Source organism: Temnothorax nylanderi, unplaced genomic scaffold (genome assembly GCF_030848795.1).
Source record: "Temnothorax nylanderi isolate EJ_2023f unplaced genomic scaffold, tnyl_v1.0 TNYL_tig0381_pilon, whole genome shotgun sequence".
NCBI classification, from domain to species: Eukaryota; Metazoa; Arthropoda; class Insecta; order Hymenoptera; family Formicidae; genus Temnothorax; species Temnothorax nylanderi.
In genome coordinates, this window is record NW_027249443.1 from 45,842 (window position 1) to 117,930 (window position 72,089).

Here is a 72,089-nt window from a genome sequence, read left to right on the forward strand (position 1 = left end):
CAAAGATAATTGTTTCTTATAGTTTTTTTGGGCGCTGAATATGATCCTGTTTACCAAAGTACTTTACACTGTTAAATATTAAAGAATGACATTTAAACCAATACCCTAAGTTAGATAACATTTTGTTATTTTTAACTACCATGTGTGTTGAAATTTATTATTTTAACATAGCATTATTTTAATACTGTGTAATATTTTAAAACAGTATTATATATTTTAACTGTATTGGCTTACAATTAGTTCAATTAACATTGTTTTAGTTAAATTAACGATTAGTTAACGATCGACATATTGAGTAGGAGCGGCAATGACCTATAGGAATGGTTAAAAATGACTCAAATTGAATATAATTTGAAATTACGAATTTAACAATATATTACGTCACAATTTTGAGAAATTTGTGGTTAAGTTGGAAAGAAGCTATTTTAGTATATTTTGGCGTATTATAACTATGGTATGACGTATTAAAGAAGTTGTATTGCATTAAAAGTTAAGTATGTAATTAGGTCTTTTAGTTCTTGAAAAGAATTTATTGTGTCGATTATAGTTAAAAAGATATTTATGATTAATATAGGGTCTATTGCGTCAAAGTTGCGACTTACGTAGGATATTAAGGACCTATTCTTTTAATTGTGTTAATAATTATCAGATTAGTATTCAGCAATCTGAAAAAGCTGCAAATTTGAATAATATAATAAAAAAATATTTAGTAGATATTTAATGGCCTATGTAAATTGAAATTTTGACGCCAATAGATACTATATTAATCATAAATATCTTTTTAACGTAATCGACACAACAAAGTTCCTTTTAAAAACTGAAAATTTGAACAACTTAATTAGCAAGATGTCGTCATTATAACGTCGTAAAATAATTAAGGACATTTTTCGTCATTTGACGTTAGTGGACTAAATAATGATGTAAAATGACGTAATATTTGTGACGATATATTGTCGTTAGAAATATCGTCATTTCATCGTTATTTTTGGGTCATATTTAATGATCAATATTACAATCTTTCTTAATTAAGTAATAATTGTAAATAAATAAGTGTTTTAACATATTAGCCTTTTATGCCGCGTTTTCTTTATTAATTCAAACGAGTAACAAAATGTTAGATGCTATTCCGCAATCTTCGCATGCGTGAAAATTTCGCATGCATATTTTAATAGATTCTTATGTAATAAAAAAGTAATGCTGTGGTAAAAGAGAAATGAGTGAAAACTATAGTTTATACTCGTTTATAAAAAATAATATTTTTCAATTATAATACATGTTACATCTTATACTTTTTTTTATTACATATGTAATAAAAAATTTATATTATTAATTTTTTTATGTGTATATTTCATGTTATAAAGAAATCGGATTTCAACAAACTTGTTGACAAATTCAAAACAATGCCCAACAAATTTATGGTATTTTAATATCGATTGATTTGGAATAGAGCTTTCGTAAAAATGATTTTCGAACAAACTAAATTACACGTTTCATCGAATAAGTTCATTGCAACTCGTTTACTTATTCGATCGATCATCATACAATTTGTGGTAACCGTCGAAGCGAATAAATCAGGCACAGTCGTTTGTGTCCAAATAAAATTTAATTTATTGCCGTCATTCTTAATAAAAGTGTGTTATTATAAAGTAACTCGGGAGACTTAAAATTATTTCGAATATCTGTTTTCAGAATCGGCAAACATAGCGCAATTTAATTACAAATTATATCGATCAACTACCTCGGGCAATTTATAACATTTCCAGAAGTTGAGCAAAAATATTTAACGTTATATAACATGTTAACGTAAAAGAAACGACATTAGATCCAGGGCCACATCCTGTTCGACTCCTCGCAATCTGTGCTATACTTTGCACAACGCGCGGATTTTCATTGTGATCGTAAAGTGAAAGTAGTCAAACGGGATTATTTTAAAAAGCAAGCGGAATATAAAATATATCAAGGATTTGAACAGCGATGAAGACTTTTGCCTTTTCTCGATATTTACATTTCGTATCATTTGTTTTATATTGCTCTCGCACAACCCTATTTAAAACACTATATTTATTTAAAATCATAAGAATGAAGATAAGATAAATTGGCAGCGGTTGCTTATATCGCAATAGCTGTAGCATCAAATAACGTTAAGATACATGTATATGACTCGTCGAGATATTCAATATTACGAATAATATCATGCGTTTATGATAATCAATTTTTTCCTCTGTTTGTTCTCATTAGTTAGCGTATATTGTCTTTTTCGGCTACCTTTACATGCATTTAATTTACGGCCATAAGTTATAATATTTGCGTCGCTATTGTATGGTAATACGTACAGTAAAAAATATGTTAATGGTTGCCATAAAGAAGATATACAGCGTATATATGTATTCCATTCCGCGCCATATACTTAGTGGCTACATAAACTGCGCAACATATATCATCCGTACTTCCCTTCTTTCCGCTATTCTGCGTCCGAAAAAACACATAATAGTCTCGCGACAAGTTTTAATGAGATTTTACGGAGTATTTTCACATATCGCATCTGATTCGTTTCTGTTCGATACGAAACTTCTTTTAAGAATAGAATAAAAAATTATTAATGTAATTATGCCTCAGTTTCCAATTGCAACAAAAGTGACTGGATAAATGTTATGTAATGATTTAAGTGCCTGAAAAGAGAATTCTAAATTTAAAATTTCTTTTATAGCATTATATAATTCCTAGCTGAATAATATTATTTTTAATTCAAGATATTTTCCTCGATTTCTTTTTTGCCAACAAATGATAATTTGGCAGTCACACGCGATGTAAACATATTCTTAATTAATACGAACTAGGACAAACTTGAGTAACAACCAATACATTATTCATTAGAACTCTAAATGATTGATTTTCTTGCTATTGACAAACACTATGGGTATATAAAACAAAAACTTTTCACACAAACCAAGTATATATATATACACATATTTAAGCACATTGAGTACATAAACCGGGTGTTTAAAAAAAGTTACATATTTTGAGAGCAGATAGTATTTATCAAAACAAGAAAAAAATGTCCAGTAAACATGGCCTCTAATCAAATATCTGTTAAGATATGGGCTGTTAAGATATGCCAGTCTTTATCGTATGCTATAGGAGATGTTCTATGTGGTTCCCATTCATTGTCATACATCCTTCAGTCGTACGTCTCACAAAATCACGCATTCTTGCGAATACACCTGGCTGCTCTCGGATTTGCTGACACGCATTAAATACACGTTCCTGCAATGTTTGTACGTCATCGATGGGTGTTGAATACACCAAGATAGATCTTTAAGTGTCCCTAAAGCAAAAAATCTAAGGGATTAAGGTCAGGGGATCGCGGGCAGGCCAAACTATTGGACTACGCCGACCAATCCATTGTCCATTAAATGTCTGGATTAGGTATTGTTGGACAATGCGTGCAGAATTGGGTGGAAAAAAAATTGTATTTAATGCGGGTTAGCAAATCCGAGAGCAACCAGGGGTATTCGCAAGAGTGCGTGATTCTCTGAGACGTAGGGCTGAAAGATGTGTGATAATAAATGGAAACTACATAAAACTCCTATGGTATTCGATAAAAATTGGCCTATATCTTAACAGGTATTTGATTTAGAACCCATGTTTACTGGACATTTTCTTTTTGTTTTGATGAATATTACCTGCTCTCAAATTATGTAACACTTTTTTTTAACACTCTGTATAACTGGATAATATACAAGGTTTTTTTTAAATAAATACAAAAAGTTAATAAGGATATTCCATGGCTTATTTTAGGAAGAAAAGGTCATATAAACATGTGCCCTAAACTGCTTCGTTTTCAAAATACAAGTGTCAAAAACGCACGTCTCTGGTACGGATCTAAAAAATGTTTCATCGATACTAGAAAATGGTTCTTTACCACATGTACGCATATCAAATTTGAATAAAATATCTTTAAACGTTTTCCAGATTTTCGAAATTTTCATATTTTTTTCACAACTTTAACACCCTGTATTTTGAAAACAAAACAGTTTAGGGCATATGTTTATAGAACTTTTTCTTTCTAAAATAAGCCGCGAAATATCTCCTTCAATTTTTTTGTACTTACTTATGAAACATCCTGTATAAATGTCGTCGAAATTAATTTAAAAATTTGATTTTTAAAAAATTATCTAGGGAAACATTTTGCGTAAGAAAAGATAATTACGATTCATAAACAAAGAGATTAATGGAAAATGAAAAAGAGAGAAACACTTGTAAAAAATACACGTAAATAAGGGTACTGACTTTTTAGTTGTCAACCAATTCATTACCTATCAATATCAGTTCAATTTATTTGTAAAATAAGAGTGATTGGCTATGAAACAAATTGAATCTTAACTTTCAAATAGAAATAATTTCTTAAAAGAACCTCGCCCATTTTATTAAGAGATTTTTGACCATCAACGCATACACTTGACCTCTATACGCATTTGTAGAGGTTGACAGAAATAATAATAATATATTCTTAAGTCTCAAAAACGTGGAGAAAGATACTTTCTAGGGTGTAAATTTCGCATACCATATACACTAGGAAAAAAAATTTAGTGTCTCCAACAAAAAAATTTGGTTAAAATATGCCCAACAAAACTGTTTAGGTGCTATCTGTGTTACTTATGTTTTGTTATTACAACGTAATACTTTTGTTGTAGCAACCAAAAATCTTTAACTATATGAATTTGTTTATGGAAAACAAAAGCGTTTAGTAATTTAAATTGCTTTATTGCAACCAAAAATTTTAATTACTGAAATCAAATATTTTGTTTAAAGATATTAATTTTTTTATAATTTATATATATATAAATCATAATATATATAAACATTATATATTTAAATTATGTGTATATACTATGTGGGGTAGGTTGTCAGGAGTGAGCACGCTCTAACTGACAAGCTTGAATGCTGGAGAAGACCCGCTGAGCTGCCCTAGATATAAGGGTCGATGTCGAATCTTCCTTACGAAAAAAATACCGGCGATGCGCCGCGTAGCGGAGTGAGAAAACGTCTTAAATAACTGTTTAGTTAAGTCGTTTTTTAACAGCAACGAAATATTTTTGGTTGCTATAACAAAAGTATTACGTGGTAACAACAAAACATAAGTAACACAGATATTTGTTTACAGCAACTAAACAGTTTTGTTGGGCATATTTTAACCAAATTTTTTTGTTGTTAGAACAAAATTTTGGTTTGTACAACAAAACATTTTTCCTAGTGTATAATATCAGCTAACAGTAAAAACTTTACATTATTTAACTTAAATATTATAATATCATTAATTTTATATGAAATAATAATATATTTTATATGAAATAATAATATATTTTATATATTATCGTTCAGACTTCTTAGCGCCCAGGGCACTTTCCCGCGGTGATGACGGTAACGAACAAATTTATTGGTTTGTTCGGCTAACAATAAGTCAGATCTGCGGCTGGTTTGCACTTTTTGGCCGAAAGAAAAAAAACACTCAAACGCAAGAATCAAGCCACCATCAAAGCATATTGAAGATATTTTTATATCATTTTCTGACAGTTCTGACAATGATAATGAATAAGTATTAAGACTGGTAATGTCATCACCTTCTTCCGCCCACCGTCCCAGAACTTATAGGTACTTGTGAGAAACAATCAAAGATGCCACAGTCTTTAAAAAGATAAAAGAGGAGGTATATAACTATTTAAAATATTTGTAATAAATTAGGGAAAAAATGCCTGGTTTTGAATAATAATAATTAAGAAAAAAAGATCTGGTATTGAAAACGAGTAATGAATATTATGGAACTTAAAATTAAAGTAGAATAAAGTACAAAAATAGATGGAGAAAAAGAGAGATAGGAGATAGAAGGAAGTTTTGTATGAAGAACATACAATAGACGACATAACATAAATAAAAAATACATCGGTGATGAATCTCTAATCTCGATTGTTTAAATAATATGTAATATGATTTATAAATTTTTTAAAATAGAACAAACAAATGAGTTAATATTAAATGGATTTATTTATATTTGATTATCGATTAATAGTAGACCTGCAACAAAGCTTTTACAAAGGACAGGTTTACAAAGCGCAGTTTTGTTCGAATAGCTCTTCAATTCTGGTAAGCACCTCCTTATATAACCGCGATAACAATGACCGTTTACGATGACTCGCCAGGTTTCTAATTATACTCTCCTATTCGCGTTCCTAAATATATATTTCATTCTGTTTCACATGCAACTTATAACTTAATTGTTCATAAAGACCAATTAATAATTAATCATTAATTTTTTAACCAGACAAAATTTACTTTAAAAAAATACAATGCACATATGGATATAACATATTTATTTGATCAGTCCATTTTATCATTTTTATGTTTATTTTATTCAAAATAAATCTATATAACTTCAATACAGCACTTAGCACGATCTACGACGATGATTTTCTGACGCACATTTTCGAGAGAGAGTACTTCCAGGATATGTATTATGGTATGTTAGATGTCTTTAATGTCATTACAACAGTTTGCTTTCAGACAATTTCAGTTTGAAGAATATAGGTAATAGTCACATGGAGTCAGGTAAATACGCGGGATGATCGAGTATAATTTGTTTCCAAACTGAGAAACTGCGAGAATCCGATGAACAGGCACATTGTTGCGCAAGAAAAAACAACTATATCGACAATGTTGTATTCGACTTTAATTCTCACAACGTATTTCACAAATATTTCAAAAGCTTTAAATATAAGTCTTTGTTAGTAGTTTTTTTTTTACGTAAAACGAATATTCGGAGGATAATCGATTTACAAAAAAAAATCAGCATTATCTTAATTCAAGACTGCTGGAAACGCAATTTTTTTACGTTCAGTAAGCTTTCATTTAATATCGTGATATGCTTGTTTTAAAATATATTGAAAGTATCATACCAGAGTTACAAACAGAATTTTGCATCTTACATTCGCTCTTTGCTGTATCGTGTTTTCGTGATAAGAATCTAGAATAAATACAACTATTATCTTTGTGTCATATAGGTATATTGTATGTAAGTTTAGTAGTTAATAGATGATATATATACATTTTTTCAAGTATATTTTTTCAAAAGTACCATTTACCTACTGGGTAATATAGATGGGCTTAAAATTAAAAACACTTACAATTAGCGCTTCATTATTACTTATATACTACACAATGAATTGCCTCTCATACAGCGATTAATTGATTAATTTGCAAAAATTTAATATAAGAGCATGTCGTCATGTTTCGTCATATTCTAACGGATAAGAAATAACGAAGTTCTGTCTGACAGGCATTTACTTATTTATGCTTCTAATTAATTCGTAGGATCTCTATCTAGCGATAAGCATCGAATTGTGTAATCATTAGTAATTGCATAATGCTATGAAAGTGCACGAGCATATTACATATCGTACCATACGTACGAATATCGCGCCGCCAGATTTTTCACGATCGCCAGTATCGTTGTGATCGTTCTACTATTTGCGGGATTATTAGAGCGTGATTCGCAGCTAGGAGTGAGAAAGCGTAAGTAGACCATGTCAATACACATACGCGAGCGCGCATGTAAATTCGCATTAAGCCACGAGCTGGCCTCATCAGCTTCATAGATTAGTAAGATAATAGATACAAATTCTGCAACTCCAAGAGATTCAATTTCGTGCATACGACGCTCTGAGAAGATATCTCGTGTAAACTGTTAACTCTGATCGTTTCAGATTTCGTTTAACGAGAGCCCGGCTTTAACTTTAGCTTTATGCCAACATATGTTATGGTCAGTCAACTGCTCAAGATGTGGCAAAGAGAAGTGATATGGCGCGACGATACGGTCATCTCTTCAAAGATCGGATCCAATCTTCTCGGATATTGACTGCGCTATATCATACTCCGTGCTCTTCCTCGCTCCTTCCTGACCACCAATAGAAGCAGCACGGTAACATCGATGGAAACTCCGGTATTCAATCCCTACTGCCGTACCACTACCCCTTCCGTCATACCCGCTGCTTCTCATTTCTCCGCCTTTTCTTCTCTGTCTGCCTCGTTCCTTCTCCCATAACTTCAACAATTCCAATAGTCGTTAATCTGTCGGAAACTTTCGGAAAACTTGCCGTTATTGCAGGTAGATGGGCGGGACCGTACGAGTTGGATGAGAGAAGAGAAGAGAGTGAGAGACGAGGAAAACGTCGGAGATGGAGGAGAAGAAGAAGAGACGCAGTGGGGAATTCGAGTCTGACTGTATAAGGAGGAGGGTGGTTCGTGAGAGTGGCTCAGGGTGCTACCCCCAGATGGGTGTTACAGGGGTGCAGGGTGGTAAGTTAAATAAACTTGTTTAGTTTCGCGGAAAGTTCTGCACGGCCATTGTATTCGACTGCCGTGCTACCGAGTTTGCTGCGAAAGTTTCGAATAGGAACGAACTCACTTCCCCATTACGCTTTATTCGCTTGTTTTGCTGGCCCGCCCCGCCCCGCCCCGCCGTGCCGCGTCGCGCCGCTCTACGCCACACCACGCCACGCTACGCCGCGCCGTGCCATACCGCGCCACGCCACGCCACACTACGCTATACCACGCCACGCCGCGTCTCTGTGCCAAGTCAAACCGTGCGGAAGCCGAGTCACGCCGCCAAATCATTCTTATAATGATACCGCAGATGTTTACAAATCAATCTTAATTATATGAATCAGATCGGTACGAATTTATAGAATTTTTTAAGAGACTTTTTGTGTTATGAAATAATCCTTAGTAATCTGAATGCATATCACATGGTAACTTACAATGCATATTACATTGTTAGATTTTCGTATATGTTTGATCTTATTACTACTATTACTATTTGACCTACTCGTTTCATGCTTTCATGTTCGCTCGATAAGCTGTCTGATAGATATCAATATCTATAGATAAGATAATGATTTTGATTGCATAAAATTGATAAGAAGTTTAAATAAAAGCTCGTACAAAAGTAAATCAATATTACTTAATGTTTAAATTTAATCACATATCTCTACGGTACACCGCAGTTTTAATTTGCAACGTATAATGTAGATTTGTGATTATATTGTACAGTACGTCGAGATTCTTACACTCACTGTTCGAAATCTCATTACGCGACAAACATTTCGTCGGTTTTAGATCTCATACATGCAGTCTCATATCGCGAAAATTATGTGATTATTGTATACGTCGATATTTATAATCGATATATTATATCAATATTAATTATACATAACAATTTTCTATTTATTTATTGGTGGCTATTTGACAATTATATTTCTGTACCTTAGGGGTAAGGAATCGTATCTTCAGTTTCTGTCAAAATTAGAGTTAATTTACTTTTTCCAATATACCAGAAGTTTAAATTGTATAATATGATAAACGGTCTTATATCCATTATTACTATATTATCACTATAGTTCCTAAGATACAATGTTTAGAAAAAGTCGAATTAGAAATTTTCATAGAAATAACAAACTTTAAATTATGTTTATCTAAATTTTTAATAATGGAGATACGATTCTTTACCTCTAAGGTACAGATTTAGAGAACTGCATTAGCAATTGTATCATTAATCATTAGAATACTATGAATATTTCACTTTGCAGACCGTCCGAGTTTAAACTAAGATTCTGAAGGGTAAAAATTACATATTATTGGAACTAATTAGGGAGTACCTGAGCAAAAAAAGAGAGGAAATATGAAAGAAGAGAAAAAAGACGATATAATACGATTATTCGTGCTGCAGGTGGTAGTGCTGCGATGGCGAAGTGACCTTGGCAGTCAGGAATCCGGTCTGACAACATGGATCGACACAACCCACTGGCGTAAGAATCCCTTCGTCCATCCATCTATGCATCCACTTATTCGTCCGCGACGTCGCCGTCGTGGATTGGCCTTACGATCGATATGCGCTGGATAAATATTCTACGATTAAATTATATTTGTTCCAAACTGAATGAACAGAGCTCCATTTAAGTTCTTTGAAATCATAGATGAAAAGACTTCAGTATTGCTTTTTGACGTGATATAATGTATATACCGCATGACTTGTCGCGATGTGAATATTTACTCGTGAAAGACTCATTAATTTAAAACATCGATCTTGTTCATTCTTTCATTCTTTATCAAACATTGATAATATCAAGTAATCACATACATTTTATTAACACTTACATTGTTAAAAACTATCATTGCATAATAAAGAAAGGAATTGTGGCAATTTTTTTTCTTTTTTAAATCAAAATCCTATTACAATATAGCAGCTATACAACAAAATCACGCGTGTCTTGCATTTGCACGCACTCGCATCAATAAATTCTTATTTTTTCCTCACTCTCTTTCGTTGTTTTATCTATCACTTAGTCGTTAAGTGCAACGGTTCGTCGAAATTTTGAATGCAAGTTTATGTGGCTATGGTCATATTTACACGAGCAGATCCGAACGAAAAGGAACGAACGAAGCACGCGCCCGTGCTGTACGAGTTGAACGGCCTTAAGGACTCAGGTGCGTGCACCAGGTGTTCGTCGTTTCGCGAGTAAACGTGCGAACGAGCGACAAGAATGAAACTATCAAAGGAAGAAGAGAGAGAGAAAAGGAAGACTAAGACATATCATAACCGAATGAGAAAGATGATCGAACGAGGACATAAGAGGATGAGTGGATCAACAAGAACATATCTATTATTTCGGAATACCGCTGTTAAACCGCCAAATAAACCATCATGTAATTGAAGAAATTTTGCAATTGAATCAATTGTACAAATCAATTGCGGTATAGGAAAAGAAATTCGAATATTAGAAAAAAGATGACATAAAAGTCTTATTTCTTTTGAGAGATGAGACTACAGATTTATATTGCGCTGAGCATAATATAAATCCAATCGCGTTCAATTATGATGCAAGTTTGCATATAAAAGCATCACGGAGTAAAATCAGAGAGGAAATCCGTATATCGCATTGGCTATTTTTCATTAAATGGAAACTCGTCACAGTTTAATCGAATTCGATATTCTTTATCATCAATAATAGAATGCCGTAAATATATTGACAAAATCTAGTCTTACTTCAATATAAATCAAGTAATAGCGTGGTTTGATAGAATTTGATACCGACTGATCCATCATAACATGAATTTAAATATTAACAATCGCCAGAGACATAAAGAAATATGTATTATTATATATAGTATGTAAATAAATGAGAATAAATGTTTTTATTTTTCATCAATTTGAAGTCACAAAAATAACATAAAATTATTTTCAAATCAAAATTCGAAATATTTATAATACTACACTGTTAAAGGTTAGAGGATGAAATTTAAACCAATACCATGAGTTAAATTTATTTTGTTATTTTTAACTACCATGTGCGTCAAAATTTATTAGTTTGAAACAAAATAGGATTATTTTAACTCCATTGGTTTAGTCAAATTAACATTGTTTTAGTTAAATTAACTACATATTGAGTAGGAGCAGTGGCGACCTATGGAATAGTTAAAAATTACTCAAAATTGAGTTGAATTTAACCCTATGAATTTAACAGTGTACTATAATACTACTACACACATCTGTGCATTCGGCCTATTTTAACACGGCGCAATGGATGTCGACGCACATCATCTCGTGTAACTAGAAACTAGTACGTATGTACTAACGTACGTTTTTTACACTAATATCAAATTATGTGTGGTGTATGTATTTGTCACCTCGCTTTCAAAGTGCCTATTCAATAGTAGGGGTAATTCAAAATTGTTCAGTTTAGTTTCGCAATAGTTCAGTTTCACTATAGTAATTCAATTTCGTCATGGCGTGTAGATACACGCCATGACGTAACATATATTGTGCAAGTTCGCGTATAAAATATATGTCGACATATATTGTGTTTTGTGTGTGTGTGTGTGTGTGTGAGCATAATCTTATCAAAATAAAATGTAGTTATGTCGATGGAAAAGATTCGAAAAATTTAGTCGTCCTAACAAACTGCAAAAATAACGTAAATTCTAAGCATTGTCATTGATAAAAATTCATATAAATTTTATTTTGAAGATGACCAACGCGTTACACTTCCTCAGCATCAAATATAATGATCAGAGAAAATTGCTCGTAAGACCGAAAGATTGGCTTCTGACGTCTCAAAAGCTAATGAGAAAGATTGAGCTATATTATAAATATATTATAAGGAGCTAATTATTAATATAGACTATTAACTGTAAGCATGCCAAAATTACAAAATTATAAATTTATGTCCTAAAATGTAATTTTCTTAAAACAATTTTTTTTTAAATATCTACCACAACTTAAACGCGATTTATCTTATCTGAAATTTTAAAGTAATATTTTTTAAATAACATTTTTATAATATTCCAATATGTAATTCCAATATGATAATTTTTTACATTATAGTTTATGGAGGTTATGGGAGTCTCTTTAAATTTTCATTTTTTTCTTAAATAATAAAAATAAGAAAATTAAAAGAAAGCAATTTCCAAATTCATTGTTTTGCAAATACTTGTTTTGCAAAAAATAAATTTTTTAAAATCTTGTCCAAATAAAAAATAATAAATGTAAAGATAAGAAAATGGCAGTTTTGTTTATTTTCTTCGTTTCCGATAATTTACTGACAATGAGATTTAGGGCCAGTTTCACAAGTGTCGGTTAATTTTTAACCTTAGATTAACTCACTCTTTGTCTCCTTCTAACGTTCCCCTTAGAAAGAGACAAAGAGTGAGTTAATCTAAGATTAAAAGTTAACCGACACTTGTGAAACTGGGCCTTAGCCACTATGTAGATGCATACAAGCTACAGCCATTATTTAGGATTGCCATTATTGTTTTATTGTTTCAATTTTTTTTTCATCTTTCATCTTTCAACAAAAAATAAACATTATGTTCTCTTAAATAAAAATTGTATATGATATTGTAAAATTTTATTTTTCGATTTCTATTATATTTAAATCCTTAATGCCGATTTTTGCTGTTTGTTATTTTAAGATAATTGATTATCATTGTATTCACGATTCTTCAATGAGTGCCAAGGAATGTTTTATTAAGGAATAAAAACCGGATCAGGAAAGAAAAGATCTTCTCGACAATCGGATAAGTAAAAACATGGAAAAGGATAGCACATGAGAAAACTACAAAAGCCAGGTAAAGAATCATTATGTTACATCACATCGTGTCGACGGTATTACAAATAAAATAAGCTTGAGGCTAATGGAATTCTATCTATGATTGAACTTTACTACACAAATTTGCTCCAAGAAGAGAAAGTCTATTATTTTATTATATTTATTTATAAAAGAATACAGCAATGCAAATATAAAGTAAATACGAAATATAATTTTAAACCATGTGTTAAATTTAAATTTTTTTTTGTCAATTAGAGATAAAGTTTGATTAATAACATATTTCGTGTATTGTGAAAATTATATTTCAAAATAGAAGAATGGACGAGAAGCGGAATCACACATAAAGAAAGCGATAATTGCAATGAAATCAACATAGAGCATAGGAGAGAGATTGTTTAAAGACAACTTTAGGAAGAGAATGAGCATGTTTGATGTGTTAGGAAGTGTGCCGGATGGGGCAGAAATATAGGAATGGTACAACAAAGAAAAGCTAGACAGAATAATGAGGAAATATATGAAATAGATACTGGAGTTAGATAAGGGGCACCGAATTATATCGTAGTGGAAGAAAGTAAATTAGTAAAATTAAGGATACAGGTCATAAGAAGAGCAATAAAATTTGAGGAAGAAGAAAGTAAATCGGATAAAATGATGATAAAAGAATGCATAAAAGATCTAAGAAGGGAGAGAACAAGGAAAGAAGAAGGAACAAGGGAAGGAAGAAAGAGAGTCGGAAAGAATAAATTTAACAAAAGAAGAGTTAGAAAAAAGTAGAGAAGGAGTAGAAGAGATGATACAAAAGACAGTAAGAGAAATATAGGAAAAAGAGAAAGAAGAAAGAAAATAGAGGAGTCATGATATAACAATTACTACAAGAAGTTAATAAGAAAAGGGGTTTCATAATATCTGGAAGACAAGAAGAAGACTAAAGATACGAGATGATTGCAAGATTTAGGTGCAGAAATGCGGAAGCAAGAGGTAGTCAATTCTGGAGAGAAGAATTGAAGAGATGTAGAATATGTGGGGAGAGTGAAGAGACAAGGCGACATGTTTCGGAAGAATGCGAGATAACAAAACAAGGCGACATATTAAAGGAAATTTTTAGAGACAAAGAGCAGAAATTAGAAATTATGAAGAAATTAGTAACGAAAATAACAAGAAAAAGGAAGAAAGGGAAAAAGAAAACAAAAAATAAAGGATAAAGAATGAAAGACGAGAAGGGCAAGTAACGAGAAGAGGGAAGGAGAAAAAGCAGAAGAGAAGACATTTACAAGATATAAGATAATTTGAAAAATCTCTCTAGGAAATTATAAAGAAAGTAGATATAAAAATACAGTTTAGATAAAAATTATGAAGCTTGAGTTTTTGAGTTCCAGGTTTCGAATTTATAAGTTTTAAGTTTTGAATTTTTAAGTTTTGTTTTTTGAGTTTTATGTATGAATTAAGTTTTGTCTTTTGTTTTTGAGCTTTTAGTTGAAAAGTCTGTATATATTTAAATATAGGATATAGCAAATACTTAAATAATAATCTATATATATTATATGAATATATATATATATATATATATATATATATATATTCATATATATTTATAATGTAATGTATAAATGTGCAAAAGAGAGAAATGTAAAACACTATATTGTACGGAAGTCCATTTAAAACCGTAAGGATCAAATAAATAAATAAATAAATATATATATATATATATGTATATGTATATATATCAAAATGCTGATTAACAATCGCAAGCAGGAGCTAATTAATCAATAAACAAAAGTATATTTTTTCGAAAAAGCCTGGATCTCGTGATAGAGTTTCGAACAAGTTTTTCGGCTCTTGAATGTTTGCTCATTGTACTTTTAAGAGACATTTACGTGTCGAGAAACTGTGATGTAAACTATGTTACAACACAGTATACATACGAGGGTAGTCTGAAAAGTTTTGAGCCTAACATCGACTTAAAAGGAGACTATGTTGAAAAATTTGACCAAATTTGACCGAAAAAATAATGTTTGAGGCTCAAAACTTTTCAGACTACCCACGTATATGTGTTCTGTAGAAAAGAACGACAAAGTAAATAGTACGCGTAAAAAGCATGCAAAATAAAATTTATTCGGTTTCAAATAAAAAGAAAAGTGACGATGGGAATGCTAATCATCACCAATCATTATTGTATTCATTCTCTTTTATTACATAAACTATATATAATTATTTAATTATTGATGTAAAGTGCTTTAAGTGCTTTGAGGGATCTTACAGTTAAAATTCACTTACTTACTAATTCGTCAATTAGCTAAAACGACATTTCATAATCACATAACAAGTTTTGGGCATAATTAATAATTTAGTATCTATTATTTAATTATTGCTAATAGCATAAAATACCTATAATGAGTGAATAAAAAACTTACATTCTGCTTTGGCACTGTTGCGATTAGTTTCCCTTTCTACAGTGAGTCTACAGTTAATTTTTGTCTGCCTAATTTCACCGCGCACCGTAATGAAAAGATTAAATAAAAATTTGCCTATTCAGACTTGCGTTATAATATCTTTGTGCATAAATTAAGAATAAAAACGGTTTTTTATATAATCCTAATTGCAATTATCAAGGTTTTTTTTAGAAATTTAATCGGTCAATGCGTGTTATTGAGATACGATAATTTAAGCTACTTCCAACTAAATCAATTGCGAATAGATATACAATCTAAATATCTGCTTACTCAAGAGATACTGTCGTGTTTCGAGTTAAATATATACGCAATAATGTAATGGCAAAGCGGACCATGTACCTATAATCTATAAATACATGAGCTCTGTAGTCAAGAGATTATTGGATATCAGTAAAGGCTAGACCGATCAAATTCTTAACAAGCTTTGGTATTTGGTCGATAGCTTGCGTTTAAATTATATATAACAAAAGAAATATTTGTTTTTCCTTCACGTATCCTGTGGATGGAAATATTATGGTGCAAAGTCAAAATTGGCAAATTTACGTTTGAGAAATATCATTGTCATCAAAAGAAATATACGATTCCAATTTCTGATATAAGATACGGTGCTACTAGCAGCTGATCGATCGATTTTGATCATCGTGATATAATTGCTACATCGTGATATAATTGTGACGACAGATCATAGTATATTTATTTAGGACATAAACATGTATATTTATTGCTGTGTTCGATTATTTATACAAGAGAGAGAATTATAATTATAGAAAAAAATTCGTTTCGCAATATAATATTATGTTGTAAATATGCATGCTTATTTATAAATTCATGATTCATTATTTGTATAATATTGAATCATGAATTGTGCACCGCACTATAAGGTAATTGTTCAGATATTTTTGTCGACAGTCAAAAAATTAATATAGACAATAATGCCGAGTCTTTTCAATTATCTCATGTGGAGCTTTATTGATAGAGTCACATAAATTTACTGGATATCGATAATCTTTAATAATATCTTTAATAATTTAATGTATATGCTATATGGAAAAAAAACTAATCCTACACTGAGAGAAATTTCTGGTGACGCTATCCAGAATTCAGAATCGGTTTACCAAACAGTATAGTGAATAATCGTGTAACAAGACATCTAGTTAATAATACCAAACTATCTGGTAAGCGCATTGTCTGATTAGAATTACAGAAATGTTTAGATATGTTTACCAAACTGTCTAGTAAAGAACCATATTTACCCGACATAAAAAAAATTATTTATTTTGAAATTTTATTACTATTTTTTAACTAAATTTGTTTCTTAAGATGCAGTCTATGATTATAAATATTTCTCTATTTTTCTGTATTTGAAAAAATACACTTACCTTGGTGGGATTCGAACTCGGGACCTCTGGATCGTGAGCCAACTGCCTTCCCTTAAGAAAAAATGCAGTCAAAACTGATAAAAAAAACTGGGCACTAACTGGTGGATAACTGATTATTGAAACTGATGACAGCACGATCAGTTTATTGAAACAAGTTACTGATAAAAGAAACAGTTATACCAGTTACTGATTAAAAAAACTGGGCACTAACTGGTGGATAACTGATTATTGTAACTGATGACAGCACGATCAGTATATTGAAACAAGTTACTGATAAAAGGAACAGTTGTACCAGTTACTGTTAAAAGAACTGGTCAATATTGGTCCAGTTTTATTCAGTTTTATATTGATCAGTAACTGATAGAACTTCCATGTTGTTCGGTTGATCAATTGAATCAATTGAACTTTCACCAGTTCTATAAACTTGCCTGAAGAACATAATCAGTATCTGACAAACCGTTAAAAAAAACTTAGGACCAGTCATTAGTTACTGATGGCAACACTCAGTGTCTAACCAGTTTTTTAGATTAATATAGAAACTGATTATTAAAACTGGGCGTCAACTGAAGAACATAATCAGCATCTGACAAACCGTTAAAAAAACTGAGGACCAGTCATCAGTTACTAATGGCAACACTCAGTGTCTAACCAGTTTTTAGAGTAATGTAGAAACTGATTATTAAAACTGGGTGTCAACTGAAGAATATAATCAGTATCTGACAAACCGTTAAAAAAAACTGAGGTCCAGTCATCAGTTACTGATGACAACACTCAGTGTCTAACCAGTATTGTAGAAACTGATTATTAAAACTGGACGTCAACTGAAAAGCATTACCAGTAACTGACTCTCGTATTCAGTCACTGATAGAACATCACAAGTTACTGATTCAACTTCATCAGTTACTGGTGCAACTGCTCAGTTCTTTTTCTTAAGGGTTACGTGCCACGGAAAACCCAATTTGCAATGAAAGATGATGCATAGATTACTGGGTAAATGTTAATGGTTATGCACCGTAAGATAGCGTGGTGATCACTGTCGTCTTTTATGCGCATGCATTATACTTTTCGATACCTCAAGCGCATCTTCATTTCTTAAATGTGCACCACATTTTCTGGTGCAAGCTCACTAGCGTAGTAGCGTTGTAGGTTATGTTGTAGGTTATGGTATCGAGAACTCTAGCACTGTGCACCACAAAATCTGGTGCAGACGTAACAAAAACCTATTCGTGTGTTCCGAAATAACGCAACCCAGTAAGCACTATACAGTTGAACGCATATGTATACAAATAAATAGTGCTGATCGACATATACATTGTGCTCGAATGATATATTACAGCTACCTCAATTTCTAGCATCAAGTTTGATAGTGAGTTCGGTTTTCCGTGTGGTAGACCACTTCTTAATTTAATGTAAGTGTTATATATAGTCTACATATGTCATAACCAGCGCAAATATATAATTTTTCAAAAATCATCTTAAGAAACAAATTCAGTTTAAAAAGAGTAATAAAATTTTGAATTGGATATATGATATAATATTTCTTAATGTCGGGTGAATGTCAGAAACCAGTGCCGGCTCATTACGAAATTTTGTGTTCGTAAATATACGATTCATTTGATGAGCGTTACGAATAGAAATGACTAGCGGTACCACACGTCTAGAGAAGATTACCAAACTGTCTAGATACCTATGACTAAATGTCTCTGTATCGACTACTATGACGCGTTAAGGCGCCGTTATCAGAATTTTGGATGTATGAACCACATATCGCATACAAGTTCACTATGCTACGTCTTACAAAACGAGTATAGTTTTAATCACCAACAAATTTCTCTCAGTGTATTTACTACTTTTGTATTATCCCAACTGATAGTCCGACAACCAGAAATAACCACAAATGAGTCCTTTCCATTTCTCCAATTGAATATACAATAAATAGTTCCTCATTTGAAATTTTCCTCAATCCATTGTCTTTCTCCAATAATAATTATAGTTCTTTTCTCACATTTATAAAAAATAATTGGTTCAAAAATTTAACTACCTACCCGATCCTCAAAGATATACAATGTTTCCTCCAGTTAGATGAGAATTTTTCCTTGCCCCTAATAAATAAAAGAAAAACAGTTATAGGATTTATAAAAAACATAGAACAGAATGCAATATGAAAAAATTCTACATAGGTACCCAATTGAGTATTAAATTCATAGTGTCATATTATATTCAATTTGAGTCATTTTTAACCATTCCTATAGGTCGCAACTGCTCCTACTCAATATGTCGTTAATTTAACTAAAACAATGTTAATTTAACTAAAGGAGTTAAAATAATACTGTTTTGTGTTAAAATAATAAATTTCGGCACATGGTAGTTAAAAATAATTGTTATCTAACAATTAATTATCTCAAGGTATTGGTTTAAATTTCATCGTTTAATATTTAACAGTGTAGAAACCGTTCCATTCCTATCCTCAATATAGTCTCTTTTCCTTCTCTTCTATCTTATCGACTATTTACTAAAGCAGATAGGAACAATACAAGCCCTAGATCGAAATCATTATAAACAATGATTATAAATAATGACTCATTAACGTGAGAAATATATTATAAAATTTTATTAAACAGGGTCGACTCAAGTATGTGTTATACATATAACATACAAAGGACATGTTACTTCTATAATGTTAGATGCTTTGTATGCGTATGCTTTGTATGCGCAATATGTAGATGCTTTGTATGAGTACTGAAAGTCTATAACGTGTTTGATGTAAATTTTAGATTTTCAGTATTGTTCAATACATTTGGCAGTAATATTTATTTTGCCGATATTTGAAACACAGCCTTAGAGACGTCAAATAGAGGTTGCTATTCCAACTATACTACTATACTATTAGATGGCCAATATGTTTATGCGGCCAAGGGATTATGTGTACCGGGATTTGTCCAAATCATTGGACACCGAACGGCATTTCAGCGCTAAATTCTGTCTCTTGTACCTAGTGAAAGAAGCTTAAACGCGCTAACCTAGCAAAATCGAACGTGTTCTGGGGCATAAGATCTTTCCATTTTTTTTTAAATTTCCCCATCCCTTTCAAAAAATTCATATTTGTCGCACAGTGTTATTAGACAAAACATTCCACTTTTATTTTTAAGAAATAAAAATTTAAAATAAAATTATATTGTTTTAATGCTTTTTAAGGGGAACATATGAGTAGACCACAAGAAAAGAAGGTGAAATTCGGGAATTTTTATCTTGGAAACTATTAATTCGATTCGATCTGGGTTTTTTTTATTTAAAAGTATCTACATTGAGGCACGTTCACAAATTTTTTTAAGGGAATTCATTCCCTCGGAACGCTGTTCTCGTGGCCGGCGTAAAATGTGTTCCTGTTCACGGTTCCCAGAATATCTCGAGAACGGCTGGACCGATTTGCTTAAAATTTATACACAATGTTTTACGATAGTTTTTCTCGTTTCCATCGGGAGATTTTTTTTTACTCAACTAGTTTTTTTTTATCAGACTATAAAAGGTCGAAAATTTGGGTCGAAAAATGAATGTGAGTTCAAACAGTCGACGTTTCGGTAAAAAATTTTTTTTTTATGAAATCTGCCGATGGAAACGAGAAAAACTATCGTAAAACATTGTGTATAAATTTGAAGCAAATCGGTCCAGCCGTTCTCGAGATATTCTGGGAACCGTGAACCGTGTCCGCGAGGAACACATTTTACGCCGGCCACGAGAACAGCGCTCCGAGGGAATGAATTCCCTTAAAAAAATTTGTGAACGTGCCTCAATGTAGATACTTAAAAAAAAAAAAAACCCAGATCGAATCGAATTAATAGTTTCCAAGATAAAAATTCCCGAATTTCACCTTTTTTTCTTGCGGTCTACTCATATGTTCCCCTTTAAAATTCTTTTTATAATTTTTTATGAATAGTCTCATAAACATAAAATTATCTAAATAAATCGCAATAATCATCTCATCTTTCATCTAGAATAATTAAAAGCAAAATCATCTTTATCTTATCTAAGATAAATTTACGGATTTTTATCTTATCTTCATCTTAAATGATTTTGAAATCATCTAAGGCAAGCACTATTCATAGCGTTCGCTTTAGTGTAACCATTAGTAGCTAGTTATTTTTAAAGATAATAAAAAAAACGTGATTCTTCGAAGTTTATTAGCTACCTATAACTTTTTAACGAAGCATTTCCGGACCTATGTTTATAACTTTTTTGTTCCAAATTTAATTTCTTATAAGACCCTGAAGTTTTATATACTTGACTTGGAACATCTTGTATAAATCTATTTTTTCGTTTTTAAATTTTTGTGTAGTAAGAAAACATTCTTATAATCTTTCTATGTGTTATCCAGAGTTACAGTATTCTTTGTATTGTGTATTTAAAATTATGTATTAAAAAAAAAATTGTTTTGTACGATTTTTTCATGTTCAACATCATCAGTGATGTATTTGTATTAGTCACCGTTATTTTACCTTTTTCTGAAAAGGTAACTTCTGAATAGTTATAACTTATTACGAAATATGATTGTGTCTCTTGATAAAAGATAAAGTAAATGATTAAACTGTTAAAAATTACTTTTTCGAAAAAGATGAAAAAAGACGCCAAGTACATGTTGTAAGAAAATTGTTTTGCGTAACAATGTTATTTTAATGAAAATAAGAATCATAGAAAATAATGTATTATATCTTTTGATATCAATTGATATCATTTTGGTACAAACTAAAACATTATTAAGTAAAATAATTTTGTCAATAACATTATTTTCTATGATTCTCGCTTATTTCAATTACTAACATTGTTATTTCGATTACTAACATTGTTTCACCAAACAATTTTCTTACAAGTGCGTAGATTTGGCGTTTTTGGAGAAGGTAATTTTTAATAATAGATGTCACAGTTTTTTTTAGCACACGTTAAATATCTTTTATACATAAATTATCCTCAAAATAGCACTTATTAATTCTGAAAAAATCATCAGTGTAGTCTACCAGAAATTCTTGTTACCAAAAGAACAATTATATTTCATAAATTAAAAAATATAATTAATAATTAATTATTTGTTGCTAATTATTATCTAATTATTAATTATTATTAATTATTTTATCTGGTTCTTTATTTCGCAATATTTTATATATGTATGTCATTTATTAACAATTTTCTGTAGAAAGTTTTCTACAAAAAGTACTCTTATTAACTTTTATAGAAACATCTTTAGTGCTTCTGGGTCACTGCTTTTGAATACTTATATAAGACTCAATGATGCATTATGAATTCAATTTTTATTTAAAAAATAATAAGGAAGTGTATACAGAATATATTAGATCTCTTCTTTACAATCGACAAGATCAATGTTTGCAGGAATATATTACTATATAACTTTTCTTTCAGTATAGTGTTGACCTTTACACTTTTTAAAGATCTGTCATTGATGATTTAGTAATTTCTTTGAAAATTACAAAAAGAAGGACTCGCAGGATTTGTTTACAGTATAGATTATTTTTATTGAATCAGCAAAGGCTTTACGCAGGAGTTTTACGGAATAGATTTTTTTTAAACAATACAATATAAATACAATTAAATATACAATATAAATACAATGTAAATACAACATAAATACAATTAAATACAAGAATTTCTGACAGAAACATCTCGCGCTGACAATAATAAATATGTATTATTATAATATACATTATTTATTATATCTTTAATAAAGATGATATTAAAAATATACTACACATATCATATAACGCTGTATATGTATATGTATATGTAACGTTTCTTCCAATATTAACCTTTAGTATTCAAAAGACATTTGTCAAGAACTTGTCAAAGTCAGACTCATCAGAAGATTTCATGTATAACGCTGTTAATGTTACGTCGCCACACGTGTTGAAAACTTGAAAAATTGTAACCGTATAGAATTTCTCAAAAAACTTATGTTTAGAAATGTATTAGAGAAGGATAGAAAGGCGACAACGATGACATTATAATAACTTTATTTACATTATGACAGCTTTATTTATATAAAGCACGTAGAGTCTTAGAGCAAAAACAAAAAAACAATGATATAGCTTTCGTGATAAATCAAACCCAAGCTATCGATTAAGGGGAGGTTCTAGTTCATGACGATCAAAAAATGCATGAATTTCAGGAATTTTTTTTGATATAAAATAAATGAATTTGCAAAAAACTTTTAAGGGGTTTTATTCTTGTACTGTTTACATAAGAAATTAATTTTTTAATGTTAAAAAAAATTCAAAATGGCTTCACGCCATGAAGCCACAAGCGACGTGAGTTTATGCGCGCGGGGCGCTCTACAGCTTCAACGGATAAACCGATTCTAATAAATCGCGGTGCAAAAGAAAGGAAATTTAATTTGGGGGGCCTTCACGATGAGTTTTTTTCAAAAATTGATTGCAAATTTTTTTATTCGAACGTTGAAGCAAAAAAAGAAACGGAAAAAATGGGTTTTTTTTTTCAAATGGCTACCATTTTGTATTCCGGGGGTTTTTTAAAAATCGGAAAACGATAAGGCCCCCCAAATTTAGTCTAGTTTAATAAATTTTTTGTGTTTTTTGTGTCAGATCAGCTGGCAAGGCTGTGGAGCGCCCCGCGCGCATAAACTCACGTCGTTTGTGGCTTCACGGCGTGAAGCCATTTTGAATTTTTTTTAACATTAAAAAATCAAAATTTCTTATGTAACAGTACAAGAATAAAACCCCTTAAAAGTTTTTTTCAAATTCATTTATTTTATATTAAAAAAAAATTCCTGAAATTCATGCATTTTTTGATCTTAATATCATAGACTAAGGCTGCGTTCGGAAACGTCACCCGGGTATACTCCCTTCTCCTTCTAACTCGCTGAGATAGAAAGAGAAGTGAGTGTACTCGTGTGCACTCGGGTGACGTTTTCGAACGCAGCCTAACACGGAATACCCCCCGCGAATGCGCTGTCAGTTCGTTCCGGCCGTCCATGTGAAGACACTGCGCTCTACAAGATTTTCTGCTTATTCACTGTAATTTTGCTGGTAGTTTCGATAAGAGGTGAGTAATATAATATTTACATTACAGAATTAATGTATATATGTAGGCACCTACTAGACGATATTAATGCATAAATATAAAAAACATTTTGTTATTGTGTTCTACTTCATGTCACTGGCTGAAGCCAGAGTAATTTTTATAGGCACGATATTATCAGACCAGTTCGGTAATACCGCGTTTTCTCATTTTTTGGAAAATTGTTAATATTTTAGTTTGTGTTTAACTTTGAAGATTATTACTATTATATATGGATAGCCAAATAAATTACCTATCTAAAACTGCACATTTTGTTTTTTTGAAACATTTCTAAGCTTAGATATACGCTTCAATTCTTAGGGGCTCGGTAATATCCAACTCTCCCCTACGGTTTCAACAAACGGCGATACCCAATTAACCTTGAGCGTAGTTATAAAGAAGATCTCAAGGTCAACTTTAAAATTTTTTATGAAAACTTCTAATTTTTATTTGATATATATTGTTACGCTCGTCGCGCGTCCGCCGCACTTTCTCGCACAGTCACTCACGCGCGACGCGTATTCCGGCACTCACACAGGAAGAGATAACTCGGTTTATGAAAAAAAAACTCGTTTATTCGTTAGCTCAATACAATAAGAGACTCGGGCAGACACGTCCGAACGAGACAGAATCCCGGAGCAGAATCTGTGAATATCGTTGTCTATAAACAACCGTCGCTAAGGACGATTCGCGACTTCTCTACTACCGGGCGACTCTCGCATGAGCGCACAGCACGGGCGCACAGCACGGGCGTAACAATATATTTGTAGTTGACCTCGAGATTTTTTCAAAATACTATAACAAAACTCTTTTTGGTTAAATACTTTCCGAAATATGGGTTGACAAAGTTCAAGTGTATTGCTGGCACTAACATTGCCCCAGGTGTACCACGCGGAGATTGCCGGTCAGATTCACATCTCTTTTGTGTGTGTGTGTGTGTGTGTGTGTGTGTGTGTGTGTGTGTGTGTGTGTGTCTGTGTGTGCGTGCGTGTGCGCGTTTGCGCGCGATGATATTATAGCAGATGTTCGAATTGCCTTCCTTTCACCGCTTGACAGTGTGCGAGCTTTGAAAAGAATCTCTGACATTTCTTAACATGTTGATGGCTATTAAACTCATTTCGTCAGTTATTCTTTGTTTCAATTCTTCGACGTTCACGGGTGTTGTTTTACGAACTCGATCTTTTAAGAAGCCTCATAAAAAAAGTCAAGTGGTGTCGGGAGATCCTGGAAGCCATTTAATTGTTTCTCGTCTCCCAATCCATCTGTTCGGGAAGGTTTTATCCATAACAACAACCTTCGTACTCTTAATCCGAAATAATAGAGTTCTATCTTGCTGAAACCACACGCGACCAAAATCGTTAAGAAAAACATTTCAAATAGCAGGAATAATTTGTTCAAACCAGCATATAGCTTCGTACTTCTCGGAATTGAGATTTTTATGGTAGAAAAATATTAAATGATCTTTGATTATCCTTGTCCAGACATTGACTTTTTCAGGATACTGAGATTTGTTATCTTTCATTCAATGTGGATTTTCGGAGCTCTAATATCAGAAATTGTGACGATTGACATTCCCATGAAGTTCAAAAGCAGCTTCATCGGAAAAGACAATGTTATTTGCGAAGTTAGATACACTCCGCGAGCCTGAATAAGTTCACAAAATTCCATTCTCTGGACAAAATCTTTCTTGCAAACGCTGAATTGTTCTTATAACAGTGGATTTTAAAATTGGATTTTGCGCATTAAAAATTGCATTAAAGAGATCACATATCTCTTAATATGACCTCTGTTTATTCCCATCAACACACCCTGTCACCAACAGATAAATGTTCTGTCCTCTTTTCAACAACTCAGCCATTATTTAAATCTTATACAAACGAGAAGTAAGTCAAATTTGTAACTGTTAGGTATTTAGTAAGCAAAAATTATTTCTGACTTGTGACAAGCCTCTACGCGAAGACGTAAGATGCTCGAACTCAGGAACGGTATTGGCTCGGAGCTACGAAATCAGAGAAATGGAGATAGCAGTGCGGGCATGACCGCCGAAGCCAGTGCTCTAAAGTGTAAACCCTTCGCAGCCCTAACTTAACTCTCCACACTCGGGAATAGTCCTGAATGCGGGTAATTATTGTTTCTTCAATTGTATTTAAAATAACATACATACACACAAAAAAGGGATGTAAATCTCCGAAAGTAATAAATTCTTAATCCAAAGAAGTTTTATTGTTTTATTAAGAGAAACAAGACTAACATCTTATACAATCAGTTTAAAAAAAATGCCATTTACGGACCGAGCTGGATCTTGATAGCCTAATAATAGTTCTGTGTATTTCCAAGCACACGAATTTCCAATCTACTGCGCGCTGATTGTTTGTCGGAAATGTACTTGGAAATACACAGAAATAATATTAGTCTACCAAGACTATCCAGCTTGGACTTAAATGGCAGAGTTTTATTGTAGTATTTTGAAAAATTCTCGAAGTCTCAAGAAAATCGGCTGAAAAATGGGAGTTTTCATTAAAAATTTAAAGTTGACCTTGAGATCTTCTTCGTAACTGCGGTCAAATGGGTATCGCTGTTTAATGAATTTATTGAAACCGTATAACTTTTGTATATAACATTTTTTTAATGCCTTGTTTTCAAGATATTTTACAGGTTCGATACTCTTTCTTCATCCTATATAAAAAGTTATTTAAATCTGCAATGTAATACAACATATAATTTTTTAATAAAAATTAATGTATCAAATAAAATAATAATCACCGTTAATATTTTCAAAATCGGGAATTTTTCTTCCAAGAACAGGAGAAAAATTTGTCAAACAAATATTGCATAACATTCCTTACACACAAGGAATCATTATACTACGTGGTCCACTTAACTCGAGCATCTGCAATATCTCACTTATTTTTTGTGAAACGAGAACTTATTTTTGATGATACAAAAGAATCTAAGGAAAAAGTTGCACCGTTCGAGAGGACAATTATGATGACAGAAAAATTTTTTTTTAAGATCATTTTTTTAGAGATATTTCGGAGACCTATGACAATTCAGAGAACTATGACAACATGATCTTCAAATGATCTAGAACATGAAAAATTATGTATGTTTGAAGAAAACAGAAAAGTCAAAATTTTATGCGTTTCAACACAAAAATTTAATTTGGGTTTAAGTGTTCAACATCTCATAACTTTAAAAATTATGTTTTTAAAAAATAGTGTTGAAAATTGAAATAAAAATATTTAATGCAAAAAACTTGGCGCTGCTAGAACTTGGAATATAATAAGATAATGAAAACAAATAACATTTTTAATTTAGACCTAAACATGATACACACGTATCGTATACGCTTATCATATTTATTTATTTATTGCGACTATACTTACAGTTAGTCTAGCAGTGCCAAGTTTTTTGTATTAAATATTTTTTTATTTTAATTAAATATTAGGTATATTCACTTAAATTTAAATTTAAATTTAAATATCTTCTATTATCTTGGTGGATTTAAAAATGCAATATTTTGTTCTAAGACTACGTTATTACTCATCCCTTGTGATCATAATAATCCTAAGTTTTCCATCTATAAAATTACGGGAAATAATTTCATTCTTTTTTCAAAATTCTTCTTTTCTATCGCTTACGTTCTCTCGCTCTCGCTCCCTCGCATACGTTCCCTCACTTTCACTCCTTCGCGCTTCGTTCACGCTTTCTCGCTCTCGCTCTTTCTTACTTTGGCTCGAATAGTTTCTCTTTTTCTATGAAACGCTACATGGTCTGATTGTGAGTCATCTAGTGATAGAAAGAAATATAAAATAATCTTCCTCCTGGCCTGATTTACCTGCTGGGTTGATAATAACACGCAAGCGATTCGTCGGAAATATTGCCTCTCATTGTCAGTCTTATATACGTGCCACGGTAGAGAAGTTTTCATAGGGACGTTGGCGATATTGTCAACAATTTCTTTCAATGTAGCAATAAAACTTTACTTACTAGTGCTGCATAGTGCCGAAAAAGTGAAAGGGACAATGCAGGTGATGATGATCTATCTTATATAATGAACGATCTACCTTAATGAAAAATTTACACATTTCGGACTTTGTATCGTAATATCTTTGCTCGTACACTCTTAAACATGTACCGCGTAGTATCTCCAAATTCGAGGTACAAATTTCTAAATTACAAATTTGTACCTCGAATTTGGAGATACTACGCGGTACATGCTTAAGAGTGTAGGACATGTAGACAAAAAATAAAAATATTTTTATTGTATAATTCAGAGTCAAACTATCGATTGAGCCTACTCGGAACTTCATTAGTTCAACCGTTATTGAGATTCGATAATCTAAGCGTCTCTCAACTCGATGGTTCGGTGTATAGATACATGGTTTGTGTCTTGCTGCGCTTAGACACTATACCGTGTCTCTTGATTTGTAATTTCTAGACGCACGCTTCTCTCATGCTTCGTCGCGCGCGTAGCAATTGCAATTGCCACATGACGTTGAACTGTCTCTTCTCGTCGAATCGTGCAGATGCAAGCTGATTCGCAGACCTTTATTAACCATGCAACCCTTAACATGGGTAAAATTTACCCAGACCAATTTTTAAAACGTTATCGTTCTTAAAATATGAAAGATTAGCAACACTACACAGGCTTATTATAGTTTATTAGTTTCTGTATTGGAAGACATGACTCAGCTGCTTTGTCACCTAAGCGTTCTCGACAAGGAAAACTGCAAAATTTTATTTGGGCAAATTTTACCCATGTTTAAAGTTTTCGTTCAAAAGTTTACTTTTAATTTTACCTCATATATAATAAATTATCTCTTTTCCATTTTTCTTAAATTTAAAACTTAGTTGTAGATTAAAGGTTTGTCCAAAAACGTGACTGTTCTGCTGATATAATATGATTCTTATATAATATAATCTAATACAATATAATATTAATATAAATAATATTAATATAATATAATATTAATATAATCTATTATTAATATAATATAATATTAATATAAGATAGGAATATAATATAACTTTGTCTTTTTATTTTGAACTAAAATGTCTTATTTTCTTATAATAAAACATTTTGAAATAGTAAAATAGAGTTATTCACTAAATAAACCTATAAAGTCCTATTCATCTTTTGTTCAAAAAGACCTATTTTCATTTCGTAAAAAAATATTTTTTTTCAACAAACAGCGATCTGCTCCTATAGATTTTCTCAAGAACTAATCTTTTTCTTTAAAATCTCGTTCTTCTCTCATTCTTTTATCGCTTATTGCTAAAAAGTTATAATTTCTTTAGAGAAAAGTGAATTTTAAAGAAACATGTTTCGTTTTTTATTATAACTTTTTTTTACTTTATTTAATCAAAAAAATATTAACAGAATTATCTTCCTCAATGTTTTCTACACAGATTAAAAAAAAACATTGAATTTCGATCATCGGATGTTATGAGCAAATGACAATGCAAGCTGGGTAAAATTTACTCATGTTTGGAGTTTACGTAAATTTTGGACGTTTAAAGTTTTCTTAATTATTATTTCATTAATTATTACAAAATGGTACAGGATTATTTGATTCAGTGCTCTATCTGCCTACAAAAAGTGATCCGCGAATTATGAGGTACTCTGTATATTACAGGTTATTGAATTGAATCCTGATACCAGCTACTACAATTTAATAATAAAAATATAGCTCTATATAAAAAATATCAAAATACCTTGAAATCTCGAAAGATATCCTTGAAAAAATTGTTTGTTTATCATAATATTTGTGTCTACGAAATAAATAATGTTTTCCTTTATTTGTTCGTATTATTAGAAATAAGTCAAATATTTAAGGTAATTAAGTTAGATGGGACATTTTTTATATACGAGGGATAGCCAGTAATTAATCATACAATCGAAATAGAAGAGGAAAGGAAATCATTGCTGCAAACCTCCTCTTCTTCCCCCTACTAATATTATCGCATCAAACATACTCCCATTTAGTTAGATTATATATTTGCACTTGTTCTCTGGAACGTTTTTATGTGTTTTGTACATTTAAAATGGATATATCAATTTCAAATCCTGCCAAACGAGCCGGAAATCCACTTGGGTCAAGAAGAAGAAGAAGAAGAAATCCTGCTAAGTGAAGCGTGTTCTATTATTCGATTTCTAAGTGCAAAAGAAAAAGCTCCTGCTAAAATTTACCAGTAAATTGTTGGTATGTATGATATTATAAATAGATAGAATGTGTGTGTGTAGCAAAGTAGGTAATGTGATTCACAAGAAAGAACAGATGTTTATGATAAACAAAAGACTAATCTAGGCTACCTTTGATCACCAATGATTTGATTCAAAAAATTGACGGAAGAACGTGCTGACAGGGATATAATGATTTATAACAAATTGCATTTTATGATCCTTGAAAAAATTATTCAAAGATTATTATACGTGACTGCATAAGCAGGCAGAGTCTATGACACCTGAATACAAAAACTCATACTTTCGCTCAATCAGTGAACTCTATACTCTACTGGAATGCTTAGTACTATGTTAAAAAATCGACCTGTGCACGGTAGAGGTAAAGAATAGGTAGATTAAGTATTAACTATTCCTTTAGTATAATTATAGTATATAACCTTTAGTATAACTTTAAGTATAACTATTCCTTTCACTGTGCCTAGTAATTTTTGATTGGTCAACGACTTTCTATGACTTTTTCTACAATCATCTGACTTTACTAACTTAATAAATCCTAGTATATGTGTAAATATCATTATATTATACTAAGGTAAAGATAAATTTAAACACATAATATAGGTATTTACTAATCCATTAATTACATTTTCTGATATAATATAATAATGTGATATACAAAGTGTGATAAATAGATATAACACTTCTTGTAAGCCAATGCAGGATTAAATTAAACTGAATAGAAAAAAATCTCTATTATTTCGTGATTTTCACAATAATTAATAAAAAATCAATTAATAATGATCTGCGAATGAGTGTGTATTCGCATGATTTAGTGGTAAATGTAAACGTATTGTGAGGAAGAAACAGCCCAGCATTGTTATATGCGCGGTGAGACATTGGGAAGAGTGCGCGTTTAGCAACCACAAATAATATGTAATCTTGATATATTAAAATGAGAGATTTATATTTAACATCTCTTACTTTACGAAGAAACAACGAGACAGATAAGCGTATAAAAGAAATGGTTAAGAAGACCATAAGTGCTATAAACCGAGTTTGAAGAATAGGACAAAGAGAGAATTTGTAGGGGATTTTAAGAGGCGAGTATGGATGATTCGATCACGTAGTAAAAAGTATTTTATGTATAGGGTGGAAAGAAATGTAAGGTGGTAAAGGATATCGGAATAACTATTAAATCACTAGAATTGGATTAGACGATGTTAGAATATAAGTATAATTAGGGAAGAAACAAAAAGACAAATAATGAGAATGGAGGCAGAAAAAAGCACTTAAATTTAAAGAAAAGATTAGAGAGAATTTGACTAATAAAATACTTGACAAATATTTAAAAAAATAGGAAAAAAATAGGAACAATTTTGGATTAATAGAAAAAAATTCAATTTCCGCACGCGCGCGTAGAAATAGAATGTCTAGGTAGAGGTGAAGAGATTAAGAGAGGAAGGGATTGGTCATGGGTAAGAGTTAATTGAGAGAGATATGAATATTTAAAAGCAAGTGTAGTTCAATAGGATAAAGAAATCTAGATATGGAAAAAAATTCGGAGAGCTATACACAATAAGAATTCCTGAATAGAAAATAAAGACAGAATGATTATCAGAAAACTATCACAAGATTTAGATATGGGAATGAAAAAATTAGTAGTAAGTTTTAATGAGGAAAAGAGAAGAATATCTGTGTGTGTAGGCTATGTCAAAACGAGGTTAACAATTTAGGCCGGTATTCATAGTCGGTTCTTATATTTAAGGCCATCTTAAGTACAATCTTAAGATGTCATTAACCAATCACAGAGCCGTATTAGCATCTTAAGATATTGCTTAAGACGGTCTTGAAATAAGATCTGATTATGAATACCGGCCTTAGAACATCTAGCAACAAGCAGAATTTCTTATTTCTTTTTGTATCAAGGAAATAAGAAGCAATACAGGTTTGGCGCAATTACTGGCGGAGAAAAAAGAGAAAATCAACTGGGTGAAGCAGATTAAAACAAGGAAAGAGAATAAAACTAAAGAAAACTAAAGAATTTTAGAATATGGAAAAAAAGAGCTATTCTAGAATAGCAAATCAATAATGTAAAAAAAATATGCCAATTATATATTCTTTTCGTAATAAAAATCTTTTGCTGCTTACAAATATTTCTTTGCCTAACAACGAGTTTCAAAAATAATGAAAACTTAATAATTTAATGACATGAAGAAGAAGTAAAATCACATAAGACATCAAGTATACAATGATAACTCTTTGTATATCGAGATGAATTCGACATATAATGCTTTGCCGCATAGTTCTTTGCAAATTTAAAATAGTGCACAAAAAACAAACTATATTTTTGAAATCTGTATAAATTCCCTTAAATAATAGAAATTAATTGCATACATATTGGGTTTGTCCACTAAACTAAATTGAAGACAATATACTTAATTCTCGCTTCGTGAGAGATAATTTGAAGTGCAAAAGATTAAATAAAAAAAATAACTTTTTTTGCAGCAAGCAAGTTAATCTCGTTGGAAATAAAGTTTATAAAGTTTTTATTTTTAAAATAAATAAAATTAGACTTTGCCCGATACTGATATACATATTCCACGCACCTGTTTTCTGACTACACGCACATATACACATACACATACACATTCGCATAAACACATATACGCGACACACATATGTTTATGTGCATGCACATGTGCGAATACAAACACGAAAAACGCCTGCATACACACAGACGTATACATCCATATACGTACATATGTATACATATATATATGTATGCATATATGTATAAAGTATAAACACACTAATTTACATATCTAACATACATCTTTACATAATGTTTGAATATTAAAATTTATCACTTTAATCGCGTTTTTTAATGTAATTTAGGTAACAATCAAATAAGTCACAAATTATATATTCTTGTAAAATATTTTTTTTATTACTTTTATTTTTTAAATATTATTAAAATGGTCATGCCTATTGCAAAGCATCGAAAAAACTTTCTGCATAAAAGGAACAAAGATCTCTTAGAAGAAAATATTTTTAATAATTGTTAATTTATTTATCTAGTGATTTTAGATAAACCGCCAGTATGTAATCTTTATGTGCCAAGCACATTAGCAAATTTGCAAACAATAAATCGTTAATTTTGCTTGTATTTATTATAAAAATAGCTATACGTACAAATGTAGTGCACGGTACATTTTTCTTTTTCGTTCGCACACTACCGCGTTCTCATTTCTCCTTGCAGCGCACGTGACGCTCATACAAACCTCTAGCCTGTGGCATCACTTATACGCCGTTCACTCTCTCTTTCGCTTGCTCACTATCGCGTTCTTATATCTCATTCGCACTTCGTCAGCATCGGCTGCAGCGGTGTTGGTGGCCGTTAAAGTCGTATTTGACATCCTATGCTATCTCGAGAAAATAATGACGATATATTTAAATGATATAGATCGAATAGAAAAATAAATACAAATATTAATAATTTCTGTGGCAAATACATCAATTGTTGTCACCATATAAATGCACCCAAAAATATTCCTACAATTGTTAGCCTGTTATTCCTACAATTGCATATATTTTGATCAAATGATTTCAGTTAAGAAAATATAAGTAATTATTGCTAAATTATGCCCGTCACTCCGATGAAGGATGCGTTCTGTAGCGTACGTCTCTTGCACAAGGTTGCACAAGATCTTTGTATATACTTATCACGAAACGTGTCTCTTGATACATATATGTACAAAATTATTCATTTTTGATCGATTTTTTAATATTTATACTGTTCTTAAAAGATAATGTATGTTTGGTCATTTCTGATAGCATCTCTAATCTTTCATTTGGTTAACGATTGATGTGTAAACGCGATTTCGATAATGTGATTTCCGGCATTCAACTGGTCGGGAGAAGAAAGGACGATATTAAATAAGGATGGAACGAAGCAGATATTCAAGACAAAGAGGATTTTAAATAAACTGGAAAGAGGTTAGCGGTTGGACAGCAGCTGGGAAGCAGACTTAACAACCGGCTGCTGGCTGGGCTCGCCACTTTGATCGTTTCTTAGTTAGAGTACATCACAGATGAGAAGAGGGTATATGCTGTTAATGTGCCGTAATAATCGAGAGACAATCTGACATATTTTTAACGCACATATATACTACTCAAAAATTGACAATACAATAAAATGCAATATCATGTTCGAACAAACTGTGTGTTATATGCATTATATCGAGCATAAAATACGATTTATATAATCTGTAATCTATTATTTCACATAAAGGCATTAAATTCTCATTATGATAATATTTTGTTGGTATAATATAGTTTTTAATGTATTCAGTAACTATTTTTAACTAATGTACAAAAAAGTTACAATTCAATCATCTATTATATTCTGCGTGCGATTTTAGATATATTGCAAACGGACGAGTACGAGAAGCGTAAAGCTTCCAGTCATTCCATGATATTTGAGTCAGTTAGTATAGTCGGACGAGATTACAATAGGATTTGCTGTAATATAGGCAAGACCGAAAAGGCAGTTTCGCGGTCAACCGCACGCCATCGGTGGCCACTGACAAAATCATGAAACACTTGTTGATCACCTCTGATAACCGTCCAAAAACCGTGACCGCTGTTATCCTGGAAAAGCATTGGTTGCATGGTTAGTTCGCACTACGTTGTAGTTTCAATACAATGCAAATGGAAGATACGTTTTCGCTTACGGTCGAAAAATCATATTATTGATAGTTTGATACAGGTTGGTTGAGAATTTATATCATGTTTACTTGTTACATCTTGTACATGTTATGTTGTTAAAACAGTGTATATAGACGTAATGTATATCAGTTGTTATATCACCTCCTGAAATATCAGTAAATAATGAACAATTTTTTCATTTTAACAACACTGCCTTCTTTTCTTGCGGTAACTAATATATCATTTGAGATTTGTAAACACAAAAAACTTCATAAACACAAGATAACAGTAAAATTTATAGCTCTTTAATTTAAAATCAATGTGAATATAAATAAAAAAGGTCAATGCAAATTAAAATAATTTTCTTTTTTTACGTTAATAAACATAGTTTATAAACATAAAAACGGTTAAAGAGAAAGAAAAAAAAAACAAAAAGTCAGGAAAAGTAACTAATAACACGTACAAAATGAAAATATAAAAGATAATAAAAAAAATTTTAACAAAGAGTTATTAATATAACATCATTTTATTAAAATTTATATATTAACTTTACACAATAAATGAGTAACAATACGACCGTACATGATACAATCAAATTACACTGAGAGAAAAAAAATAGTTACAGTTACTACAATTTCACTATAATTTTTAGTTATTTTCGATGCCAACTACATTTTTATAGTTATTTTAACAATGCAAATTATAGCTGACTCATACTACATTATTGTTGCCATAGCTTTAACATGCATTTATTCAACCATAATATGATTTTATACACTATTACCTGTGATTTATGTAATATGGTAAGTCGTACTATAAATATGTTGAAAATGACCATAATCGAAAAATCTATAGGTACATATAAGATTATTTTTACTAATATTATAGCAATAATAACTAAAACAATAAGAATCTCACCCATAATTATTTTACTATGCAATTATAGTCGCAAATACCAAATACTTTTCTCTCAGTGTAACAAGGGAAACGCCGTAATCGGTCAGGACTGGATCTTGATTGCCTATATTATTTTTTTGAGTGAATTTTACGTACAAGTGTTCTTCGAATTATTTGCTCTCAAGATATCCCGGTTCTGAATTTTTTGCTCGCGCGAAAGAAGTTTAAAAAACTTATATTTTATCAAGGTATAGTTAAATAGTATAATTAAAAATAGTAGAATAGAGTGGGGTAAAAGTGCGCGGCGGGTAAAAGTACGCAGTGCAGGTATATTTGTTTTTGTGTAAGTTAGGTTGGTAACACTAAGTTAATTTATAAGGTGACATGACTGACAATGAGTGGCGCCATATGTAATGACAGCCGATTTAATTGAACAGCATTGAAACTAACAAGGGAACGGTCGGAAGTGTCCCTACCCGATTTGGATGCGCTTTGGATATGTTGTTGAGCATAAAAAAATATTAGACATGTATTTTTTTTTGCTGCGTATCTCGACGTTTAGGGGTTGTAACAACCCCTCGAAAATAACGGATTTTATAGTTCTTTGCGAATATCTTCGAAAATATAAAGCGTAACGACAAAAAATTTGTACGAAATGTTTATGGCTTTTTGTGCTCTTTACAATGGCGTAATCAGAATTTTCAAATTTGTCACATTTTTTAATTTTACCCCACCCCCACCTATTATTTTTGCCAAATATAACAATTTTTCCAACGCAAATTTAAGAGCGTCAAATGCCAAATACATCCATGTGTATTTTTATTATGATACCATTATTCGATTTTTGGCAAGACGAGATGATATGTGGTATAGGCGTCGCGCTGTAGGTAGGTGTTGCGTTATTTCTGTTCAGTTGCGCCGTACGCTTACAAATTTTCATTTCAACTCCGGGATGACCGAAAGCGCTGATGCAAAGGCCAGCGCAAGGCACTGACAGCGAGAGGTTAACGCTATTTCGAGAGTCCTAGACTAGCAACGGAATGTCGACTCCGACAAATTGTAAGATCGGGCGGGCAGTCGCAAATCATAATCTGAACGAACACGTGCGTCACATTAACCGCTACAATAATATACTATCCCGGTTACGGCACAACAAAATCAACAACCAAATTCACGCATTTGAATATCATTTGCTTGTGTCATAATTCCGGAAAGCAAGCATTTCAGATCGTAAGTTTGAAGTGTAAAGAACTGTGTGTTGTACGCTGTCGTTTTGTGAACATGTAAGTGTATTTTTATTGTTAACTTTTATTGGTTTCTTACGCTTGTTACTTTTTCCTTTGATATTGAATATTTAATATAATTTTTTATTCAGCTCTTACTCAATTCTTTGCCAGTTTTGCCAGTGACTATATAATCTTTTGGGAGAGATGCACTTGGACACGGTACATTTGGACACGGTCATTTGCACACGATCAATCGGACACCGTTTATTTGGCCACGGTTTATTTGGACACCGTTTATTTGGACACGGTTCATTTGAACACGGTTCATTTGGACACGGTTCATTTGGACACCGTTCATTTAAACACGGTAATTTGGACACGATCAATTGAACACCGTTTATTTGGACACGGTTCATTTGGACACGGTTCATTTGGACACCGTTCATTTGGACACGGTGCATTTAGACAATGTTTATTTGGACACGGTGCATTTGGACACCGTTCATTTGGACACGATCATTTGGACACAATCAATTAGACACCGTTTATTTGGACACGGTTCATTAGGACACCGTTCATTTGGACACGGTGCATTTGGACACCGTTCATTTGGACACGATCATTCGGACACGATCAATTGGACACGGTTCATTTGGACACGGTTCAATTGGACACGGTTCGTTTGAACACCGTGTGTTTGGACACGGTTTATCTGGACACGAATCATCTGGACATCGTAAAAAATACGACCTGTGCAGTTGGACACCGTAAAAAATGCGGCCTGTGCATTTGGACACGAAAATGCGCGATCTGTGCAGATGGACACGAAAATGCGCGACTTGTGCAGTTGGACACCGAAATGCGCGACCTGTGCAGATGGACACGAAAATGATAGACATGTTAATCATAAATTATGTTAATATTGTTGCATCCTTACTCGTCAATATATCCTATATAATATATCAAAGTACATGCGTGAGCGGGGGGGGGGCCTCGTTCCCCCTGCACCCCCATGCACGCGCATTTCGGTGTCCAACTGCACAGGCCGCGCATTTTCGTGTCCATCTGTACAGGTCGCGCATTTTGGTGTCCAACTGCACAGGCCGCGCATTCTGGTGTCCAACTGCACAGGTCGCGTATTTCGGTGTCCAACTGCACAGGCCACGCATTCTGGTGTCCAACTGCACAGGTCGCGCATTTCGGTGTCCAACTGCACAGGCCGCATTTTTTACGGTGTCCAACTGCACAGGCCGTATTTTTTACGGTGTCCAGATAATCCGTGTCCAAATAAACCGTGTCCAAATAAACCGTGTCCAAATACACGGTGTCCAAACGAACCGTGTCCAAACGAACCGTGTCCAATTGAACCGTGTCCAAATGAACCGTGTCCAATTGAACCGTGTCCAAATGAACCGTGTCCAAATGAACGGTGTCCGAATGCCCCGTGTCCAAATGAACGGTGTCCAAATGAACCGTGTCCAAATAAACGGTGTCCAATTGATCGTGTCCAAATGACCGTGTTTACATGAACGGTGTCCAAATGAACCGTGTCCAAATGAACCGTGTCCAAATGAACGGTGTCCAAATAAACCGTGACCAAATAAACGGTGTCCGATTGATCGTGTTTAAATGACCGTGTCCAAATGTACCGTGTCCAAGTGCATCTCTCCCAAAAGATTATATAGTCACTGGCAAAACTGGCAAAAAATTGAGTAAGAGCTGAATAAAAAATTATATTAAATATTCAATATCAAAGGAAAAAGTAACAAGCGTAAGAAACCAATAAAAGTTAACAATAAAAATACACTTACATGTTCACAAAACGACAGCGTACAACACACAGTTCTTTACACTTCAAACTTACGATCTGAAATGCTTGCTTTCCGGAATTATGACACAAGCAAATGATATTCAAATGCGTGAATTTGGTTGTTGATTTTGTTGTGCCGTAACCGGGATAGTATATTATTGTAGCGGTTAATGTGACGCACGTGTTCGTTCAGATTATGATTTGCGACTGCCCGCCCGATCTTACAATTTGTCGGAGTCGACATTCCGTTGCTAGTCTAGGACTCTCGAAATAGCGTTAACCTCTCGCTGTCAGTACCTTGCGCTGGCCTTTGCATCAGCGCTTTCGGTCATCCCGGAGTTGAAATGGAAATTTTTAAGCGTACGGCGCAACTGAACATAAATAACGCAAAACCTACCTACAGCGCGACGCCTATACCACATATCATCTCGTCTTGCCAAAAATCGAATAATGGTATCATAATAAAAATACACATGGATGTATTTGGCATTTGACGCTCTTAAATTTGCGTTGGAAAAACTGTTATATTTGGCAAAAATAATAGGTGGGGGTGGGGTTAAATTAAAAAATGTTACAAATTTGAAAAATCTGATTACGCCATTGTAAAGAGCACAAAAAGCCATAAACATTTCGTACAAATTTTTTGTCGTTACGCCTTATATTTTCGAAGATATTCGCAAAAAACTATAAAATCCGTTATTTTCGAGGGGTTGTTTCAACCCCTAAACGTCGAGATACGCAGCAAAAAAAAATACGTGTCTAATATTTTTTGATGCTCAACAACATATCCAAAGCGCATCCAAATCGGGTAGGGACACTTCCGACCGTTCCCTTGTAAGAGGTAAGTTTTATTTTTTATTTTTTGATGTAATATTTTAATTTTTTCCAAACTGTATTTCATAAGTAGAAATAAACTTAAGTAAATTATCGACAAGACAGTTTGATTAACTCGTTTCTGGCATGTGTTATGCTATATAGTAGATATTTCAAATTGTTGTCCGTAGACAGTAACGCTTACTGGTAATTTTAAAAGTGTTTTGTGGGGCAAAAGTGCGCATATCATGGTGGGGCAAAAGTTCGCACTTGATATCCGAAATTAACTCTAAGGTCCAGTTCCACAAACGTCGGTTAACTTTTAACCTTAGGCTAACTCACTTTTCGTCTTTTTCTAAGAGGCATGAGACACTTTTTAATTACCGGTTAATAGCGTTACTATCTAACAATTTGAAATGTCTAATATAGCATGACACACGCCAGAAACGAGTTAAAGGGTAACGCCACTCTAGAGTCCCAAAAAAGCCAATTTTTGATAATTTTTTTCAGAAATACAATAATCATAAATGAAAATCGGTTTAATTCTATTTATTATCTATATATTAAAGTATAAAAAAAAATTTTTATTAATTTTTTATTGACAAAATGGCGGCGCCAGAGCCATTGATCCAAAGTGCCTTTTTGCGGAAGTCGTCCAACGGGCGGAATCGAAGCTCCTATAATTTCTAAGCTGGAACAAAAATTCAAAAATTTTTGAAAAATATATAAGATTTTCTATAGAAGTACCTATGGGAATTGCGAAATATCATTTTTTGTAAGAATGGTGCATGTTGGAAAAAAAAGTTTTGTTCAACTTATCGCAAAATCCATAGGTACTTCTATAGAAAATCTTATATATTTTTCAAAAATCTTTGAATTTTTGTTCCAGCTCAGAAATTATAGGAGCTTCGATTCCGCCCGTTGGACGACTTGGCACTTTGGATCAATGGCTCTGGCGCCGCCATTTTGTCAATAAAAAATTAATAAAAATTTTTTTTTATACTTTAATATATAGATAATAAATAGAATTAAACCGATTTTTATTTATGATTATTGTATTTCTGAAAAAAATTATCAAAAATTGGCTTTTTTGGGACTCTAGAGTGGCGTTACCCCTTAATCAAAATGTCTTGTCAATTTACTTAAGTTTATTTCTACTTATGAAATACAGTTTGGAAGAAATCAAAATGTTACATCAAAAAGCTAAAAAATGAAACTTACCTACCTCATATAACGTTTTCGATTTGTTGACTCGACCCGACTCGAGTCACATTAAAAGTTCGGAAAAATGATAATAAAATATGATAATATGCCGCCATAATGCTAAGAATATGTGATGGAAGTTAAGAAACGCTTTCTGTCATAATAGTTTAGAGTCATCGAGTTTCAAACTAAACTTTCGATCTGACCTGAGTCGGGTCGAGTGAACAAATCGAAAATACTAATAATTTCAACGCTGTTCAGTCGAATCGACTGTCATACGGCGCCACTCAGTCATGACAGTTTACGAATTAACTTAGTGTTGCCAATCTAACTTACACGAAAACAAATATATCTGCATTGCGCACTTTTGCCCCACCGCCACCGGTGGGGCAAAAGTGCGTTTTTGTAATCAGTTCAAGAAAAGTTTATTACATGGAATGTATTCAAAATATATACATAAATCCTAGTGAACTTTGAAAGAGAATGTTTAAAGATTTTACAGTTCAAATTTCAAGATTCTAGCTATATCTCAACGGTAGATATATATGGGATCAAAATCTAAGTGCGTATTTTTGCCCCACTCTACTCTATATACAGGAACATACAAAGCAAAAAATTAAAAATACTTAAATAATTTGCTATTTTTTTGCTAATTTTTACTTTCAAAAATATTTTTTTGCTAACAGAAAATAAATAAATAAATTATGTACATAAATATAACGTATTTAGTTAAAATATTAACATACAATTATTCCTGCAACTAATAGAGATATAAAAAAAATAAAAAACAAGATATTTTAAACATCAGACTTATATAATAAATAAAATATAAATTTTTCAAACTTGTATCGCGAGCAAAAATTCAAATGGATATCTTAAGAGCAAATAATTCAAGGAACATCCTGATTCTATAATAATGCGAGCAACTAATTTCTTTAAATTAAAATGCGCTTTACTCTTGAGCGCCGCATTTTGTTCTTGGTATCTTCTTAAAAGCTGGAGCAAAAAAATTACTTTTGAAAGCAAAAAATTAGCAAATTATAATTCTATATATAATTTATCGTGTTCTGATAATTTGGCTTAGATAGCTTAATATACCTAGGTCTCGATAAGCCAGTTTTTAACGAAACATAGATACCTACTGTTTTTAGCGTTGTTTTTAACGGCTAGAATAACAAAATTGTGAATAAAACAATTAATGAGCACTACAATACGTCTTTGTTTTTCACTTTCCAGCTTTTTTTCTTTATGACTGTGCTAGCTTTAGTTTCAAGCTAGCACAGCCATTGTGCCATTAGCAAATCGGCTGGAGCAAAAAATCGAGAATAGAGCAATTTATTAGCAAAAAAAGATAGCAATTAATTTTTATATAAGTCGCATTCGATTGTGCTGAAATGGCTGTGCAAGCTTAATAGACGTGTTTATGAGACTATTTATAAAAATTTATAAAAAGAATTACACACAGATTATAAAATATATATTAAAACAGTACCTACTCATTTTATTTTAAGTTTTTATTTCTCAAAAATAAAAGTTGGAAGGGAGGGAGGAAAGGAAGGGGAGGAAGGGAGAGAGAGGGGGAGGGAGAGGGGGAGGGGGAGAGAGAGACAGACAGACAGACAGAGACAGAGAGAGAGGTTGGAAAGTCTCGCGGTCGATGATGATGAGGATTTTTCTTAAAAATTTACAATTTGGAGTTTGTGTTGTGACATCTCCATTTTCACGGAAAAAAAAACTATACTTTTTTATTATATAAATTAAATTCCAGCTATCAATTGAGTACAGTTAGAACTCAATCGTTCAGCCGTTAATGAGATACAGAAATATGATCCAGGTTCATCTCGGGACTTCGCGTATAATCTATATCTATATCCACGGTTCGTCTCGCCATCGTTCTACGCGACTTCACTGCGTGTGAACTTGGCGCAAGAATTTAAAACTACCGCGTATCTCTTGATAAGCGAGCACAAGAACGTCGCATAAAAATCTCGCGTGTTATACATAAATTATGTAATTATCACATACACAAGCGCGCTTTTGCCAGTATTTCATATAGGTAATTCTTTTCGTATTGCGCATTTCGCAAAATGCAATGGAAATGAAATGTCTACGAAAATACATCAAGAACAATTATTGTTTAAAATCAAACTCTGCTTTAAAATTGCAGTCTACTATTCCCTATGCTATACTTTTATTCTTTTTATGTTTTCACGTAATGCTTTATTTTATTTGCAGCACGGAAATTATATAGAGGCATGAGATTACAAGCTTATCGGGCAGTAATAGAACCGTCTTGCGCTTGAAAAATTAATTATCAAGTTATCGCAACTCTGATAATAGAAAAATAATTCAATCGTGTTCTATCAAGCAAGATGCCCAATAACTGTACCTATCGAAGAATTGTAGTTTTGGGATTTGCGTACATATATATAGGGTGTCTATTCTAATCTTTAGAAAAAAATTCAAGCTTTCGAGAACAAGAATTTTCTGTCAAATTATCCATTTTGTTGAAATTTATTAGACAAAATTAGAGCTCTTTTAAATAAAAATTTTAAATAAATTGGATTATTATCTAGTCTTTTTAGTTCTATTTCCCTATATTCGCACGATCATTAGGAACAAAAGTAAGACCTATTTATTTCAAATATTTGATCTAAAAAGTAAGTTTAAAAAAAAGTGGAGAAATTTTCATCATCTTTTATTACATAAGTATTTTACATTACATAAAAGTTTCACCTTTTTACAACAAGAAAATAGAACTTATCACAAAAATAAAGGAAGTGTTCATTCTTATATATTAAAGCAAATGTTGAACGTTTCATTTGCACATTTTTAATATACATATTAGAGTAAGAAATAACTTATGCACGTACGCGCGCACATCCCATACAGCACAAAAGGTTTACAAAAAATATTTCTAAATATTTCTATAAAAATATTGCGAGAAACATTTTAAAATAGTTTTAGGAATATTTTAAAATGGTTTAAAAACCTTTTGTGGTTTTTTAAGAATATTTTAAGAATCTTTTAAAAATATTTTTAAAATTGTTCTTTTTTATCACCCAGGCAAAATTTTCTTAAATATTTGAAATATATTTTTGAAATATTAATTCAAATCTACATATTTATTGTATCATAATCTTGTTCCAAAATATTTAAAAAAATATTTTTATTCCTTATTGGTTTTATAATCCTTTTTCAAATATTTTTAAAAATATTTTTGAAATATTATGAAATATTCTTAATTAAGAAAGATGCATGCAAGGTAGTACATCTTTCCGTGCTAGTTCGCAACGACGCCGCTAGGCGGCGCATAATGGCAAGACTAACTCGCAAATAAATTTCAGTTGGGATCTAATATAAGCAGGCCTCCGGCAAAGCAAAATCACATCATTCGCGACACATCTTCGCCAGCAATACAACGCAAGACTTACCCAACACCACACACACACTGCGATGCTATAAATATACAAAATATTTTCCAAAGTAAGATGTAAAGATGTGTATTTTTCAAGTATTAAAAAAATCTTTCAAACGTGAAACAATTATTGCTGATTGGGTCAAACATATTTTATTTTTTGAAGCAATATTTCTAAAAGATTTTACAAGTATTATTAAATATATTTATTTGTAATCTTTGAAAAATATTTTTAAAAATATTTTTCTGACATGATCTGGCGGACATAGAAACATTCTAAAAATATTTTTGTAAATTACTTTAATCTTCCTAAAAAATATTTTTAAAATATTTTAAAAATATTTTGTGCTGTATGGGATATAGCCTTATACCAAACTAGCTGGTTACCCGGGCTTCGCCCCGGAGGACATATGTAATAAGACACGCAAATAGTCTCTCTCTCTCTCTCTCTCTCTCTCTCTCTCTCTCTCTCTCTCTCTCTCTCTCTCTCTCTCTCTCTCTCTCTCTCTCTCTCTCTCTCTCTCTCTCTCTCTCTCTCTCTCTCTCTCTCTCTCTCTCTCTCTCTCTCTCTCTCTCTCTCTCTCTCTCTCTCTCTCTCTCTCTCTCTCTCTCTCTCTCTCTCTCTCTCTCTCCCTCTCTCTCTCCCTCTCTCTCTCTCTCTCTCTCTTTCTCTCCCTCCCTCCCTCTCTCGATTATTTCCCGAAAAATTAGAAAAATTAAAAAAACCGGTTTCCAAAAAGATTGGTAACAAAAACTGTACACATCATGACGCTCCCCGTAAAATTCTATCCCTACTTCATATACAATTCTTTAAAATTCTGTCAATTAATTCCCAAAAAATTGAAAAAATTTCGGTACCGGCTTCCAAAAAGATCGGTAACGAAAAATTATACACTTTATAACACTCACCGGAAAATTCTACCCCTGTTTGATCTATAATTCTTTAAGATTCGGTCAATTATTTCCCGAAAAATTAGAAAAACCGGTTTCCAGAAAATCGGTAACAAAAAATTATACACATAGTGGCACTCCCCGGAAAATTATATCCCTATTTCATATACTTTTGGTAGAAATTTGATCTATAATTCTTTGAGATTCGGTGAATTATTTCCCGAAAAATTAGAAAAATAAAAAAAACCGGTTTCCAGGAAATCAGTAACAAAAAACCATACACATAGTGGCACTCCCCGGAAAATTCTACCCCTATTTCATATACTTTTGGTAAAAATTCGATTCAGGGGTTTGGGCTGGGCGTTGATGAGTGAGTGAATGAGTCAGGACATCTTCCTTTATATATATAGATTAAGAAAGTATTTCAAATCTAAATCTCTTTTCTTATTTCCTTAAGTTACAATACCTTTAAAATCAATCAACTAATCTTTCTTATAAATAAATAAATTATAAATTCGTTCTTATTAATATATTGAACACACACATACACACACAAATTATTAGATTATACATTAATAAGAAAATCCGATCAACAATACAAAATCTTTAAAATACGAGACATCCGCGGAATGGATTAAAAGTGCGAAAATTGTGTGTCTGTGTGTGTGTGTGTGTGTGTGTGTGCGTGCGCGTGGGCGTGCGCGTCGCGTGAGCGTGTGCGTGTGCGTGTGCGTGTGCGTGTGCGTGTGCGTGTGCGTGTGCGTGTGCGTGTGCGTGTGCGTGTGCGTGTGCGTGTGCGTGTGTGTGTGTGTGTGTGTGTGAGCGCGCGCGCGTGCGCGTGTGCGTGTGCGTGCGTGTGTGTGTGTGTGTGTGTGTGTGTGTGTGTGTGTGTGTGTGTGTGTGTGTGTGTGTGTGTGTGTCCAATCTCCAGATAAACTTTTTTCAATGTACCTAATGCTACCAACAAACTATTTTAAATCTCAAATCAAGACAAAATTTATTTAAAATCTAAATACAATTATTTAAAAATTAAAAAATCTCACATGGAATTTACAGTATTTTGATATTAAAAAATATAGTACTTACTTTTTAGTACAAAGTGAAAACAACCTGAGTTCCGATAAAATTCCTTAAAAATTCTCTAATTTCTATGAGTAATAAAATTTTTGATAATTCAAGTTTTTTTAAACGTTTCCAAAAGATACATTGGTACAATAGACGATGTCAGGAAAAGAAATAATTCGTAAGGCACAAACAGAAGAGATTGTGGAGCGTGACATGATGTAGCGTAGACGACAAATCGTTAAAATTTTTCAAATCGCTGCATCGTATCTATGAAAGCAACTTTTTAAATTTGTATTTTAATAGGATATCATAAAATAAAATAATCACTTTTCGAAGTACTTTATTCTACAAAATTGTAGAATAAACTCATAGTAGGTAGGGGAGACCGGGGCAAAGTCGTCACCGGGGCGGAATCGTCATTGCAATTATCTCGAAATCTGTATGTTGTGTGAACTTGCCATTAATAAACGCGGCTTATGGTGCCCACGTGACCAACGGAGTTTAGTGAGGTTATGTGCCATGTTGTGATTCTTAAGGCCTTTACACATAAAATCGCGTAAGGACATAAACGTAAGCGTAAGAAAATCGACCAATCCTAATCAAGTATTGTGCTGTCCGTAATCCCAGTAGGGAAAAATACTCGATTGAGATTGAACGATTTTCTTACGCTTACGTTTTACGTTCTTACGGCATTTTATGTGTGAAGGCCTTTATCGAGGCAAACGTGTTTTCGGAGGTCGAAAGTAAAATTTTTTGCGCGTCGAAAATTTGTAATATCTTAAATATCATTGTCTCCGGATCTCAAAGTAAGTGATTCTAAAGAGTAATGCATGCTGAACACGAATCCAGTTAAGTTTTTTTATTTTTATTGATTTCTAATATTTTATGAGCGACCAAACTTGAAACTTGTGTCTGGGGCGAAGTCGTTACCAAGCCATAGCATGGAGGTTTCCGGCGAAAATCAAAGCCAAAGAAGCAGCAGTGGTCGGATTCCGGCGAGAACTTGGATAATATGTGCTGCGTGTGCTCAGAGATGATAGAATAGAGCTGACGAGAAACAGTGCATTTCGTGCGAGGGCACATAAGTGTAGGGCACATAAGTGTGTGCGCTTTTCTTGTAATTATTTTCCGCCATCGTGTTTTTAATTAATGTTTCCATTTCTCTATTAAAAAATAATTAATAAAATGTATCCTATTATTTTTCATGATCGGAATTATGAATTTTCATTTAAAATTCAGTCCTAGAATGAAGTAACGACTCCGCCCCGGCAATTTTGACATTTCAATTTTTGCACCTTTGTCGTTTTCACTTTATACCAGTTGAACAAAGCGACGTAGACCAAAAATGTCCGTATAAATTTTGTAGCCAAGGGTTCACTCTTTACAACGGTATACCATATTTTACTAAAATTATTAGTTTTGTTGTTAAAAATCGGCACCGAAAAAATAGTGACGACTTCGCCCCGGTCTCTCCTACTCGAGCCGGCATGCCTCGTATTATTAAATTAAATTATTATATTCGATTATTGATACTTATATTGTGTTTTTGAACACGCTTGTTTGCTGCGATCGATTCGTTACCGTTCAAAGATTAATAAGATTGGTTTGATCGCCTTTCAATATTCTTTCACAAGTGATATATGTATTTATATAAATCACGCTAGATGATCATAATGTCATTTTTCGCAATATGCTCCAAAAATCAAATCCGACTAATTAAAAAGATTATAAGAAAAGCCACGACGAGCAAATATAAATTAGATTCTTCTATTAAATTTTACTAAATTGGTTAATCAAATATGGCATCACGAATGTGACAAGCCTGTGGTTCAATAAATTCATTTTCTTTGAAAAGACGAAAGAATTTATTGATATAAAAATTACTGAAAGAATCTATTCTTTTACATTGAATTTGTTATAAAATTCAGGTAAAATTTTGTAATGGTGCAACTTTGATAAATACTTGTATCATAATATAAATCGATTACAAGTTGTATGTTTTCTTATAATCATTTTTAGAATTATCAAATAAAAAATCGATATAACTGAGCAGCTTTCTTGTTTTTTTCGAAAAAGATAGTGCTATGAAATTATTTGATGATTTAACCTTTAACCGAATGATATCAGTCGTGTTAATGTAAGTTGAGAAAATAACATGTATTGTTATTTCCTTAATATGCCGCATTTACTTCGGAAATAAAATTTTAATTAAAATTGAGATCATACAATTGAGGTATATGTATACAGCAGAAATTTCGCGAAAGGAATTCAATTATTAATAAACAGCAAAACTAAATGACTTGGTAAGAGATAATAGAGTATATAATTATTAGAGTAGATAATAATAAAGTAGATAATTACTTATTGCCTCGCGCGTAATCACGCGACTGAAAATAACGTAGTTGATGCGATGTATTGGCTACGCATTTTAATGTTTTATTATTCGCATTAGCAGGGAATTAGTTTTTGAAACATGTATCTCGAATGATGCGTATGGCATTTGAAGGAGAGGGCTTCACAAGCGAGCTTTTTCAAAAAAACTTTATAATCTGAATATGTTTTCTTTTGTTAATTATCGAATATATTAGTTATTTTTCTTTCACTGATACATATCTTGACTATGTTAGATACACAAAGCCATAATGGGAATTATGGAGCTCTCTGGGTATACAAATCAATTTCGATCGAATAGCATTCTGTATGTAGCACAAACCGGAAGGAATATATTGCAAGCGCGTTTCCTGCTTCCTTGGTCGCGATTCCAGATCCGAGCTCTCCTTGCATTTCCTCCTCCACCTGCCAAAACCAGTCGGTGAAACTTTAATGCGACAAAGTTTTCGAACTTGCCATATCTCGGTTCAAACGAATCCTCTTTGATAATTTACTCGGCGCCGCCTCGCACGCGCGAATATCCCACCTTTGATTCACATGAATAAAACTACTTAGGCACGCAATTTCACAATTGAAATTGTTTGTAAAAATTTATGGATAATAAGACTACTTATTTCAAGAGAACACTTTCTCATAACAAAAGTTAAAAAAACGGACATGTTGTATATGTTAATAATCTTCATAATTCTTTTATGTAAAAAAATTCTTCGTTTGTAATATAATTGCATTATATACAGGGTGAGTCATTTTAATTTGCCCACTTCAAAAACTTTTTCATTTTTGATTGTAGAAAAAATGCTTCAGACAAAAGTTGTTTGGTTTGAAGGGGGACACATGATTCTTACGTGAATCATGTCATAAATGTCGTCGTTTTCAAGAAATTTTAAAGGCGACTAATTTCTTAAATGGAACCTGATTTTTTTCTTAGATAAAAGTTGTAGATCTCATCGAGACGTTTTCAAAACACTATAATAAGGCTCTCTTTCGTTAAGGATTTCCTGATGAGATATTTTAAATTTTGTCATAATATTTTTAATATAAAATATGAAATATCTCGTGTTCTCGTAAAATATTAATTCACTTTTCGATTAATTTACCTTGATACTTTTATATGTAGAATAATGAAAGAAATAGATTGTTTTAAAAAAAGAACATAAAAAATTATTTTAAAAAGTTCGATTGCATTTTGTAAATGCATTCAATTGTGCAAAATTGCAAATGTAAAAATTAATTTTATTGTATATTTATTTCCTTTTATTATTCTATGTACAAAAGTGTCAAGGTAAAATAATCGCAAAGTGAACCTACTTTGCGAGATATTTCATATTTTATAGTAAAAATATGACAAAATGTAAAATATCTCAGGAAATCTTTAACAAAAAAGAGCTTTATTATAGTATTTTGAAAACGTTTTTACAATTTTTATTTCAAGGGAAAAATCAAGTTTCAATTAAGAAATTAGTCGCCTTTAAAATTTCTTGAAAATGACGACATGATTTACGTAAGAATCACGCGTCTCCCTTCAAACTAAACAACTTTTGTTTGAAGCATTTTTTTCTACAATCAAAAATAAAAAAGTTTTGGGAGTGCGTAAATTAAAATAACTCACCCTGTATAATTATGGTATTATGCATGACTTTAAAAATCAAATTAAAGTGCAACATATTGAAATATGCAATTGTAGTAATTAGTAATCGTGTATTTCATAAATCATATTAATTGTAATATGCGCAAATATTTATTATAGTATAATAAATGAAAAAAATATATAGTTAGGAATAGGACCAATATACGAGCATTAATCGATGTTACAACAATTTTAACTTGTATCCATATTTATTAAATTGACGTTTCGTACCGTACTCGGACTTCTTCAAAATTGTCAATTAAGCGAATAATTAATTACTAACATATATCTGGGTCAAAACAACAATCAATTAAGCATGAAGACGCGCCACAATTACATAGTCAAAACTTAAAATTATAAAACGCTTTTTTCTCAAGTCAGTCATGCTCCAATTAAATTTCCGTTTTAATCAGTATATCGTCGTCCCGTGGAGACCCATGCAAGTTCACGATTTTGAAAGGTACCATGCATTTCTGGACCATTTAGTGGCAACTGGATAAATGTATTTAAATGATATGATTTAATATCGACTCATAATATTATAAATCGAGACTTACATAAGTGTTCAGAGATGACGGGAACCAAGACAGACAAAACTTCTGTGGTATCGATATAACACGAAAAAAATATACATGTACTGGAATGAGTTCTTGGGAGGTTTGATTATTAATTTGTTATTACTTACTTTTTTATTTATTCCTAATATCATTTTCAACTACATAAACAAATAGTCTATAGGTACAAGAGGCTCCCTTCAAAATATTTTTGTATAAGTCATTTCGTATGCACTTTTCAATAATGTAAATAACCACGTTTTTAAAACATTATATGTTCCGTTTTGAAACACGCGTGTTGTCTGGGTTACTAACAAAGTTATTTACACTATTATTTACATTGTTAATGGAAATAAAAAGGTTAATAAGACTAAATATAAAGAGCGTTATAATTTAATAACAAAAATTAATAACATTGTCTAATAACTTATTAGTTATATTATTAATATCGTACTTTATACTTTGCACAAAATTGCTATATAAATTAGTAAATTACTATAACGGTGGATTATTACACTAACTTCATGCGAAACTATTTTTTTCAACTTACAATCATAAAATGCTATGCAATTAAAAGGCGGTATTATGATAAAGATGATATGCATATGCTTGCAAAATCCTGTTTTGTCTGAAACAATGGCTTTGCGAAATGTATTTTAAAAAAGGTACAATCGCGACAATGCATTTTTATATTGCAAATGCAGTACAAATAAATATTGCGATTTGCATTCTCAGTAACGAGTATTTGTTCTACATGTTTATTATTATTACTAATACTATATTCACGCGATAGCATTATGAGATTTCACAATCAGTATAACGACGAAAGGTGAATCCCATTAGATTCACATATACTTTTCATCACTTATCAACTAGATTTGTTTAGAAATTTGCAGCAATCATGTATAATTATGCGAGGATATTATTTCGATGAGACAAAGAAAACGAAATTTCATACTCGTTAATCGTCATGTCCATAAGTAAAGCAGAAAAATTTAATTATTTGTGTTCGCTGAAATAAATTTACTTTGTACTACCGCGATTGCGGATTTTAATTTCTTCTCTTCAATACATAGATACAAATGCACAAATACACCCACTCTTGACTTGTCTGCGCGCACGTTTACTCGTATGTGCTCGCCTCAGTCTCGTGTTGTGTGTATGTACGCGTACATGCTTTTTTATGCCCTTTCAATCTACGTTTATTCATTCTTTTATGGATACCAACCGGGCTCGCCTTTCATTTTGTTTCAACGGAGGAGGAGAGAACCGAATGAAAAGTTGAAACGGGCGGAGGAAAAGAGTAGAAATAAACGAATGGGAGGATAGGAGAGGAACGAGAGTGTAGGAGGGTACGTACGGAAAAAGAGGGGAAGCGGAGAATCGAGGGGGAAATGAAAAAGGAGACAAGGAGAAAGGGGCGAGAGCGGGTGGCGGGTTGTTACTCCCGCAATGGTGCTGAGGCAGGGGAGGAAAGGCTCGCTCGAAGATGGAGGAAGAGTATATAAACCTGTAGAAATGCATTAGGTACCTACCTACGGGCGATATTACCCAGGGAAAAATTCTGCTTCTCAAAGGGTCGACCCGAGTGCTTTTCAAAGTAGATTTTCGGAACGAGCTTGTCCGATCTTTCTTAAAAGGATCGCATCGAAAGGGGGAAATTGCACTAACTCGATGGACACGATGGCCTACCGATTTAATCATTAACGCCATAAGATTTCAGATATATATATATATATATATATATATCTGAAATCTTATGGCGTTAATGATTAAATCGGTATATATATATATATATATATATATATATATATATAGTGATTAACAAAATACGAGATTAAAAAACTAAAAAGAATTAAATATACTAAATAAAATGGCGTAAATTATATAATAAAAAATAGCTCATAATTATTCATTTAAAGTTTTTTGACTAATGACAGATAAGTTTTTTTTATTTATTCTTTTTAGTTTTTTAGTACTATATATGACAATATTAACTTATATGTGCGCGCGTGTGCATGCGTGGGCAAGCATTAAAAATAAGAGTTCAGATATTAGAGAGTAAACAGAAAATCACTTCTATCTCTATAATAAGATTAATTTTTTGACTTATATAGATTAGATATCCTTTATTATTTTGCTTTATTGTGAGTTTACTGTGGTGAGTACTATATCTGTCTCTAAATCTCAATTTCTTAATATCCTGCAATGTATAATGTGTATATACATATATATGTATGTATGTATGTATATAAAATACAAGTTAGGAAATATTACAGGATGAAAAATATTTTTTAATTTTAATTTTTAAAATAAATTAAGAATCTGAGACTGATGACTCTCATTCAATATTTTTTGAAATTGATCTGATATCGTGATTAATGATATAAAAAGTTAAAAACAATTTTATTGAATTTTTTAAATTAGGCAACTGAGCACAAATGAAATCCATTGCATTACTTAATATTCGCCGTTTTATTACTTTGTTTTATTACTTCATAGCAGGAGATCTGACGAATAGATACGCACAATCGGAAACATTGATCGCGCGATGCCACAACGGTATTCTATGGAAGAGATTTAATTTAGACGAACGTTTCAAATCAGATTGAACCGGGAAATAAGGACGTTGTATGGTAATAGTAGTAGTACCAATGGCGACGGTGTAGTGAGGAGCAATAGAATCGAGAGAGACGAGATGTGGGGTAGGAAAGGAAGAGAGAAAACCCTTCATAGTGTTTGGATAAACGAGGACAGAAATCGGATTGGACATACCGCCATTGAATAATACTGGAGTATTGAGGAATCAATAAATATTAATAATCATCGCTTGTAACTATCATGAGTCTCAATTAGAATTTATATGTACACTAACATTCATAAGTATTTGTTCAGGCAAGTTTTCTGTATTTCTCAGACACGTTAATAATAATCCTTAAAACAATTTTATTTTAAAATACCTAAATGACAAACTACCATCAGTACTTCAAAATTAAATCTAAAATACTAAAATAAAAATATCTTGAATAAAAAACATTGTAAAAATAGACAAATATATACTTGCGAATAATAATGTGCATCGTGCATTTTTCCCAATTTTTTAAATCGATTCATATTTGGAGAAAAAATGTCATTTAACATTGCAAAGAGTCCGTAACTTGATTTTTACAGCGTTCTGACCTTGCGTATAAATTGTCGGAATTGTTGCCAAAAATTATTCTTTTAATACATCGCTTTTACACGTATACGTAAAAAATCTTATAATTTAATAATTTAAATTTATTTTAATGTATTTAATTAATTTCAATATAATTTCCACTTTCTTATTAGTTGCTTTGAGTACAGTCATTTAACTGTTTATATTTTTAAGTAACTAATGTATAATTATAATAATGCACTTGTATAAACTATTTTTTACCACAATCTGAATTATGCCGGAGATATTATATTAGATCATATGACATCGCAGGTGATATCATTAGCAGACACAAACAAAAATGCCAACACCGAACTGACGAACAGTCAGTACGTAAACAATTAAGCCGTTGCAATTGTTTAATGATATCACAAATTATGAAAAATGAGAACGTTTCCCTTTGAAATATCTCTTATTGTAAAATAGAAATCGTTTAACAATAGTACATATATAACAGTGACAGAATCTAGCTCTCTGAATTGAAGTACAGCTTAATGACAATAATTTGTAACTGTTTCATAAATTGGATAGAATTTCTCGAGTTTTCTCTTATTTTTCAAGTTATATCTTTCATCGTTGATTTTGTTAAAAAGTTGTTAGATTTATTTAGAGAAGTCTGAATACGTTTTTTGTATTCCTATCTTTTGTGGAAAATGGCCTTGTTTAGGAGAATATAATCGTATTTATATAAATAATCGTTTATATAAATAAGATTTAGAAAAGTCTATGTCATAAAAAATACGTAGTGACATTTCTCAAGCGAGGTATATATATGTATATATATACTTGACGCAAGACCATACTGCGTTTCTTGATCAGTCTTATACTTAGGACAGTATTCAACTCACCTTGTAGGAATACTGATCAAACATTCTGCAGGCTTCGAGATCACTACTGAGAACGGAATAACCGGCATCCATACTGACCCGACACTTCTTCTCGCCGCCTAGAACGAGCCCTTGTAAATGAAAAGCGATCTATCACGCACAAACACAGTTTAATAACTAGTACCGAACAAACTGATCGCAATTGCACCAACTATACCGTCGCTCATCGTACGATTCGTCTTACGCACAAATGTGACGCGTGATTATTATTATCGCGATATTGTCTCGTCGTATTACACTTGATCGGTATTTGGCACGCTTCAGAGTTCGGACGTTTCAATCGCGACGCGTGCAACGCACGATGTGTAACGCGATGACTCACGATTCCCGTGAATCTTCTGCCAACTTTGATTTTAGGCGGGAACTCACGATTAAATTTCAAATTATTTTCGATTATCAAGATATTAAAATGTCTCGCTGCGTAATCAGCGAGTATCCGCTATTTTTCTGCTGGAATCGACCGGCGAACGTTAATAATTTTATTTAAAACAAATGACAGTGACATAAATCGAATTGCGATCCGAAGCACCGGAAACGGTTCAACTCTTGACCACTGCCGATTGCGCGCGGCTGAAAATGGACCGTCAGCGTAGCACGTGGACAACGCGACTATGATCGTCACTGGTTGAGGTCGGCAGGTGCCATGCAAGACGTCGAGATAGTGCGGTTTGTAACGAGAGAGGGCGACCGCCGGCGACCGCGCGCGCGAGCGTGCAACGGCGGCTGTACGTCGGCGGCTATACGGCGGTTACGCTCGTGGCGGGGGCTAGGGAAACTCTTCCGCTGCGTGAGCGCTAGCGCGAACGTGAATCTTAAGATTAGGCTGTACACCTGGAGTACACGAGTACGAATACAATCTGTGTTATGGACAAAGCTGTTATGTTAGGTTAGGGTTAGTTCGCGTATGGTATCGCAATATCGCGCGTTACACGTGCTATACCGCGTCATGGGTGCAACACGAGATAGTTTTCCCACTGTAAGACTCGATGTTGCTCTCTGTTTTGTTCGACTCTCTGTCTCTGTCTCCCTCTCCTCCCTCCTCTTCCCCTCTCTCCCCATACCCATCCACCCTTCCTCTCATCCCCCCCTCTTTCCCTTTCCCTCTCCTACTTCTCACTGCCTCATTCTCTCTTCCTCTTTTCTTCCTCTCTCTCACTTTTCCTCCCCTCCCTCTTCTCCACCCCTCCTCTCTTTTCTAACCGTTCGATGTACATGACGTTCGTCGATCGTTTTCTCGCGACTGCTCGCGACTGTCCGCTCACGCGGGATTCGCAGAACGGATCGACTTCCCTCCACGATGCGCGACTCCGACAGAAACGCGTATGGCCCGCGTCACTTCGCGAAAACCCTAGAGTCATGGATGCCACCTTTGTATTCTTTGCAGGTTTACTGTAGTCCAGTCAAATTAGACAAAAAAAGGCTTTTGCTCGGAAGTGAAGAGAGATTTATGAAACCTTTTTAGGGTTGTTGGGGGGATGTAGAAGAGCTTATTTCTGAGTTTTCGGGTTAATCGGACCGATGGGTTTTTAAGGGGGGGAGGGGGAATGAAAAATTTCGTTTTTTCGCAATAACTCGGCGAATTTTGACCGTACATGATTGACTAACCCCTCATTTTGTAGCTCTTTTAAAGCCCTACAATTCATTTCGTGAAGACCCTAACTTAAAATCAAGATTTGTCGAGTTCTAGCCGGTGAAAGTGGGAAAAAATGTATTTTGTCGCGGTTTTTTGCGTTTATCTCGTTTCCATTAATAGATAGAAATATGCCGCCACTGACAAAGTTGTAGGGCTTGAAGAGACCTACAAAATGAGGGGTCAGTCGTTCAGATTCGTTAAAAATTGAGCCCAGGAAAGCCTCTGGTAGTCGCGCTTTTAACGCGTGGCCGATCGTCGCCGGCGGCGCGGCGGCGCGGGCGGCGCGGGCGGCGCAGACGGCGCGTGTCTCACCGGCTAGAACTCGACAAATCTTGATTTTAAGTTAGGGTCTTCACGAAATGAATTGTAGGGCTTTAAAAGAGCTACAAAATGAGGGGTTAGTCAATCATGTACGGTCAAAATTCGCCGAGTTATTGCGAAAAAACGAAATTTTTCATTCCCCCTCCTCCCCTTAAAAACCCATCGGTCCGATTAACCCGAAAACTCAGAAATAAGCTCTTCTACATCCCCCCAACAACCCTAAAAAGGTTTCATAAATCTCTCTTCACTTCCAAGCTCAAATGTCTAATTTGACTGGACTACTGTCTTTCCGAGCGTATCGAACAAATGCGTCGCAACATGCGGCATATTATCTAAAACAAATCTACAGTTTCATCACCAATTAATTGGTTTCCTCGATATAATCAGTTATTCGGTTATATGATCTATGTAATTTATTGAGTAGGGGAGAGTTGGCAATTACCGCGCGGTTGACAATTCCGCGCCATTGTTTATCTCAATAACTATTTGTATTACGCGCCTACAATGATGTTAATATCATAGAGTAACACGAAATACTCCACCCGCATGCGCCGTCAATGCGTTCCGGCCGTCCATGTAAACACAGTGCGCTCTGGAAGCTTCTCTGCTTGCTCGTTGCAATTTTGCTGGTAGTTTCGATAAGAGGTGAGTAATATAATATTTACATTAGAGAAATAAATTTGACGGATTTGATAGGCTAAAACACTATAAAATTAGGTTGCAAAGTGATTTTAGAAACACGCGTTTCTTTCCTATATATTTTAAGGTTGTAAAGTGAAATGATTGAGTTTGATAATTTCGCGCCCAAGGTATAATACTCATAGGTATAACGATAACTGTGTGTTAAGAGTTACCAAGACTGTTTAGTTTACAATGTAAGGTGCTTACAGAAAAGATCGTTGCTTAAGTTTTGATTTGAATTTATAATGATCGTTATTTGTTAACGCATTCACTTATTTTTATATGTAGGTACCTACTAGACGATATTAATGCATAAATATAAAAAAAAACATTTTGTTATTGTGTTCTACTTCATGTCACTGGCTGAAGCCAGAGTAATTTTTATAGGTACGGCTTTATTAAACTGGGCACGATTTTATCAGACCTGATCACGATATTATCAGACCAGTTTGATAATACTGCGTTTTCTCATTTTTTGGAAAATTATTAATATTTCAGTTTGTGTTTAACTTTCAAGATTATTGCTATGATATATGGATAGCCAAATAAATGACCTATCTAAAACTGCACAGTTTGTTTTTTTGAAGCATTTCTGAGCTTAGATATACGCTTCGGTTCTTAGGGGCTCGGTAATTGCCAACTCTCCCCTATAAATTTACAATTAAAATGACGTATAGCTATATTTTACAGCTATATAGCTATTTGCATGCTATTTTATAGCATATGGCGTAAAAAGAAGGCATGTAATTTCTCGACTTTTTTTTGTTAAAATAAAACCTATTAAAAAATATATTTTAGTTATTTTTAAATGAGATAATTTTATTTCATCTTTAACGATTAAGTAGATGACAGAGATAAGCGGCATGAATTTTACGCTTACCGTTTTCGACCCCTGCCGCGTACGAATCGACCATTTAGCAACAGGAGATAATAAAACTGAGACGGACGTGGAAGCAGGAGAATTCACGTTCCATTAGTACCATTAGTAAAGTCAGTATGGAGCATTATAGATTTTACATCTTCTCGAATATGAGCTTTCCGACTAATCTTAACAGTATATTAAGTTAAAGAACTGTAATTATAATGTTGCAAAACTAAATTTTGCTATGAGTTATATACTACGTTTACGCGAGCGTTACTTCTGTAGTAACTTACGACAATTCACTCGTTTACGCGGAGTAAATTATCGTAAGTTACTACAAAATCCCATTTACGCGAAGGATAATCCCGTTTACGCGTAGGAATTATCGTAAGTTACTACAGAAATAACGCTCGCGTAAACGTAGTAATAGTACAATCTTTGCTTATGTAATTATATATATAATTTTATATTATTTATATCAGATAAAATGTATTAAGTTTACCTGTTGATATAATTTATTATATTTTATATAATTTATTATATATTTTATTGGTTAATTAATTATCACAGGTATACAATACGATACTGCAAATAACCTTTCGCGTATAATAACGTGCTTAATTCCTTATTCTTTTAAACCACGTATATCAAAATTATTAAAATCAACATATATATGTATAAATTATAAAATAAAAAAGTGTGCAAATTAGAAACTTACACATTGCTTCCTCATTCTTTCGCTCATAAAGTTTCCTCTATGAGGAATTAGCAAATTTATTAGTAGGGGAGACCGGGGCTAAACCGCCAACGGGGTTGAACCGCCAAATCAAATATCTCGGAACCTGTATATTGTGCGAACTCGCTATTAACATTGTAAACGCTGCTTATGGTACCCATGTGACCAACGGAGTTTCGGCAGGTTACCTGCCGTGTTATGATTTTTACGAGGGCAAACGTGTTTTCGGAAGGTGAAAGTGAAATTTTCTGCGCGTGGAAATATTGTAATATCTGCAATAATATTTGCTCTCCAAATCTCGAGGTACGTGATTATAAAGAGTAATGCATGCTGAACACGAATCCAGTGTAGTTTTTTCATTATCGTTGATGTCTAATATTTCGTGGGCGATCAAACCTGAAACTTATGTTTGGGGCTTATCCGCCAGTAAGCACCCGGGGCTGGTCCGCCAGTCTCGTCACTGTGGCGCACCGGGCGCACGACTTCAGCTCACGGCGATTTCAGGTTAGGTTTCCCTCGAGCGTGATTCTGTCTTCCCTTGCACGTGCGTCAGTTTGTGTAGGAGGGAAATGGTACGCACGTATCTTCGCAAAACGGGTATTTTGGCCGACCGAAAAGATAGCGGACCGTTGTTTTCGAGATCGCTCACGCTCACGGCACGTCGGCGAGGTACGGCGAGGCACGGCACGGTTCTGAGATCCCGCGATTTTCGCGCGAGAGTTGACATGCCGCGCGCGCGGTAGATCGTCCCGACTCCCGGCCGCGGTAAATCGTCGTTGTTGGTCGTTGTGTCAGTGACAGTCGCGCGTGCAACCGCATCGTCTAGCGTTCGCCGCATCGTCTCGGCGTCATTGTCGCCGCCGTTGTAGTGGTGGTGGTGTCGGTGGTGGTCATCGTCGTCGTCGTCGTCGTCGTCGTCGTCGTGGTGGTCATCGTCGTCGTCGTCGTCGTCGTCGTCGTCGTCGTCGTCGTCGTCGTCGTGGTGGTCGTGGCCGTCGTCGTCGTGGTGGTCATGGCCGTCGTCGTCGTCGTGCGTCGTCGGCGCGTCGAGGAATCGGTGCGAGGACGCCGTCGAGTCGGTAAAATGGTCGCGCTCCACCGCGAGCTTTTCTAACCCTCCTGTCGCTATTTATCGCTCCCCGCGAGAAACGCGGCTTGGTTAGGTTGCTCGAGGGTCCGCGCTGATCCTATGGCACCGGAACGCCGTCACGCGTATTCCCCGTGGTTGCCCGCGTTGACAATGTGACGTGCCGTTGGGGAGTTTACGATTTGGTTAACCTCTGTATTCACGTGCCTAAATTGTTTTATAGAATAGGTAAAACAATTATTTTTTAATAATGTTTTGCAAAAAAATTTTAAATAAATTTTTATATTTTTCTCTTAAAAAACAATTATTAAAATGTATCCTATCATTTTTCAGGATTAGATGTACGTATATGTATTGAAAATGCAGTGTGGCGGATTAGCCCCGGGGGGGTGGCGGTTCAACCCCGGCATTTTTGAGATTTCAATTTTTCCACCGTTGTCGTTTTTGCTCTATACCGGTTAAACAAAGCAACATAGATAAAAATTTCCTATATAAATTTTGTAGCTAAAGGTTCACTCTTTACAGTGGTATACCACATTTAACTAAAATTATTTATTTTCTTGTTAAAAATCGGCACCGAAAAAAAACTGGCGGTTTAGCCCCGCCCCTATATAATAGTACATATATAATAGATTGGTTTCCTCATAAAAGAAGCTTTATGAGCGAAAAAAGTGAAGTGTGCAAGTTTTTAATTTACACACTTTTTTTATTTTTATTTAACCTTCACAGAAAATAGACAATAAATAAAGAAACTTAATTTGAATGAGAATTTGACATTTCCGCAAAATATTATTGTTTAATATATTTAGATTAATATATATGTTAGTTGGTAAACCCCACCTAGGATATTACAAAATATTTATCAAAAATTCAAAAATTTACATTTAAAAAAACTTTTAAATTCAAAATTTCATAAAAAATAAACCCTTTTACCAATTCCCATTAAAATCAAAATTAACCATTCTTCAATAATACTCTATTTATTTAAAAAAATTCATCTTGATATCTCAAAATTTGCGGAAGTTAGAATTTCCACAGACACATTTTTAGGAAAAATTAAAACTGCCTTAAAATCTAAAACACTGTATGAATTTTTATAAAAATGACAGTAAATAAAAGTGTTGTACTACTTTACTTGTGTGCCAAAATGCAGCGCTGTAGATCAAGCAGTTCTTGAGTTATAGACGTTTGAAACGGAGAATCCGTACATACATACATACATACATACATACATACATACATACATACACACATACGGGACATTAAAAAAATGTGATTTTTTGACGTTTTAGAACATTTTAAACATATTGGCATAAAAAATTGAAAAAAAGTTTATTACAAAAACAAAGCTTCCTCTGTAAGGAAGCAAAAAGCAATAAATTGTAACCGCACCAAGAACCGCGGTTTTTTCTGTAATAATCAACAAAACAAGCTATAAAAAGATATATACACAAGTTTTTAAGGAGGAAGGGGGGGTTAAGGTTTTTGTAGGGAAAAACTACAAAATATTTGCTCTACATCGTAAAATGTATAACATACGCTCCAAACGAATAATAAGAACACTTCGTTTGTTGTTCACTCATTTGACTGTTGGAAGTGAGTGATAACTGCGTGAACTGTCGCGTTACTCTTAACATTGGAAAAGAAACGCATGGGCGGGGAAGGGACAGAGCTTTTCCCTCTGCACCTCCTCCATCCCGAAAGAGTACTAATCCAATCCAAACTCAATTTTAATTTTAATTCAGAGAAATAGGTATGGGTTAAGTTACCCGGGAAAAAAGGATTAGATCTGACCAGATCAAATTATATCTCAGCAGATCAAATTTTATCTGGTCAGATATGCTCAGATGTGACTTCTCATGTCTGCGCAGATCTGGTTATATATGCTCATATATGTATAACTATATATAACTATATATGGGGAATAATCTGGTCTTTGACGGCTCAGATCGGACCATATCTGCTCAAATCGGATCACATCTGCTCAGATCGAACCATATCTGTGATTGAATTTCATTGAAACAGTCCAGATCTGACTCTATCTGTTTAGATATAACCATATCTACTAGGTGCGCAACTAAGTTTCCGGGTTTTTTTGATCAATAAAAAATGGAAAATTTCAAGAGAAATACAAAAAATGGTTTATTCAAAGTATCGTCCCTCGCTAGCTATACATTTTCGCCATCTCTCTGGCAATACATGAATACCGCGACAATAAAACGACGCGTCTTTGGACCGAAACCATTCATCCAACCAATTTTGCACTTCTTCGAAATTGGTCAAGTGTAGCCCAGCCAAGCCATGCGCCATCGACCGGAACAAGTGATAATCGGAAGGCGCCAGGTCTGGCGAATACGGCGGGTGCGGTAGCAGATCCCATTTCAGCGTTTTGATGGTGTCCTGGACGATGGAACTGCGATGGCACGGAGCGTTGTCGTGCTGCAATATCACTCGTTCGTGTCTCGTGTCCCATTCTGGCCGTTTTTCGAGCAATGTATGGTTTAAATTGATCAGTTGTTGTCGGTAGCGATGCCCATTGACAGTTTCGCCCGGTTTCAGCAGCTCATAGTACACGATTCCTTTCTGGTCCCACCAAAGCGCTCCTTGTCCTCAGTGTCGAAATCGCCACTTCTGAAGCGTTTAAACCAATCTTCACAGGTAGTTTTCGATGGTGCATGTTCGCCGTAGGCCTCCTCAAGCAAACGACGTGCTTCAGCTGCATTTTTTTTCAAGTTAAAGCAGAAAAGCAAAGCTTCCCGCAAATGCTGTTTATTTGGCACAAAACTCGACATCTCCGTTGTTAGAAAAAATATTTTTGCGTTGCGATATGTGTTTATATAACGACTGGTTATTGTTAACAGATGTCCAAGCTATAACTTCAGACAACTTCAGACATGTAAGTCGAGTACATGTGTTATTGGTGCCATCTATGTGTGAAACCCGGAAACTTAGTTGCGCACCTAGTATACTTAAATGCGATCCAAAATACATTACATCTGACCATATCTGTCCAGATATAAGTCGAACTGAGGTTGTATATGATCGAAAACTGTTTAGGTATGACGATATCTGGCCATGTTTAACTATAATAAATTAAATGTTCGATATTCGTCTAATGTGATATTTAAATATATAAATATGAATTTATTTATACGTAGCAAATTAAAGATATTCAATTAAATATCTTTGAGATAATTATATATAAAAATAATTTGTAATAAAGATATAATTTACAGAAAACAAGTATTTTTTATAAACAAAAAAATGTTAGTTATTTGTTATAAAAGCACTTTCATCAATTCGCCTTATATCTAAAATACAAAAGACAATCACAGAAATATAAAGTTATTTTGTACATTGTAAGCTTACAGATAATGGATAAACAAAAGTGAAAAAATTCTCAATTTGATTATTATTTAATAGTTAGATTACATTAAAAATTTTGTTGAAGTTATTTGGAGACTTGCATAAATAATTACCAACTCAAATAAGAATTATTAGATTTTACATTTTTTACTTTAATCTTTAATTAATAAGAATTATTTATTGGTTAAACAGGGTGTAACAAAAAGATTTAGAATCGTTTGTTGTAAAAAAAACAGGAAAAAATTATTTTAAAAAATTTGATTGCATTTTGTAGACGCATTCAATTTTGCAAAATTGCAAATGTAAAGATTAATAAAAATTAATATTATTATTCGATTCCTTTCATTATTATACGTATAAAAGTATGAAGGTAAAGTTATCGAAAAGTGAATACTTTATGAGATATCTCATTTTTTATATTACTAGACATCATAGACCCGCGCTTCGCGCGCGCTATTTAGCTTTAACATTAAACACAACTGTCAAAATATGCTATGACAGCCGCTCACGAAGTTAGCGCAGCAACAGAACCAATCAGCATCGCGGAAAAAAGTCAACAATAACTTCGAAACTTTCGAGAAGACTTCGAGAGATGCGAGTATCGATTTAACGTGCCTTTTTTTAGATAAGAAAAATGTCATGACAAAATTTAAAATATTTCAGGAAATTCTTAACGAAAGAGAGCTTTATCTTAGTGTTTTGAAAACGTCTCGACAAGGGTTACAAGAATATGACATAAAAAATAGGGGTCCCCGTTTAAAGAACTCAATGTGACCTTGATGTGACTTTCCCAAGATCGTTCAAGGTCAAATCAATATCACCACATAATGGATAACTTGGTATACAACTTTTGTATAAAACTTTTCTTCCGAAAACGTCATCTCTTTCCGAAATAATTCAGTGTCCCGACCTTTTTGTTGCAAATGTCGGATCATCCGATAGACGGCATTCGATGAGATCCGTTTCTCGTATTTAAAATATGACAAACGATAGTATAGAAGAACGGTATATAAATCAAGTGTACGATACAACTTATATCATCAGTTGTATCGCACGCTTATAATAAAGTGGCACACAATTTTGAATTAAATTGATATATTTATGGTTTTATAACATTTTACATTCTTTCAGAATTTTTAATTATATCTGAGCAGATCTGGATACATTCGGTAAATAATTATATCTTGGCAGATCAAATTATATCTGGTCAGATCTGGTTATATCTGTTCAGATCTGGCCAGATAGAGACAATTTGCAGATCAAATTATATCTGACCAGATCTGATGAACCATGGTCATATCTCGGCAGATCTAATTCTTTTTTCCCGGGTAGTTTTTGTCAGGAAGGGCTTCGTTCCGCCTCCGTCAAAGCATTTACTTAAATATACAAAAATCTTTCTCATCATCCGACCAATAAAAAAGAACTATGTGAAAATTAATATGTTAAAGAAAAATTTCACAATTTATTCATCAGTTGATATACGATTAGCTAATGCTACCGGATACAAAGAAGTCATTTTATTATATTGTAAGTCATAATCCTAAAATATATTTATATGCAAATATTATGTATGTGTATCTATACTATTATAGAAAATCCTTACGGGTGGTGTATGTTTGTGCGTTTTTAACTTAAAAACTATTAGACCGAATTTTTACCACAAGTATATAAAATAGGGGTAGAATTTTCCGGAAAGTGCTATAGAGTGTGTAGTTTTTCGTTATCTATTTTCTGGAAACCGATTTTTTTAATTCTTACTGGTGGTGAAATTAAAAAAATTAAAAAAATCAGTTTCCAGAAAATAGATAATGAAAAACTATACACTCTATAGCACTCCCCGGAAAATTCTACCCCTATTTTATATGGTTTTAATACAAATTCGGTCTATCTATACTAATATATAAAATCCTTACGAGTGGTGTATGTTTGTGCGTTTTTAACTTAAAAACTATTGGACCGAATTTTTACCACAAGTATATAAAATAGGGGTAGAATTTTCCGGAAAGTGCTATAGAGTGTGTAGTTTTTCGTTACCGATTTTCTGGAAACTAATTTTTTTAATTTTTTTTAATTCTTACGGGTGGTGTATGTTTGTGCGTTTTTAACTTAAAAACTATTGGACCGAATTTGTATTAAAACCATATAAAATAGAGGTAGAATTTTCCGGAAAGTGCTATAGAGGCTACGGTCAACGTGACGCTACAAATGCTTCGAAGCATTCCTCTTCTCTTTTCTTTCAATGAAGAAAGAAGGAGAAGAAGAACGCTCCAAAGCATTTGTAGCGTCACGTTGACCGTAGCCAGAGTGTGTAGTTTTTCGTTACCGATTTTCTGGAAACTGATTTTTTTAATTTTTTAAATTCTTACGGGTGGTGTATGTTTGTGCGTTTTTAACTTAAAAACTATTGGACCGAATTTGTATTAAAACCATATAAAATAGGGGTAGAATTTTCCGGGGAGTGCTATAGAGTGTGTAGTTTTTCGTTACCGATTTTTTGGAAACCGATTTTTTTAATTTTTCTAATTTTTCGAGAAATAATTGACCAAATCTCAAAGAATTATAGATCAAATAGGGGTAGAATTTTCCGGGGAGTGTTATAGAGTGTATAGTTTTTCATTACCGATCTTTTTGGGAACTGGTATCCGAAATTTTTCCAATTTTTCGGGAAATAATTGACCGAATTTCAAAGAATTGTATATAAAATAGGGGTAGAATTTTCCGGGGAGTGGCATAAAGTGTATAATTTTTCGTTACCGATCTTTTTGGAAAACGGTATCAGAAATTTTTCGAATTTTTCGGGAATTAATTGATCGAATCTTAAAGAATTGTATATAAAACAGAGGTAGAATTTCCCGGGGAGTGTTATAAACTGTATAGTTTTTTGTTACCGATCTTTTTGGGAACCGGTATTCAAAATTTTTTCAATTTTTCGGGAAATAATTGATCGAATCTTAAAGAATTGTATATAAAACAGGGGTAGAATTTCCCGGGGAGTGCTATAAACTGTATAGTTTTTTGTTACCGATCTTTTTGGGAACCGGTATTCAAAATTTTTTCAATTTTTTGGGAAATAATTGACCGAATTTTAAATAATTGTATATAAAACAGGGGTAGAATATTTCCCGGGGAGTGCCATAAAGTGTATAATTTTTCTTTACCGATTTTTTTGGAAATCGGTTACGAAATTTTTCCAATTTTTTAAGAAATAAATTTAGTGAATTTCAAAGAATTATATACGACGGAATTGAACTTTAGTCGATAAAAAAGTGATATTTTTTAATTTATAGCATTTTTGTGGATTGGTGTGTATGTATGTTTGTTTAAGGAGGTTCAATGGCTACAAAAAAATGCAGCCAGTTTCATGAAATTTTAATATGTTGTTCTGGAATGCAAAATAGAATTATATGAATTTTTTGGGAATTTTTCACCGTCCCGTTTTGAAAAAAATCTACTCCAAATGAAGTCGTTTGAAGGAAAACGACTCCCGGGCGAAGCCCAGGTAACCAGCTAGTACATTATATATATATACCTATATATATACATATATGTAATATTTGTATATATATATACTAGATGCTTGCCCCGCGCTTCGCGCGGGCCCTAAATCTATTACTCTAAAAAATTCGGTAACAAATAATTATACACTTTTTAGTATTTATATATTTTGGATGCTTGCCCCGCGCTTCGCGCGGGCCCTAAATCTATTACTCTAAAAAATTCGGTAACAAATAATTATACACTTTTTAGTATTTATACATTTTGGATAATAGTTTCCACGTCACCCATGAGGTACTATTGCTAACGCGTTTTTTTTTAAGTGGTTTCCCCAGTAGGCCTATTCCACTATAAAATTCGAATTTGAATTTTACCTTTCTCTATTTAAAGTATTACTCTATTTAAAGTATTATCCTACTTATTCCATTTCGTTTGAACTTTTATTTAATAATATATTTTAGATATAATATTTTTTTTATCAATTAAAGTACACTATTATTAATTCTCCACCAATTTTTTTACATGTTAATTTACAAAATTTCTCGATATACAACATTTTTTGTATAAGTTTTTGAATTTTCCTTAATAAGATGTCCTTGATTACTAATCTCATTGACCTTAACTTTAACATTATTCCTCTTAGTTGCTCTTGAGAATGCTACATATAGTTAACCATGAGCAAATACAGAATGTGGCAAATAAATTCCAACTTTTTCTAAAGTTTGTCCTTGAGATTTATTGATTGTCATAGCAAATGCCACTCGAATAGGAAACTGTCTCCGTTTGAGTTTAAACGGTAGTTCCAATTCATTTGTAAGAAAATCAATCATTGGTATGAAGACAATCTGACCTCGAGCAGGGCCGTTCAGAACCTCCGCATAAATAAGATTAGGTTTCAGATCGTTAACAATAAATCTTGTTCCATTGCATAGTCCTTTTTTAGTATTCAAATTCCTTAATAGTATAATTATAGCACCAATCTTTATTTTGAGTCGATGAACTGGCATCCCAGAAGGCGTTACAGAATTTAAAAATTCAGTCGGGAAATTCAATTGTTCTTGTGTATCATCATTCATGATAGAGTCAATTGAGAGATATTCCTTTTCCTGTCCTTCTATTAGATGAAGGATTTCGTCATTAATTTTGAACGTGTCTTCATTCTTTGGACAAAGGATCGCTCGATCTTGATTATCATGAATTTGTTCTATAGTGATTTTATCACCAAAAATCTCACTAATAAGAGATCCTTTTGATATAAAATCCTCAGGGATTTCAATTATATCAGGATGTAGTCCGTCCGTATTTGTCAATTTACCATCTCCTAGTTGCAACAGCCAATTTGCAAATTCTCTTTCATCTCCAGTTCTCATATTTTGTTTAAGTTTAACCTGAATTACATTTCTCCATATAGGGTTATATTTAACTGTTGACTCAATTATTGTCGTTTTTTGTGCATGAGGCACTATGGGTAAATTTTGTCTGAAATCTCCTGCAAATAGAATAACTTTTCCTCCAAATGGTTGTGATTTCTTCATCAGATCCTTGAGAAGTTTGTCAACTGCTGTTAAGGCATGTCCTACAGTCATACTTACCTCATCCCATATGATGAGTTTTGCAGATATCAGTTCTCGTGCAACTTTTGAGTTTCCTCTGATATTTGATTTCGCACCATCATCAATTGGGATGGTAAGCTTAAAAAGGGAGTGATAAGTTCTTCCTCCCTTTAGAAGTGTTGCAGCAATGCCAGTTGATGCACATGAAAGAACTTCTTCGTTTCTTCCTCGTATAACACTCATAAATGCGTTGAACAGGTAAGTTTTACCACTACCTGCAAATCCGTCTATACAAAATAACCGCTGTGGTTCATTTTCATTATCAATTGCTCGCATTACTAAATCGTATACGTACTTTTGCTCAACATTTAGTGTCGATATTAAATATTCACCACGTCTTTTTTCCTCATCTACATTATATTCTATGACATCAATATTTACTGGATTTGGATTTGGAAATTTGAAATTATCACAACTACTTCCATTATTTTTCAGAATCTCTTGTATATGATTCAAAGCCATATTTTCTGGATTGACAACATTGTTGTATACAAAGTCTTCAATCATATATTCTTTGTATTTATTCCAAAGTGTCGGTACATCAGTTGGAGTTCCAAAGATGCAAATATAGGTAAATAGCTCTCGAAGTTGTGCAGGCATATGGGATCCTGTCGCTTCCTCTATTGTTTTTTCCCAAAGATCATCAGCTTCTACCAAATTCTTTGCAATTGCCGCATCTTTGAACGTCTCATAAAGAACGCCATTTACAGTTCTCATATCCTCAAAACATTTTGCTCCTTTTACATGCAGAAGTAGAAGGCGAAGATAAAATCTCTCAGTGTCTTTGATGCTCACTGTATAAAGCCTTGAAATTATTTTTTCAGCACCTTTTTTGCGTAGCTTCCACTTAGTTTCTTTCTTTTCATAAATATAATGTGAAGGAATATCTGTGTAAAGAAAATGTACCGCATTTTCATCAGATTGATTCAATTTAAACCATGCAGTCAGTGTAGTATCTCTGTTGAGCTCTCTTTGAGCAGCTTGCTCTTCATTTCCCGCTCTGAAATAAACCATTTGACGATTAGGTAAATGGACTGCCAGTCTTATTACTGTATGAGACTTCATGAATAGATCATATCCATTAAGTCTCCACATTGCTTCTGGAGCACTAACATATCTTGCATCCATGAATGAGTTAACTTCATCTACTGTGATGAGCCTTGTGCCATCTCGTGTTTGCACTTCAATTGCGGCACAGTCAAATCCTTTGTGAATGTACTTATATAAGTATTTTACGCTCTTCACTGATGAACATATTTCTAAATTGATATGTCGATCATATTTCATGATTAAATATGGCGAATATGGCACCACCCATCGATTGTCAATTTCTTTGCCTCTGACAATGTATTTTTTCCCAGTATTCCTTCGTTGATACATGGGATATCCATTCACGTTAGCATTTGTTTCGTTTCGAAACTCTTTTGGAAAGCCTTTTGAGCATTTTCCATCGTCACCAGTGCAAGGATATCCCTGAGATTGGTTACCGCAAGGACCATGAATCATGTGTTTCAGAACTTTTTCATTAAGTTCTGGATATCTTTCTTCGTCCGGAATTTCAGCCCATACCATCATGTCAATAACTTCTGAAAGTCGAGGCTTATCTTCATCACTCAACATTGCAAGTAAATGCAAATGTGGAAGTCCTCTTTTTTGGAACTCAATGACGCCTGCATAGGCTATAATATTTCCAAAAATTCCATTTTGGATTAGATCCTTCATAATCTCTTTGACATCCAAGCTGAATGTTTTAGCTATCAAATCAGGTCGATACTCTAATGGGCATCCATCAAGGTTTTCCTTAATTGCAGGGCATTGAGGATTGCAAGTCATCGTAAGAAAAATGTCTGGTTTACCAAATTTTCTAACTAAAGACATAGCATCTTGGTACCTTTCTTGCATGTTCCTTGGACTACCCATAAATGAGGATGGTAATATTACAGGTATACCTACTGTAATTCCTTCGTTTTGTGTTAGATTATCAAGGTGATCCATTAACCCTGAATAAAGTTCAGCTCTTAATTGAGGCTGATTCAATTTAATGTAATTAAGCCTATTTGCTTCAGTTTTCATATAGGCATCAAGTATAAATTGGCATCTCAATTTGCCTGCTCTTTGAAATTGGCTAAATTCTGCTCTTGGTGCCAGCAAGTGAGCATAATAGTCCATTTGCGTTACTTTGAATCCTGGATACTGAGGATTATGAGATTTCAATTCTGAATGCCATCCATCATTACCATATGGATATAATAAAGGATAACACATTGGGTCACATCTTTTATCCAGAATTGAAATTTGTTGGACATCGTTCGAATTTTTGTTATAAATTCGAATGTCTCTCTCAAATGGAGGCTCACCATCAATATTCTGAAAGACCACGGCTATTTCATTAGCTCGTGGAGCATTATATCTTCTTTGATCATGTTTAGGATCATTTCGGAAGCACAACATCAAGTTTGGAGTTTGAATGCCTCTCGGATTAAGATCTTGTTCAACTTGACGCATCATCTTAAAAGTCTTTGCAAATTCATTGCATTGGATCATGAAACATGATAAATCTCTCATCATTGCTGGATCACACCTTTGGTTGGCTTCGTTATTCATTCTATGATGAATAGCTTCTTCCGTATCCAAGAAGTAAAGCTGTGCATATCGTGGGGGTTGCCCATCATCTGGACGCATTGCTATCGAGGTCAAATGATGATATTGCCCATGAATCTTCAAGCAATAAGGAGCATGGTTCACTACATCCAAGGGATTCCTATTACCTGGGGCACCCATTGAAGCCATAGCTAAAGCACTGTTATATGAACGAATATTATCCATAAAATTCTTAGATGAAGCATCATTTCCCATGAATAATTTTTTTAGAAATTCTGGAAAATTTATTTGTTTTAATTGAAGTTTCCCCTTTTGACAACAATATGTAAATTTTCCATCTTTAGGTTTTTCACATATAAAGTTTAACGATTTACAAAATTGGCATTCGACATTCATTTGGCCAAGTGTATGAACAGGCACATTCATTTCATGATCCTTCATAATTAGCGCAATATGGTGATTCAGTTGTTTGGCTTGGCACCTTCTCTGAACATGTCTCTGGGCATCAGCTTCAAGTCGTTGAAATCTTGTCTCTACATTTTCCTGTGACCTCTGCATAGCATTTCTCTTGGCATTAGCTTCCAGTCGTTGAAATCTTGTCTCTACATTTTCCTGTGCCCTTTGCATAGCATTTCTCTGGGCATTAGCTTCCAGTCGTTGAGATCTTGTCTCTACATTTTCCTGTGCCCTCTGCATAGCATTTATCTGGGCATTAGCTTCCAGTCGTTGAGATCTTGTCTCTACATTTTCCTGTGCCCT

At 33.2% G+C, this 72,089-nt stretch overlaps 1 protein-coding gene and 3 long non-coding RNA genes across 9 annotated transcripts in view; 1 reads left to right on the forward strand and 3 right to left on the reverse strand.

Moving 5' to 3' along the window:
- LOC139782016 (uncharacterized) overlaps positions 1 to 144 on the reverse strand; it is a 7,870-nt gene extending 7,726 nt beyond the window's left edge. Inside the window, exon 1 of the long non-coding RNA XR_011720768.1 lies at positions 1 to 144. This exon is cut by the window's left edge and continues 2,838 nt beyond it. This is a non-coding gene — a long non-coding RNA (uncharacterized lncRNA).
- Positions 145 to 7,192: 7,048 nt separating this feature from the next.
- Positions 7,193 to 11,243, forward strand: LOC139782014 (uncharacterized). Of its 3 annotated transcripts, XR_011720762.1 has the most exons (5): positions 7,193 to 7,566; positions 7,758 to 7,972; positions 8,159 to 8,349; positions 9,779 to 9,857; positions 10,468 to 11,243. It is a non-coding gene; the product is annotated as an uncharacterized lncRNA (long non-coding RNA). The 3 variants fall into 3 exon arrangements; XR_011720763.1 differs by lacking the exon at positions 10,468 to 11,243 and having other exon boundaries at positions 7,758 to 7,993; positions 9,779 to 10,253; XR_011720761.1 differs by lacking the exon at positions 10,468 to 11,243 and having other exon boundaries at positions 9,779 to 10,253.
- LOC139782015 (uncharacterized) lies at positions 9,004 to 55,998 on the reverse strand. 4 transcript variants are annotated; one of them, XR_011720765.1, is made up of 3 exons: positions 54,897 to 55,981; positions 19,032 to 19,088; positions 9,004 to 9,944 (listed from the first exon to the last, which is right to left on the reverse strand). It is a non-coding gene; the product is annotated as an uncharacterized lncRNA (long non-coding RNA). The 4 variants fall into 4 exon arrangements; XR_011720764.1 differs by having other exon boundaries at positions 9,004 to 9,957; XR_011720766.1 differs by lacking the exons at positions 9,004 to 9,944; positions 19,032 to 19,088 and adding exons at positions 34,398 to 34,900; positions 34,984 to 35,122 and having other exon boundaries at positions 54,897 to 55,983.
- An 11,786-nt stretch (positions 55,999 to 67,784) lies between these two features.
- LOC139782018 (uncharacterized) overlaps positions 67,785 to 72,089 on the reverse strand; it is a 4,650-nt gene continuing 345 nt past the window's right edge. Inside the window, exons 1-2 of the mRNA XM_071720922.1 lie at positions 71,812 to 72,089; positions 67,785 to 71,529 (exon numbers count right to left, since the gene is read on the reverse strand). The exon at positions 71,812 to 72,089 is cut by the window's right edge and continues 345 nt beyond it. Coding sequence (XP_071577023.1) covers positions 67,785 to 71,529; positions 71,812 to 72,089 — 4,023 coding nt within the window. The remainder of the gene's footprint in view (positions 71,530 to 71,811) is intronic.